Source organism: Lutra lutra, chromosome 9 (genome assembly GCF_902655055.1).
Source record: "Lutra lutra chromosome 9, mLutLut1.2, whole genome shotgun sequence".
In the NCBI taxonomy this organism is placed as follows: Eukaryota; Metazoa; Chordata; class Mammalia; order Carnivora; family Mustelidae; genus Lutra; species Lutra lutra.
In genome coordinates this window covers 55,476,076-55,548,164 of record NC_062286.1, presented here as the reverse complement: position 1 = coordinate 55,548,164, position 72,089 = coordinate 55,476,076, and the positions used below count along the sequence as shown (strand labels likewise).

The following is a 72,089-nucleotide window of genomic DNA, read 5'->3' as shown; positions in this document are numbered from 1 at the left end:
AGGGTATCTAGGACCTATGAGGGCTTCAAGCAACTTCCTGAGATCCATTCACCCACCAGCACTAGAATTTATAGGATGGCGTTAGAGATGAAAAATCTCAAAATGGCACTTACGTTACTATACTTGTCACTTTTGAGGTAATTTAGCATTCAAGTTTACTTTAGCCTACCTTTTTCCTTGTGAATGAGAAAAGGCAAATAGAGCTTATTTTTATTCATATGCTGGGTAAGAATAATAAATGAAGGCACTTATCTAAAGCCACAGCAGAGCTATGTCAAGGAACATGGTATACTATCAAACAACAGAATCACAGATTCCGAGCAATGAACAGTTGAGCACCCTCACCCGACAGAGGCAGAGAAAATATGATAAGCCCAGGGCCACCCTAGCCAGTGAGTTAGTAGTAGCTACAGGCATTAGAGTTCGTTGACAACTAACCTAGAGATCTTTCCAGTATGATGATGCACTTTCTCCTTCATACTTGACTCATGTTCTTTCCACCCAACCTGTCTCTCCAACCAAACCTCACATATGTGCATGACTTCCAGTTTTAATTCCTTTGGCTTCCCTAACCTCACCTGGAATTCTGAGAATAAAGAGTAAGCAGAATCCTAAAATCCTGGTCATAAAAGGGCTCTCAGAGATCATCTAATCCATCCTCTCTTTCAGGCTGGGTATCCCTTTAACAATACCCCTTACATGTGGTTTCTGGCCTCTTCTTTAATATCTCTAGTGACAGGGACCTCACTACCAAAGACAAGGGCAACTCCATTCTGAACAGCCTTAACTGATGAGATGCTCTGTCTTCCTCTAATTTCACATGTGGTTTTCTAGAGGGTCTGTGGAAAAGTAAAAGTCATTTCAGAGGCCATTGTTTCTCATATTTGCAGATGATTACCTTTCTCAAATCACTTCTCCCAGTTTCTCAATGTTGGTGTGATTAGCATATAAAGTTGAGACTTCTTCCTCAAGTGGGACCATCATGGGCATTGTAGGACAGTTAGCATCACTGAGCCCCCAGGAATTAAATTCCAGTAGCCCACATACATTCAGCTTGTGACAACCTATTCATTGTGACAACAAGAGATTCCCCCCCACCACACCCCATATTTCTAAAAACCCTTGGGGCGGGAAGGGATACTTTCCTTGACTGAGAACCACTGTGAGTCCAAGTCAAGATGCCCCAAGTTCCCTCAACCATTTATGTACCAGACACGGTACAGTTGTATAGTGCTTTATCAGCACATGGAATTCTCAGGGCAACCCATGATGGAGTTGTGCATCACTATTCTCATGAACACAGGATTACAGAAGGGACAAACGTCATGACAAGAAGTTAACACTGAATAGAAGGAAAACTTTTCCCTGTTCCATGTTTAGGAACCTGCCATCTTGCTCCACTCCTATATGTCCCCCACTTCTAAGCTGTCCTCCCATTCTTCCTGATGATCAGGAAGCATGTGTTGCCAATTAAGTAATTTTGCTGAAATAGAAATCCAAATTACATTGTTTCCCACCCCAACAGCCATCTCTCAATTATTCTGCCAACAGAAGTGCCTTGTAGTTCTTTAAAACTCTTTCACCTTTGGCCACGGTTTTCTTAGCTATTAACAAACTGCAGTTGGATCTTTTGATTTTGATTAAAATTGCTTAAGTCAGAATGATTGTCAAGACAGAAAATAACTAAAATCCAAACTGCCCTTGAAATTGCTTTGAAATCAGAGCACAACACTGGCAAGAGATTATGATGTCATCAAATGTTAGACCACCACACAGCACCTCCAATATCTTGTTCACTTATTCCCAAAAGTGTCTTGATTACACACATGATAGCTGTTGCATTTGGAGAAGCAGTGATGAGTTTGAAACATGGTGGTAAAAGTATGGGCTTCTTGCTTTGAATCTTGGATCTGTTTAGCAGCTCTGTGACCAGAGCCAAGTTTGTTAACTTCTCTGAGCCTCAGTTTCCCCAACGTAAAATGGAGCTAATAACATGTCCCCTCTAAGGCTATTGTGAGAATTCAAAGAGCTAAGCCCTGTAGCAGGTACTGGTGGAGGTCCAACACTCCACTAGACCACCTTAGGGCACTTTCATGGTATCTGTGCCCCTGGCTCCTGGACACTCCTGGTATGGAGTAGTTCAGGGTATTTTTTTTTCCTTTGTCTTCTAACTGCTGTAATTCTTGTCAGAGAGCTTTTTGAAGGCTACTTAAACTGCTCTGTGGTAAGGCTCAAAAAGCCATAAATAGGGGTGCCTGGGTGGCTCAGTGGGTTAAGCCGCTGCCTTCGGCTCAGATCATGATCCCAGGTCCTGGGTTCGAGCCCCGCATCGGGCTTTCCGCTCAGCGGGGAGCCTGCTTCCTCCTCTCTCTCTGCCTGCCTCTCTGCCTACTTGTGATTTCTCTCTGTCAAATAAATAAATAAAATCTTTAAAAAAAAAAAAAGCCAGAAATACCTGGGAGTTTATGTCCCTCAATATCACCTTCATCCTGCTGAGGGGGCCCTTAGCCAGCAACTGACCAGGGCAGAAGTATGAAAGCCCAGGTCCTTTGCCATGAGTGAGGTCAAACTCCATGATGTCACTTATATTCCAGAGCCCCTCATTTGATCAGGATGAGGCTGGGACTTCACCTGAAATTATACCCCTGCCTGGTTTCTTCTTCTCTCTTCTGCCTCTTCCAGTTCTCAGAGAAATGCTATATAAGTCCCCTGTACATAAATCCTCTTCTCTAGAACTGGAAATCCAACCTGAGACACAGACTTACTATAACTCACACTTAGCAAGCATTTAATAAATATTAGTCTTTACTATGTTTGTCATTAATAGTCACTACAAACTCAATAACACTTCAAAATGAACCTGCATTTTTTAAGTCACAACCACTTCTAAATACACTGGAAAAATTATTACATATATGCAAGACATTATGTATTCAGTCAATAACCTACAAAACAGTCTGGACACATTACAGTGGTCTTATAGTTCTCAATGGCCCACATTCGGGAAACATAGCTTTAGAACAACTCCCTTATTTCACTGAAAATTAAATCAGGAACAAGAGAATCTATGTGAAAGGTCCCAGGCCCAGAGCTAAGAAGTGGCAAGCAGAGTCAGAACTCAGGTCTCCTTCGCAGGTCAGAGTCATTTCCATTGTACCCTTTATGTTGTTACTGGCCAGTTTTGGAAAGCACTAAACCGTGGGACAGAAGAAGCCTGTCAGAGCACTGCCACCAATGCTCCTTTGATAGTTACTGATGGTGTGTGTATACACCCATGCTGGATGTCTTAACAAAACTATACAGAAGCTCCTGCCTTCTAGAAACTTGCCACTGAGAATGAACAAAAGGCCAAATGCATGAAAACACAAGAAAATACCCAGAAAATATCAGGAAGTTGAGATTACGTAGAAGTGTAGAATACATTTAGAGATGAGAGAAACCTTAGTTTCTGTCCTGCCAGCTTTCTACCAACCCTCACTGTCCAACAGAAATGCTACCTTCTCCAAGCAGCCTCCTGGGATCTTCAAAGTGCTCCTTTCCTGTCTCCCCAGCTACAGCCATAGGTCTAAGCTCCCCTGGCTTCTGCTTCATTCTTCCTACACTGGGGACACTTGAGAACAACACAACATTGCCACGTGGCATCAACCAGATTGGGGACAGAGGGAATAAAATACCTGCTGTGGGTGGGGCACATTTGGAAGGACTTTGAAGAGAAATGGCCCACACACTTCTCTTGCAAGATTTATTACTATCTGTAGGAAAAACAATGAAATGAATCTGTTTAAACTTATGCAGGCATAGATTCTTAGGACAGATTTGGGAACCCACAAAGGGGATGTGTGTATCACTTGATGGGAGATGTTTATGGGGGGTGGGATGGAACTGGGGAATGGGCTTCAAAATTTCAGCTTCACTGAGGACAAAACCACCTCCTTGGTGTTTTCCCTCCAGACGGGGGATTTTCCCAACTGAGGATAGGCAATATAGAGTAAATCCCCAGGAGAATGGTTTCTGGAAAGGCCTGCCCATCTCAGAGGTTCCCAAGGCCAGAAAGTCAAAATTAATAAGGGGTGCACCTGATTACCTCAAAGACCACAGGCCAGGCTGGTGAGGTTCCAGACCCACAAACATAACAGCGTCTGGAAGAGAGAAATAAACCCCTTGCTGCCAAGCACCCCCTACAGTATACCCACACCCTCCAGGGCAGATGCCGTGCCATTTCTGCCTAGCTCAGCTCTATAAAATCCATCCAGCAATGTGAAAAATGCAGATCTGCTGGCATTCTCCGCAAGGAGCGGTTAGGAAGGGCCCTGAGCTAGCCAGGAGGATTACTGCTATTGGCTTTTTCTCCTGTGACTCACTGGCTTTCTTGTCAGGAACACAGCCCAGAAAGGAGAAGAGGACCTGGAAGTGGCCTCTGGCCAAGGGTCAGTCCCTGAGGGCCCTAGTCTCCCCTCTATTCTCCAGCCCTTTTGACACACGGGCTTCAGCTTCTCAGCACATCAAAGCCTGCTTTCCAGAGGGATCCCAAGAGCCATGTTTATGCCCTAAGGGTCATGGTTTCCCAAAGAGTATTCACATAAATAAAAAAATGAAAAGGGATCCCCCCCCAGATTGGTTTGGGAAATCCAAAGTTAAAAGATGTTTATTCTCAGGGTGCCTGGCTGGCTCAGCCTGTAGAACACGCAACTCTTGATCTCAGGGTTGTAAGTTCGAGCCCCACATTGGGTGTAACAATTAATTAAAAATAAAATCTTTAAAAAATATATTTATTTTCTTGAGGACTTCTCAGAGCCTTTAAAACTTAATGAGCACTGGGAAATTCCAACGATGTGATATACTATCTGACATTTTCCCAATCTGCCTTAATCATAAAATCCTTTACCCCAGAAGCATCTACTAGAACCAATGGAATTTAATTCAATTTGTTATCTTTCCACTTCAGCAGGTTTCCAAAGTGTAGTCCGTGGACACACTTTCAAGGATCTGTGAAGTCAAAACTCTATTCATAATCATAACAAGATAGTTATTTGTCTTCACTGTGCTGACATGGGCACTGATGGTACAAAAGTAATGAGGAGGAGGGTAAAACAGATGGTGCCTTAGCATAGACCAAAGCAGTGGCTTCACGCCATGCTAATGGTCATCCTACTCTTTACTGCCATATACTCCCAAGAAAGAAAACGCTTTTAAGTAACGTCCTTGATAAACAAAGAAAGCCTTAATCGTGTTAAATCACAGCCAGTGAGTATACCTATCTTAAACATGTTGTGTAAATAAATGAGAAATATATATATAGCTGCACTTCTACTGCATACTGAGTATAATAGTTATCTCTAGGAAATTCTCACAGGCAACTATTTGAGTTGCAAGCTGAATTGGTCTTTTTTCTCTTTTTTTAATGGGACACCATTCCATTTGACTGACAGACAGACTGTGGTTATACAGATTTGGCTATTTGGCAGACATTTTCTTGAAAGTGAATGAAATGAGTATATCTCGACAAGGAAAACAACTGACAGTGTTTGATGTCAATTATAAAACTTGAGCTTTCAAGCAAAATCAGAATTTTGGAAAATTTGTATGTACCACCATGAGTTTGACAGCTTAAAAACTCTTTTAATGAGCTTGATGGTGACATTAACAAATGTGATATTTTGATATGATACAAAATGAAATATGTCAACATTTAGGAGAACTGAATAACTCAGTGAATATTTTCAAAATAATTAATGCATGATGTTACAAAATCTTACATGGGTATAAGCTCCATTCAAAGTGCAATTTAGACCAGTGTACTTAAATGTAACAGAGTATGAAATTTTCATTGCTATGGTTTCAGATTCTATATGCAACCTCCTAGAAATTACCACTTGTCAAGATTTGTTGTAGTGTTAAACAAGAATATCCATAAATATCTGAAATGACTATTAAATACTCCTCCCTTTTCTAACTACATACTTCTACAAGTTGGATTTTCTTCACCCACTTCAACTAAAGCAAAATACCACAACAGATTAAATGCAGAGGAATATGAGAATCCAGCTGTTCCTATTAAGCCAGACATGAAAGAAATTTGCAAAAGTATAAAACAATGCCATTCTAAGTCTCACTAAGCAAACATTTCCTTGTTTTGTTTGTTTTGGAAAGTATAGGCATTTTTTTCAATTAAAAATGTAATCTGTTTTCTTGTAATGGTTTTATTATTTATATTTTTCAATGAATTAATAAATTAATATTTTAAACATTTATCATTTTAATTTTTGTATCAGGGATTAGCAAACATTTCTATAAAGATACAGATAGGGACACCTGGGTGGATCAGTCATTAAGTGTCTCCTTCAGCTCCGGTCATGATCCCAGGGCCCTGGGATCCAGCCCCACGTTGGGTTCCCTGCTCATTGGGGAGACTCCTTCTCTCTCTCCTGCTCCCCCTGCTTGTGTTCCCTCTCTCACTGTTCCTCTCTCTGTCAAATAAATAAATAAAATCTTAAAAAAAAACAAAACAGATACAGATAATAAAAAATGTTGGGCTTCATGGTTCATACAGTCTCTGCTACAACTAAGCAACTCTATTGTAGCACTGAAGCGGCCATAGCCAATGTATAAACAAATGGGCTCAGCTGTGTTCCAATAACATTTTATTTGCAAAATAAAACAAAACAAAACAAAAACAAAAAAACAACAACATGGACTAGATGTGGCCCATGGGCCATAATTTGCTGACTCCTATCTTATACAGTAAATATCAATAATACAACCAACTTAAAAGCTCTTTGTGGGGCACCTGGGTGGTTCAGAGGGTTAAGCCTCTGCCTTCGGCTCAGGTCATGATCTCAGGGTCGTGGGATCAAGCCCCACTTCAGGCTCTCTGCTCAGCAGGGAGCCTGCTTCCCCCCCCTCTCTCTGCCTGCCTCTCTGCCTACTTATGATCTCTCTCTCTGTGTCACATTAATAAATAAAATCTTTAAAAAAAAAAAGCTCTTTGTAATTCTCACTAATATATAAGTATAAAGGGACCCTGCAACCAAAAGATTGAAAAATGCTGTTCCACCTGAAGTATGAATACTTCATCAACCTCAAAAGGAATTTTAGACATAGGGAAAGGCAGGGGAGATAAGTTGGGGTGGGAGCACTTCACCCTGGGGATATCAGCCTACTCTGGCTCCCTGGGGGGAAGGATCCCATAAGCAATGAATGGCTTGGGAAGGTGAGATTCTGAACACAACCACACTTCACACTGACACTTCTAGTTACCTCTAGATCCGCTTCATCTAGAAAAAGACTCCATTTTGGGGCACTATGGGACCCCTGCCCATTCCACAAACCCATCCAAATGGGTGAATAAACAAAATCAATAACATTCCCATCTTCACAAATGCAAAAGTCACCCAGTGCCAAAGCACATCTGTACAGTAACCTCCAACGAGTACTAGGAAACAACAAGGGGTTCTCTGGCACTCAGCCCCATGGCCAGAGGGGATTATGTGGGGGTGAGGGTATCAGGCCTGATCCTCACACAAAACATATCAAACCTAGATAGCACACAGAATATTCCAGACAGCTTGGATCATGCCACTTATGGAAGACTCAGTAGGCTTGGCAAAGGGCTGGCTCCTCAGCCCTCGGTTTTTACTGTATATTTTAATACAGGAACTGAGTCACACCTGCAAATCCTATGACAAATGATATTTTATTAACTTTGAAGAGTGCCAGCTCATTTCCTGGGTTCCGAGCCAACCTACATAATAGAGTGCTTTCAACAACCCACTAGAAAAAGTTGGTATAACGTCCAAATATATTTCAAGGAATGAACACTTCTTAATTTGTTAATAAGTTCTGTGTCAGTCAACTCTAATAGGATAAAAGCCTATGATTAGAGAACCAAGGCAAACTCAGAGCACCTGCCATCAACTTATTGCCTGCTGGACCTTTTTTCCTTGACTGTTTTTTGGTTGTTGTTGTTTTTTCCTTCCAGCAACGTTTTGTGTGTCAAGAAGAGTTTTCTGGCGCCTTTCACACAGTCGGCTCTCCTGTCCACTGATCTTCTGGGTGTTTTTATTTCGCTCCCTTGATGATTTTATTGGATCAACACATCAAGCTGTGAGGTTTTGCAAACATGAAATGTCAACACAAACACAGATACATTCAGAATAGCAGTGTTCCCTCTTCCCTCTCTGCCAATAGTGAGCATCCCCATCCCCACCAACACACACACACACACACACACACACACACACACACACATCTGCCTTTCCTCAGTCACAAAGCTACCCAGTTGGACCTTCTCTTCACAATTCTGTTTTAGTCTCACTGAGTGGCCATACACAGGGGTTCCAGTGTTGTCCTTGCTCTTTTTTTTTTTTAAGATTTCTTATTTATTTATTTGACAGAGAGAAAGAGAGATCACAAGTAGGCAGAGAGGCAGGCAGAGAGAGAGAGAGAAAGAGAGAGAGGAGGAGGAGGAAGCAGGCTTCCCGCTGAGCAGAGAGCCTGATGCGGTGCTCCATCCCAGAACCCTGAGATCACGACCCAAGCCGAAGGCAGAGGCTCAACCCACGGAGCCATACAGGTGCCCTTTGTCCTTGCTCTAAAAAGGGACAAGATTACCAGGGAAGCAAGGCAAACACAAACTACACGCATGGAAAAAAATAGCAGTCCACCTCTTAAAGGAGAGAAGAAGTGAACTGTCTGCTTAAAGTGAATAAAAGCAGCCTTGAGATGGGAGAGCAGTCTTGAAAGGTAGAGCAAAGTGCCTTCTTAGAACAGAGAGTCTGCGGTTTGGTGCCTCAAGTCATGAGGAGAAAGTAGGTTCCTGGGGCTGGAGCAAGAAAGAAGGAGGGAACTGAGACCTGTAAAGGGGCCTCATAGTGCATTTGAACTTGAGCAAGGTAATATAGCTCCTCCCTACAGTGAAGGGGAGCTTTGTGGAGTGAGAAGGTGGTGTATAGGAAAACTGAAGCCTGGATCACTGAGGAAGGTCCGAAGTCCAGCATGTCTGCTAAGACAAGGAGGCCACATCACTAAGGTTCCAGCCAAAAGCAGGGATTTGCACCCTCAGCTGACCAGGAAATCTAGGAACTTTGGGTTGACAAGGACAGAATGACATAGGCCATAACCTAATCTACTCTGCTGCTCACCTGTTGGGTTAACCAGGACAGATTACTTAGCCTTTTTGAACCTGCTTACTCATTTATAAAATGGGGTTATAATAATACTGTATTAACTTTGGCCACCATAGCAAAAATGCCATAGATAGGGTAGCTTAAACAGAAGTTTGTTTCTCACCATTCTGGCGGCTGAAAGTTCAAGATCACCGTGCACGGTCAGGTTCTGGGGAAGGACCTCTCCCTGGCTTATAAATAGCCATTTTTGCACTGTGTCCTCACATGGTGGAAAGAGAGCACGTGAGCACAGGTCTTTTCGTCTTATAAGGGCACTAAGCCCACCTCATGGCCTTTCTCATCTAACCTTCATCATATCCCGAAGGCCCACATCCAAAACCATCACATGGGGGTGTCAGGGATTTGTTAGCTGGGAGGCCACAGGAAGTTACTCAAATAAGAGGACTGAAAGCTACCAGCAGGAGGAGAAGGGACAAAAGTAGGTAAGGAATGTGTTTCATTTTGCAGAACCAACAGTCGCAGCCAAGAAGATGCCCAAGTAGGTTTTTCACCGGATAGCCCCTCACTAGGCGTCTCACCTGGTAGCCCCTTAAATGAGCCGGTCTGAGCCGAACTGGAGCTGAGGACCTGTGCAGAATGCCCCCCGCAGTTGTCCTGAACTTACCTTTAGCTCATTAGAATACTAAGATCTCCTCTTATGGGTGGAGCTTTCCACCAGTTTTTGAACATATGATGTATGCACTAGCATGTTGACATGCTAGACATGCACAGTTGAACCAAAGTGCCTAAGCAGGCTGCCTGCCCCCACGGCCTAAGGCACTGAATACAGGCTGCCTGTACTGTCCCCTCAGGGAAACAGCACTTTGAGAGCTGTCTCTCTATCTCTTTACTTGGGACAAGCAATGTTGCTTTCAACTTTGCCTTGGGTTGTCTGAGGCACCCTACGTGGCAAGTCCCTTGAGTTTGGTTACAGATTCAACCTACAAATTTGGAGGAGACACAACATTCAGCTCATAGCAAGTGCCTACCACAGAGGGCTGTGATGATTCCAGGCAGTTTACACACACAAGATGAATTTACCACAGTGCCAGGCATGTGATAGGAACTCATTAAAGATGACCGTTTTTCTTATTCTTATTTGTTTTAGGAAGTGAGCAGAGGAAGGATTTCTATGAGCCAGCACCACTACTCACCCAGGGCTGTGTTTGGCAGCCAGTTGCAATGGCATTTCCAACAAGGGAATTTGTTCTCTTTTACTGGAAGGTAGCCAGGCCTTGCTCCCTGGTCCCAGGAACCCACATTCCCTATATCCACATCACAGGTGCTACAGAGAGGTCAGAATTACTGTGAGGGACAGTCTTTCTCAGCGCCTCATGTCAAGTAAAGATAAGGACCCTCCTTGGGTGTGAGAATCTAGGTGGGAGCCTGTAACTAGATGTTGAGGCATCCTCATTTTGTATTTTCCCCCATAATATGGGCCAGTGGTTCTTAAACTTGACTGTAAACCAGAATCCCCTGGAGAGCTTGTTAAAACCAAAATTGCTGGGCCCCACTTTCCAGAGTTTATGATTCAGCAGCTCTGGGATGGACTTAAGATATGCATTTCTAACTGGTTTCCAGATGATGGTGATACTGCTGGTTTTGGAACTACACTTTGAGAATCACTAATGTAGCCCATGAAACAGAAACTGCAGTAGCTTATTTCCCTTAACAGTCCAATAATTTTATAAAAGACTGACATTCCAGTAACACCTATACCTTCCCCCAAGATTCCAAGTTGAGGATAAAATCAGCCACGGTAGCTTTCAACACAAGAAAAGGTGGAGTCACTTTGAAAAGTAGAAGTGGTATCTCGTTATATTTTAAGTAAGTAAAAGTACAGCTCAGACATGTTTAGAATATGTTGCCAAGGTATATGAAAGAAATTGTCAAGCTTTTGAGAACTAGAATTAGAATGGTGGGAGGGGTCGGAATTCTAAACGATCAACTAGATGATAATCTATCCCTTTTCCCCAGTATTCTCTCTGACTTTGGACAGTCTTATCTTATCTCTGACACCTGGTGTGAAAACAAAGTATGTCAAACACTTGTTCAATTCCCACCCTTATGTTGCTCTAGGAAATAATTTGATTGACTCTTGTTTGTGCAAAGAACTCTTGGTTTCCTGTCTGCGTCTGGTTTTGAGTTTCCCACTGCGCCAAACTGGAAGCATAGCAGGTAGAAACAGGTTTACTGTGCCCCTCCTAGGCAATACCATTTCTCTGAAGTATACCAAGCCAAGAGGGTATGGACAACCCCACTCCCAAAGACTCAGTTTCTATGAACAGGAGGGTTAACAGGTTCTTCTACAAACAGGAGAACCTTTGGCTAAATTTTCACCCTAACAGCACTCAAAAAAGCCTCTAGAACAGCATTGATTCTTCATATCCACACAAAAAGAATGAGAATTTGAAGTCATGGCATCATCCTTGGACGATGGGTATCTTAAGTTAGGTCCTCCCAGAAAGGACAAATACAAATGGTTCATTTAGGAGGTAATCCCAGGAGAACTCAGTAGGGGAGTAGAGAAGATAGGAAGGGGAGGAAGCCAACAGAAGGTCATGTTATCAAGCAAGTTACCACTATAGACAACAGAAACTTAATCCCACCAGGGAACGCTGAGAGAAACCTAGAACCCCGTCTTCAGTTATCCCAACTGAGAGGCAAGAAAGCAGAGCTACTTACTCACACATCCTCTTAGTCACAGTTGACTCCCCATCACTTAGAGTTGGCCCAGACACAGGTACAGTGAGCCCTCCAGCAACATCCTCATTCAGACTCTCAGGTGCTGACAGCTGAAAGGCAGGCTGGTGTGCTCGAAACTGACAGGCCTAAGCCACTAAGGATGCATCTACTACAGTGGGATTGCTGGGTGTGCCCATTTTCTATATTGTATTTCTCTCACGTTTGAATATTTACAGTGTGGATTTATTACATCAGTAGCAAGAATAAAACACTTAAAACCTACAATACCAGAAGGGAATGCAAAAAGTATAATTAAAAGATGGGATTAAATGTAGCTTTTGATTTCAGTTAAGCTATTCAATTTGAACAAGGCAATTCAAAATCATGTTTCACCCAACATAAGATGGAGGTGATCTACCTTGCAGTGTTGGTAGCACCATCGTGGCAGATCCGTCCTCTCAAGTGCCACAAAGCTCCGAATCAGAGGGTCTTCTCAGTCATATTCCTAGTGACTACAGCAAGCTCCTGGACTCAACAGCATGAGGAAGCCAAAACAGAGGTGCTGGTTGCCTAAGCTTCGTGCCTGGCTTTGGATCACCTGGCTAAAATTTGAAAATTCAAACTTATAAAAAGCATTACCCAAGTTTCAACTTCTAAAAAATTTATTAGCAAAGTAACTCAAGCAGAGACAAGAATGTTACAGGGAAATTAACTGATGGCAGTCATCATTGGAGCACTAAAGCTACCCAGTCCATTTGAGCAGATCCCTCTTTCCAAAGTCTGCTGTTTTATGGATTCAAATACAATGTATCTAGGAACTCTAAGCCTTATCAACCATCAAATACTTTGTCACTTTTTTTTTTCACATTACTTTTTAACACCCAATAGTCTGAACCTCCACTAATACTCATAAAAGAAACTGAACTTGTTTCAATTGCATTAATTAACACAGGGTGAACTAATTTAAATTATAATACTATTCAGAAAAATTCAGTATCAGTCTAGGATTAATGGTAGCATCTTTCCTACCAAAAGGCAGCTATCAGTTATTCTAAACTTAATTAAAAAGTAATTTAAAGACATTTTTCAGATTTCAAAAGTACCTCAGAAAACAATAATTGCTTATTTATGTATATATACATTTATTTGCTACTTAGCTCCAATTGAAAAGGTCAATCATGAACATTTGGGAAAGAGAAAGGGCAGAGATTTTTGTGATGCCAGATAAGGATGATATTAGTAAAACCCAGAACAATACTTTACACACACACACACACATACAGACACTCACACACACATACACATCTTTTTAAATTAATAAACATATTTCAGACACTTTCATTCAGCATAAAATGTGTATCACTTTAACTAGAAACACCCATTTTCTTGAAATAATAGCTATTCAATAATTAATAAAAACTAAATAAAGAAGTTCTTAAAAAGTAGAACATGAGTAGATTATTTCTACAGTATCAACTCAGGAACTTAAAGTATCAGCTATGTCACTGCATAGTAAAAAAGACATTCCAACAAAAACAAGCCTCAGAGGACAGTTCTGCTTTTGCTTATTCCTAACACCAGATATATGGGTTACCCCACCCAAAAATCTATGGATAAACATTACCAGAAAGAGTCCTTTAAGCTAAAGCTTAATTAAAGAAAGCAAAACAGAACTTGCTGAGAATGGCTAAACTCACACTCGAGAATGAGAATAATAAACATTTTTCTATAGGTGACCTGGAGAGAAATGTACAGAGCAAACATGGAATTCTGGTATCTGGTTCCCCCTCCTACCACTGTGGTCAAGACCCCAAATCTTCAGCCTGACCCTTTCTGAACCTTTTATCTCCTTATGTGTATCTCATGATCATGAAACTTGTCCTATATCACCAATGCACTAAAGTTTTAGTTTATCTGTTTAAGACATCCTATAAATGGATGATCATTTCAAAACTCCTTTTAGACTTTTTACTCAAGGTAGTGCAGGGAGGTGATGCTTTGATCCACCCCCCTGCTCCATAAAGAAAGCAATGATAAAGTGTAAAAACAGAAAAACATATAAACTTGGGCTCAAAAGCCAAAATCAAAAAAAAAAAAAAAAACTCTGTGAACAAGAAAAGAATATAAATGCTAAGCAGTGAAGTGGGCTGAAGCTGCAGACTTATTACAGTCATGTCAAAAGTATGCAACAGAAGGGGAACCCTCCTACACTGTTGGTGGGAATGCAAGCTGGTGCAGCCACTCTGGAAAACAGCATGGAGCTTCCTCAGAAAGTTGAAAATAGAGCTACCCTACGACCCAGGTATTGCACTACTGGGTATTTACCCCAAAGATACAAATGTAGTGATCCGAAGGGGCACATGCACTGCAATGTTTATAGCAACAATGTCCACAATAGCCAAACTGTGGAAAGAGCCTAGATGCCCATCGACAGATGAATGGATAAAGACGTGGTATATATATACAATGGAATATAATGCAGCCATCAAAAATGAAATCTTGCCATTCACAATGATATGGATGGAACTAGAGGGTATTATGCTGAGTGAAATAAGTCAATCAGAGAAACACAATTATTATATGATCTCACTGATACATGGAATTTGAGAAAAAAGGCAGCAGATCATAGGGGAAGAGAGGAAAAAATGAACCAAGATGAAACCAGAGAGGGAGACAAACCATAAGAGACTCTTAATCTCAGGAAACAAACTGAGGGCTGCTGGAGTGGAGGGGGGTGGGAGGGATGGGGTGGCTGGGCAATGGACACTGGGGAGAGTATGTGCTATGGTGAGCACTGTAAATTGTGCAAGACTGATGAATCATAGACCTGTACCCCTGAAACAAATCATACATTATATGTTTACATGTTTAAAAAATAAATAAATCTTTTAAAACTTCAAACATATCACTTCATCCATAAAATCTTCAAGATGTATTTCTAAAAGACAATAATTCTATTTAAAAAAAAAGTATGCAACAGAAAACCTGAAAAGGCTCCCACTGGCCAAAGATGGAACAACTGGAAATATCAAAAGATAATACTTAAAAAAAAAAAAACCCTGAAACACAGTAAAAGTGAAAAACCCAGAGTTGATAATGATACTTTTTTTAATAAATTAGTTGCCTCTTAAAACTGCTAGAGAATCAACTCATTATTCTAAAGGCGGACAAACAAAGGAAAGAAATTAAGTATTTCTTCTGCCTTTCTATACAAACTATACCTCAGGGTAACAATAGGTAATGAGAGAATATCTTCTTTAGGAGAAGAGGAATTCCACCTAATAAATAAGAAATAATAAACTTAGAATATCACCCTTTTGCAACCCCTAATGAAATAATGTGTGTGGGCAGTTACCACCAATGGCAGCTATACCAGTAGGTGAACAACTGATCAATCTTAATGTCATGAAAATAGAAATAGAAGTCATGTGTCTTCTGCTGGGTACCATAGGACGGATACATGACTACCTCTAAAGTGTTCCTGCAAAGATAAAGTTGAAGCTCAGCCCAACTTCATCAAGCTTCGTCTAAATCAATTACTATTTTACAGAGGAACATATTAAAAAACATCATGGAGGAAAAGAGAAACTGTATATCACTTTCTTGATAAATTGTGAGAAACAAGAGAGAATTGAAAACTTTCTATATATTTGATCTTTCTGAGAAGTAGTGTCAATTTTTTTAGATATGGTAACTACATGGTAGTTATGCTTTAAAATGACTTCGACTGGGGCACCTGGGTGGCTCAGTAGGTTAAGCCTCTGCCTTCAGCTCGGGTCATGATCTCAGGGTCCTGGGATCGAGCCCTGCATCAGGCTCTCTGCTCATCAGGGAGCCTGCTTCCCTTTCTCTCTCTGCCTGCTGCTCTGCCTACTTGTGATCTCTCTCTCTGTCAAATAAATAAATAAAGTCTTAAAAAAATAAAAAATAAATAAAATGACTTCTACTGCATATTTACAGATGACATGATACAATCTCTAATTTTACTTCAAATAATCCACTGCAGAAGGGAGAAGGGATAATAGAGGAAATGAAGTAGACCATATGCTAAGAACTGCAGAAGTTATTTCATCAGCTGATAGAACAGAGAAGGAAAGGGGGAAATTACGTGGACACGAGTGGGACTTCAATGAATCTATACATCTTTGGTAGTCAGTGTGGTTCAGTGACCAGCAGCCTCAGCATCACCTAAAAGCTTGTTAGAAATGCTGAATCTCAGCCACATGCTAGACTCCCTCAATCAGAAACCTCATTACATAAGGTGTCTTGATCATTTGTGTGCATAGTAAAGTCTCAGAAGTAGTTTAGTGGATCACTTTGAAGAGAATTATCTTCCAAACCATGAACTGCTATACTACTCCACCTATTTATGTCTCCACCCTAATGGCCCTCAATAATTTTTTATAGTTTTCCAAAGAGAGGCTACATTGTGCAGCAAGGGCTGCCATAATGAAATACCATAGACTGGATGCCTTCACAACAGAAATTTATGTTTTTACAGTTCTAGAGGTTAGAAGTCCAAGATCAAGGTGCAGCCCACTTGGTTCCTAGCGAGAATCTCTTCCTGGCCTGCAGACAACCACTTTGTCCTCACATAGCCTCTCCTCTGAGAAAGAACAGAGAGAGCAAACAGCAAGAGAGTTCCCTGGTGTCTTTTCTTATAAGGACACTAATCCTATTGGATCAGGGCTCCATCCATATGACTTCATTTAACCTTAATTACTTCCTTAGTGGCCCTATCTCCAAATACAGCCACAGGGCTGGGGAGTGCTAGGATTTCAACAAGTTTGGCAGGGGAGGGGGTGGACGGACACAAACCTTCAGTCCAGAACAGGACTTGCAATGAATTTTCTGCATTTATTCCTAGGTATTTTTAAGTGATTTATAAAATATAGTTAGCTGAAGATACTTGTAAATTTTCCATATGCATAATCCTGCCATATTCAAATAAAGGTAGTTTTTCTTATTTTTCAGCCCTTACACTTTTATTTTTTTTCTTACCTTTTTCCCAAACTCAAAAGGAAAGTATAATGCTTGCAGCAGACTTTCAGTAATTACTCTTTTCAGACTGAGGATGTTCCCATCTATCCCTAGTTTACCCATAGATTTTATCATGAATGGATTCTGAATTTCATCAAATGCTTATTCTGCATCTACTGAGACAATCTATGGTTATGTCCTCTTTTCCATTCCTGGCATTGGTTATCTGCAACTTACTTATTTTTTCCTTGGTCTTTATTGCTAAAGATTTTATTAATTTTATTAATTCTTTTCATTGATTTTTCTCTATTATACATTCATTTCTTATTTCACAGATTTCTACTCTTTATTATCTCTTTTTTTCTTCTTCTTCTCTGGGTATAATTTGCTTTTTTTTCCCCCCCAGCTTCTTGAGATAACAGCTTAGATTACTGGCTCAGATTTTCTTCATTTTTAATATAAACACATAAAGCTATAAGTTTCCTTCTATATATTATGTTAGTTGCATTCCATACATCATATCACATCTTTATTCAATTTGGAATACTTTCTGATTTTCAGTATGATTTTCTCTTTGGCTCATGGATTATCTAGAAGTGTAATTCTTAATTTCCAAATATATGGGAAATTTCTACTAATCTTTCTCTAGTTAATTATCTAGTTACCTTTCAAGTTTATGTTGAGATCAGAGAATGGATTCTGTTTAATTTCAAGTATTTGAAATTTGCATTATGACCTATAATCAGTTAAAAAAAATGTTCCATGTGGGTTTAAAAGATTTCTATGGATATTCAGTGCAGCATTCTGTATGTTAATTAGGTCAAGTTTATTAATTACATTACTCAAAATTTCTACACCTTCACAATTGTTTTTCTGCTTATTCTATCAATTACTGACAAAGATATGTTAACATCAGTAACTAAGAGTGTCAGTTTCTCTATTACCTCTAATCCATCCATTTTTGCTTTATATATTTGATACTATGTTATTACATACAAAATGAGAATTGTTACATCCTTCAGGTACATCAAAGACTTTATCATCCTTTTAACTTTTCTATATCCTTATGTTTTAGATGGATCTCTTGATATTTTCATACAATTGATGATTTTAGTCCATTGATATTTGATGTAATGACCAATTCTTTTACATTAAGTCTACTATTTTACAAACTACTCTTTCCTTGTCCTGTCTATTCTGTGGTTCTTTTTCTTCTTCATTCCTACCTTTCAGATTTGATTTTTTAAAATATTTTTTATTATTCCAACTCCCTTGCCCGTTAGTTCAGAAGTAACACACTCTTTCAGTGTGACTCTAGATGGCAACCTGCATCCTTTGATTTACCAAAATCTAATATTAATGGCTGCTTTTATCCTCTGTTGGACAAAATACCTTAGAATACTTTAATTCCATCTACCTTACCTTAACAACTTACGTACCATTTTGTGATGTATTTTATATGTTTTATTTTATTTATTTATTTATTTCCCCACAAGACATTTTTATTATTGTCTTATAAGTTAATATTCATTTATATTTGCCAATATGCTTTCTTTTGGGAGGAATAGTCTTCATTCTTCCCAAACTTCCATCTGAATTAATTTTTTTCTGCATAAAGGAAATCCTTTAGAATTTCTTTTTTGCATGAATCTGCCAACAAATTCTCTAAATTTAGTTCTTGCCTAAAAATAAAATCTCTTTATTTTTATTCTTGGGCGATCTTAAAGGCTTAGGATTCTAGGTCAGTAATGGTCTTTTTTCCAGCACTTTAAAATATGATTCTATTGTCTTCTAGTTTCCATTATTTCTGCCAGCTTTCAGTTTAATTGTTGCTTCTTTGAAGGCAATCTAGATTTTTTAAATCTGGCTTTCTTTTTTTTAACATTCAGTTTCAGTAATATTACCATAACGTGCCTTTCTTTATATTATCTTGTTTCAGATTTGTAGGTGATCTTTGTGGGCTGAAGAATTTCATCATCTATGGAAAATTCTTACATTTAGTTGATTCAGATTGGCTTCTACTTCATTCCCTTTCTTCTTTCCTTATGGAACTACAATTATTCATAAGTTAGAGCTTTTCACTTCATCTTCCATGTCTTCTATCCTATATTCTGATTTTCCATTCTTTTTGTTTCTATAAATTTCACTCTAGAGATTGTCTTTAGCTCATCAGGCGGATCACTAATTCTCTCATCAGCTGTATCAATCTGCTGTCACACTCAACTACTGAGATCTTACAAATTCATCATTAATTTTCTGTTCCATATTTTCTATTTGGTCTTTTTTCTTATAGTTTCCACATCTGCCAAATTTCTCCATCTTGTCCTTTACCACTTTCACCAAAGTAGGTATGTTTATTTTGAATTCTATATCTGAAAATTCTAACATCTGGTGCCCTTGTGAGTCTATTTCCATAGTGTTGTTTCTGTTGGCTTCCATTCATGTCTCCTGTCTGTATATTTTTTATTATGCCCTAAATATTGTTTTTGCAAAATTCCTTTTAGAAGTAATTTGAGGCATTGGATAATGATATTCCTTCTCCAGGAAGGACTTATATTTTCTTCAGTGAGTGCCTAGGAATACTAGCACCCCGGACCAACTTCCCATTTACCTTTTTCTGCTTCTAGAGTGTAACGCTTTGTAGTCCCAAATCAATATAGGACAAGGAAGCACTATAACTCTTTCTCAACCTTGATGGGCCTTGGACACCAAACACTGATGCATTAGGTTCACAGAGCATCAAAACTACTGTCTGACCACATGACTTCTCAGCCTCCCATCTCCAGGAAATAGGAGAAAAGCAGACTCAGCTCCAAGACCACCCTCTGCGTCTTGCCCTATCTCTAGATTCTGGCACTGGAATTCTTTTCTATTTTGTTCACTTTCTGGGATATTAACACAGTTTTTGTCTATTTGTTTGCTGGTTTGGATCCAGCTGTTCAAGTTGCACTCAGCAGGAAGGTCAGTCCAAATGACTCCGTCCACCATTACTAAAACAGAAGACACTTAAACATAATTTCCCCTCTTTTTAATCTTAAATAAGAGGAGCTAGGAAAACAAAAAAGCTTTTTAATTCATCCTATTCCCAAGTGGTTCCTTAATTTATAATTATTTAACCTAAAACAACATATTCACTTGACCAAAATAATGTCTTTTTAAAAGTATTAATTTAAACAAGGGGTGCCTGGGTGGCTCAGTCATTTAGTGTCTGCCTTCAGCTCAGGTCATGAGCCCAGGGGCAGAGCAGGGAGCCTGCTTGTCCCTCTCCCCTCTCCCCCTGTTTGTGTACCCTCTGACTGTCTCTCTCTCTCTCTCTCTGTCAAATAAATAAATAAAATCTTTTAAAAATAAAAGTATTATTTTAAACAAATGGTCATATCAGAATATTAATCAGAATAATTAGAATTAATCAGAATAATTAATAATTAAATAATTTTAAAATTATATTTTAAATATTTAAATTATTATATTTAAAATAAATAATTTTAAATTAATAAATTAATTTAAATTAATAAATTTATTATTAAAATAATAATTTTAAATAATTAATCAGAATAAAAAGACTTCCACTTTCTTTAAAATCTTAATAAAACTGTGCTTCATAGCTACAAAGTTTATCATACTTGATATAACCATAGGAATAACTAGATATATATCCCACAGGAAAAACAGACTTGGAGTTGTTCATTGAGATTACAGTTTTAATAAAATGGATTAAAGATATTCCAAAGCTTGTTGTAAGTTTTGTCAACTTTTCAAAATGATTATGTAAGTTATTAGCCCAAGCACTAATTAAAAATTGCTATTTCTTCCCCATGATGTTTGCCCATTTCGCCGAATGCAAATTTTAACAATTTAGGAAAATCCAAATCAGAAACATATTTTATAACCAAAAAAACACCAATTTTTTAGAACCTCTTCAAATTAGCATTTGAGACTGCTCTTCAACCTTTCAAATTCACCCACATTTAACAAATATTTGTTGAGTATCAACTGTATATTAAATATATAAGTTTATTGGTACATTCTTTTTTAAAGTATGTCAGACTCTTGTTCATGTACTTAATGATTTATGTGTCATATTAAACATTACTGTCTGTAATATAATCAATGAAAAGGATATTTCCCAGTTCTCTGTGTAATGTGTCTAAGACAGCCTTGAAATTTAATCCAATGTCTGCATTATCTTCCTCATAAAAAGGGACAAATACAATTGGTAGTAAATGACATCAACATTCTTTTCTACTCACCAAGGAAAAATTATTACCTGTGGTTGGAATTTTTCTAAAGCAAGTCTATAGTTAATTGGAACTTCAATTCTCTACAGCAGAGTTGATTTCAGAAGTAGATAAGGATTGTAGAAGTAGCAAATAAGATCTCTGGCTTGCCAGAATCATAGATGCAACTCCTTTTTATAAACAAAGAAACTGAAGTTAAGCGAGAACAAAAGAAATGTTTAAGGTCCCAGCTAGCCAGGGACAACTCAAGTTCAGAATTTCTATCTCCCAAGTCCACATAATGAAATAGAGAGACTAGATTCTAAAACAGTTGCCTTGAGAATGTGTTTTTGTTTATGTGCATGTACAAATGATTTAATATCATTACTTGAATTTTTGAGTAATGTTTATTTTCCTCTTTTTTTTAAATTTTTTCAGGATAGAAAAACCACCAATTTGTTGAAACCTGTGGCAATTATTGAGTGGGTTCTGGTTCAAGTTGGATAAAATATTTCTTTTATTTTGTGTCAATAGCTAAGAAATTTAGCAGTATCTGAGATGGCTCAGAAGAATTTTTTTTTGAAGGGAACTTTTATTTATTTTTTTTATTATTTCAGTTAGCCATTGCATACTACATCATTAATTTTTGACGCAGTGTTCAGTGATTCATTAGTTGCATATAACACCCACTGTTCATCATAACACATGCCCTCCTTAATACCTATCACTCAACTACCTCATCCCCACACCCCCGCCCCTCTGAAACCCTCAGATTATTTCCCAGATTCAGATGAATCTTATGTTCATTTTTAAGCTTTTTTTTTTAAGATTTTATTTATTTATTTGACAGACAGAGATCACAAGTAGCAGAGAGGCAGGTAGAGAGAGAGAGGAGGAAGCAGGCTCCCCACCGAGCAGAGAGCCCAATGCGGGGTTCCATCCCAGGAACTTGGGATCGTAACCTGAGCCGAAGGCAGAGGCTTTAACCCACCGAGCCACCCAGGCACCCCTAAGCTCTTTTTAATGGCACAGTGAACAGACAGGTTGGAAGGAATCACCCCATCCCTCCCAGTGGCACAGCCAAATTAGAATCGTCCCAGGAAGGACCACAGTTAATTGAAAAGATGTGTCGTCTTTGAGCACATTTTTGTTATATATTTTTGTTTGTCTTCAAATTATAGGTTTGCTATGAAAAAGTGAGAATAAAACTAAGAACAAAGTAATGGATGTTGAAGACTGTCCTCTTGTTTAAGACTTTTGCAAAATTGCTACTTTTCACTACAGTCTCTAGATCAGTGCTTCTCAAGCTTGAATGGTCATGATACATCCTGAGGAGCTTCAAACAATACTAATGCCTGGGCCCCATGCCCAGAAGACCTGATTTGTTAGTCTATTGTGGGGCCTGAGTCTAGGGTGGGTTTTTTTTTTTTTTTTTTTTAAACTGCGAGAATGATGCCCATGAGGAGCCAGAGTTCAGGGTCACTGCTACAGACATTGCTCTGAGGTCAAGAGGAACAATTTTCACTTTTAACAAATACAGAGAGAATCTATTCCTTGTGGTGTGGCCTTCTTTCTCCAAATCAATCAGAGAAGGACCAATACTTTCTCATATAATATAATGTCCTTTCCTTTGTTAGATTTTTCACTGCCTGACTCTAAGGATTGGCCCATATTCTCAAACAACCTAGCAAAATCTTAGATCTCCAGAGTACATAAGACTCCAGGGTCAGGTTTCAAGCAAAGAACTTTGAAGCACAAAGTATGAGAGCCCTAACTTCCCTAAATGACCTCTTTAACTATTAATTTACAAATCTTATTTGGTACAAAGAAAATAGAGAACAGACTAGAAGAGAAACTTTTTATCAAATCTATCCAGTTTTGTTGTAAAATATAATTTTGGTACTAACCATGTAACATTTTAAATAGCATTTTCTTCCAAAAACCTGAATCCTTTTCATTTAAATTTGTATAGCTGATGAGAAAAAATGGGCATGGTTGTGCCCACTTTATACATGGAGACTTATATGCATAATTTTAGTGATTTATTCAAAGTCAATTGTCACTGACAGAATCAAGAAATTGAAACTGTGTTATTCTTTTTGATGTTCTATAATTCATACTAAAAAATAATCTATTGAGATATTTACCTCAAGATATATATATATTTATTTTTTAAAGATTTTATTTATTTATTTGTTAGAGAGAGAGAGAGAGAGAGCAAGCACAGGCAGACAGAGAGGCAGGCAAAGGCAGAGGGAGAAGCAGGCTCCCTGCTGAGCAAGGAGCCTGATGTGGTACTCGATCCCAGAACACTGGGATCATGACCTGAGCTGAAGGCAGCCGCCCAACCAACTGAGCCACCCAGGCGTCCCAAGATATATATATATTTTTTTAATTTTTTTTGTTTATTTATTTGACAGAGAGAGATCACAAGTAGACAGAGAGGCAGGCAGAGAGAGAGAGAGAGAGGGAAGCAGGCTCCCTGCTGAGCAGAGAGCCCGATGCGGGACTCGATCCCAGGACCCCGAGATCATGACCTGAGCCGAAGGCAGTGGCCTAACCCACTGAGCCACCCAGGCGCCCCCCAAGATATATTTTAAGAGTCACTGATTTAACACTGGATTACCAAATTCCACAAAATGTAAAATAGCATAGAAAAATAAGTCTGAAACAAAACAAATCCTGAAACCTGAAAGATAGATCTCTATAGTCTGTAAACACAACTACAAATTACATTTAGCTTTAGCCTTTACTTTTTTTTTTTAGGATTTTATTTATTTGACAGACAGAGAACACAAGCAGGGAGAAGCAGGCTCCCCACTGAGGAGGGACATGATGTGGGGCTTAATCCCAGGACCCTGAGATCATAACCTGAGCAGAAGGCAGACGCTTAACCAACTGAGCCACCCAGGCGCCCTAACCTTTTAGCCTTTACTTTTATCATCTTACTTTCAAAACAAACTTTGTTTCATTATATTCACAATTGTCCTTAATATACAGACAGCCAATACAAATAAATGAAAATCATATGACCAAATGATAGCCATATGAAGAAACTTACGGGTGATTATTACTAAAGAAGTGTATAGAACTTTCTTTCCCAGAAATTTCCCAAGAGGATTTACAACCCTCTGGCCCCCCAGTACTGTGGACTACTGGAAATAGCAAATAACTCTCTCATCATAGTGACTCTACATAGTTTCCAAAAAAGAAACAAAATACATCTCACACAAATCTATCTTGCATTGGGACAATGCAAATGCTTTCCCTTCCCCACCCCCACTCCCCACCCCCCAACCCCCCCCCAAAAAAACTGCCCCAAGAGGAGGAAGTAGTGAAAATAATTATTTCTCTGTCCTTGTTCTGGGTTCACAGCAGACACTGATGGCCAGAGTCCAAGCCCAGGAGAGTTATCACCTATAGTCTCAGATTGGGGTTTCAGCACCTATAAATACTGCTGGAACATCTCATTTGAGGAGTGTTAAAGAAAAGTGAACATTGAGACTCTGGTGGCGATATACTTATTACAGGGGAAAAACTTTGCTATTTTTCCTAAACTTCATTTCCACTGAGGGTCAAATAACATAAGGTTCACTGATCTATATCATAAATACATCAAAAGGCATGGTAATGTTGCCAACAAGAAATAAAATCAAGAAGGGTTCAGGATCCAAGCACAATTGGAAGGTCCAAAGCTCAACGGGAAGAAATATAAACACTATTCTTCCATAACCCTCTGGGAATAAGCCCCAGAATGATACCCTGTCTTGCTCAACATGTAACTCTCTGGACAAAAGCAAACTTTTCATTCTGCACTTAATATTTTGTATAACTCATTTAGAAGTTTCCAGACAAGCTAAATATATTTTTGTCTAAAATTTAAAAGACAAGATTCTTTTAAAGTATTATGTCTTAAAACTTTTGGGAGAAAAGAGAAGCTATATTTTTACCTAAACAGATTTCAAGTATTTGCATAAAAAATAAAAACAAGACAAGTGTTTGTTACCTTGTCACTGCCTCATGACCATTTCACATTTTTAGTTGGAGCTGTCTATCATATGTAAGTTATACTCAGCTTGGAACTAAGGCATTTGTAACTTTATAGGAATGGACAAAATCTTCAAAGAGACTCACATTACTTAAAATCTGCTTGCTAAGCGATTTTTTAAAAGAAAAGGTAAAACAAACTCTTGCCTATGAACAAAAACTCCAAATTCAGTTAGTTTTTTTCCAAGAACGTTCTTTAAAACAGACTGTCAAGAAAATGACTCCCTTCCATTGTTGTTTGACATTCGAAATCTCTGTTCACAAGTTTCTTACTAAACAAGCTTTTTTTAGTATCTGGAGTGGATTGTCTCTTCACCTTTATAAATAGAAAAGTAATTGCATAGGAATCTTGAAAGATATGTTCATGACTAAACGACACTGAAAGGAGAATTTTACAATATGGCTTTGGTAACAATAAAGCACACATTTAATTTTTTACTTATAGTAACATACATTCAGTGATGAGCTGTGTTGGTGTCTAGTCTGCTTTAGTTACATGTCAAGCTTTAATCACTGTATTTTTCTCCCCATCACCCATTAAATTCAAAAAATAGCTTTCACTTCCTTTTTGTGTACGCAAACAGCAAAATAGAAAATCTTCTGTGTTCTTTTGCTGCCACCCAGTGGCTCTGAGCAGTAAACGCAATGATGACAACTAGCGCAGAGACCTAAAGCACGCCTTTAAGAAAACCCAAAGCATGAAAACTCAAATTATTAAAAGAGATAAATTTTGAGGAGGGTAGTTACATAATAAAGGTTCAATTATGTTGCATAAATATGGAGGGCAAACCTCACCTAGTTCATAAATTCAAGCAAGAGTGGGGGTACTTCGTGTCAGGCTGGTCGGGCATCAGCCTATTATATAGTAGGCACTCAATAAACACCTATATAACTCAACCAACTGTATCTTTATTATTTTTAAACCAATTATATTTTTAAATTGTTTCACTAAAATTCTTATTAATCAAGTAATAAAATAAAAACATGATGCATAAACTATTTGCAGCTGAATGTAAATGGATAATAGGCTGGAAAAAATACTTTAAATGTTAGTAAATTATTTCTTGGTCAGAGAAGGGGTAGATTTCTCTTTAAATTCTATAAAGAGCATGTTTTACATGGTCGGGAGGAGGAATCAATAAATTAAATCAATTAACTTAAGGAAAGAATTCTTTTTGAGGAATATGCTACTCTATCAGTAGTGGGCTTCTTGAATAGTTTTACAAAGGTCTGAACTATAGGACAAACGGTCAGACCTGGTCAGAAATTCAGGGTGATGGGGGCACCTGGCTGGCTCAGTCAGAAGGACACGCAACTCTTGATCTCCAGATCTCAAGCATAGAGCTTACTTTAAAAACAACAACAACAACAACAACAAAAACAGAATGATTCTCCCATTATGCAACTCGCCACTCAGCACAGGTCAGAAATTTGTTATAGCTCCAAATCCTGCTTAAAAGTAGGTTTCCAAATTTAACAAATACCACATAAACCAAAACTGATACCAGCTACACAATATTTGAAAATTCAGAGCAAATCTGGCCGCTCCGAAAACAGCACCCATGACTGAGCCAGATCCTCATCCCAAAAAGCCTCCTCGTCATGAGGTTTTCAGCGGGTAATAAAGCTGAGGGCCAACACAGCCGTGAAGGTGCAGTCTCCCAACCCACTCACATCCCAGCCTCGCTACGAGAGGGGCCCCTCTATCCCTAGGGGGATACATGTCAGGTCGCCAGTGGACGCCCAGCCCTCGCAGAGTGAGGCCGGCTGCACAGAAACTCTGATAAAGTTCTGTGTACAAAGGAGGGGAAGAGATCAACAACACTGATAACAAAACAACTGTAACAATTTAGTGTCATAAACGTTGCATGAATGTGAGGAACGTGGTCCTCTCTCACACAATAGACTGTACTTACCCCTCCCCGGGCCGGACAGAGTAAAATGCGTGCGTGAGATGAAGGGACGTACGGGCGTGGCGTTCCCACGCAGCGCGCAGCCCGCAGCTGTTACCGACCTTCTGTCCATTGGTCAGATGGAGCTTCATCGGCTTCCCCCGCCAGCGTGACCCCGGGAACCGAAAGTGCCGAACCCAAACTGCAGGTAAGTGAGGACTACTATAACTGTGTCATCTTGGACAAGGCCTAACCTCTCCGAGCCTCAGTAACCTTGTAAACAAAAAAATAATAATGACCTACCCCAGTTGGCTTGTATGGATCCCAAGTGCAGTAACACGAGGCCTGGATCATCCGTGGCGAGGACTTGGGTGTTAACTGCCGTAAATGCACACTTTCACACGTGGACAGTGCGCGACAGTACACACGCACACAGAGAACAATTACTCATCAGAAAGGAATAAAAGGAGAAAGGAGAATCCCTTTTTTCATCTGTAGTCTTTTTTTAACTGAATAACCTATGCTTTAATTACAGATACTGGTACAAAAAAAATAGTAAACACGGAGCCCGAGTTCCCTGGTGAAAATGACAATCCCATATTCAGTTTATCCTGATAAAAGCAGTAAGACTTAAAACAATTGGTAAAGATAGCATTAAAAACAAAGACCTAATAAATTGTACTTCCCAACTTACAGATTAGCAAGCATTTGTTATTTACTCTGATAAAAATATATATTTATGGAAGAGGATTCCAATACTTTGTCTTGTAAAAATTTGAATATATTGAAAATGTTCTCCAATGAGTCAGGAAGCATTTTAAATTAAAGCTCACGTCTCATCCTGAATGATACAGTTTAGTTGCTAGCTTTTCAGGAAACAGATCCTAGCTCCATTCCATTTTTATCATTAAGAAATTTAAGATTTTCTACACCTCCTTTGAGCACTTAATTTTTTTTCTTTGAACCACTACAAAAATGCATGGCAGAATCTGCAAATAAAAGCTTTAAAAATAAGTTACAACACCCCCAATTGTTGGCAATGATGTGGAACAACAGAAATTCTTATTCATTGCTGGTGGGAATGCAAAATGGTACAGCTACTTTGGAAAAAAGTTGGTAGTTTCTCACAAAACTAACCATGCTCTTACCATATGACTCAGCAATCACACATATTGGTCTTTACTAAACCAAAGGAGTTGAAAACTTATATCCACGTGAAAATCCGCACATGAATGCTTATAACAGCTTTACTCATAATTGCTAACTTACAAGCGTCCATGATATCATTCAGTAGGTGAATGGAAAAATAACCTGTGGTATATCCAGACAATGGAATATTATTGGCACTAAAAACAAATGAGCTATTACTAAGTGAAGGAAGCCAATCTGAAAAGGCTCCATACTACATGATTCCAACTATATGGCATTCTGGAAAGACAAAACTATGGAGACAGCAAAAAGATCAGTGGTCACCAGGGTTCTGGGGAGGGAGGGATGAATAGGTGCAGCAGAGAGAATTTTTAGGGCAGTAAAACTGTTCTGTACCATGCTATAATGATAGATACAGGACATTACACATTTGTCCAAACCCACAGAATGTACAACATCCAGCACAAACCCTAATGTAAACTATGGATTCTGGGTGATATTGATGTGTCTATTTAAGTTCATCAGTTGTAACAAATGTACCATTCTTGTGGGGGACGTCATTAGTGTTATGCATGTTGGGGGGCAGGGGGTATGTAGGTAGGAACTCTCTGTACTTTCCATTGTGAACCTAAAACTGCTGTAGAAAATAAAGTGTATTAATTTTAATTAATTTAAGATCATATAAAAGGCGGAAGAGGAGTACCAGCAATGAATGGATCATATACAATCATAGCTAAAGATATTATTTCAATGTCTCTATAAATTTCAAAGCAGTACATAAGAATTAAGCTTAACAAGTCATAGTCTAAGACATGTATTAAGCTGTACATAGTACTTCCCTTAAGAGGATTAAAATATACATTAACCCCATTTCCAGTTAAAAGCTGCTTTTAACATTTCTTTTCAATGCTATATAGTTACATTATTTTAAGTTACCTTAAATGCCTAGATAAGTGAATGAAATTTAATTATAGGTTATTTCCAATGTTATGTATTTAAGCAATATAAAGTAGCTAGGTAACTTCGAATATCAACTTGTGCTAAGGTTTTAAGTAGCATCAATAATCAAGAAAACCACTAATAGGCTAGTCTTTGTTAGCGTTTTCTACAAATTTTAAAAGTGGTAGATAAAATCTAGCAACTCCAATTCCTTAAACCCTAATTTTAATTGTTGTTAGGGTAAATCCTAAGGATTTTACATTTTGCTACACTTCTGACATGTATGACTTCGGTTACTGAACAATCTATTTCCATGTATCTAGTTAAACTACAGTGTGGGAAAAGGTCTTGAAAAAAATTATAAGAGCATTTCTCCTCAACTTTCATTTTTTCATGAAAATTAGGGACAAGAAAACCCCTCTTCCAATTCAGCATTACTAAAACATTCAAGCAAAGATCACACTATCACTTACATATAACCCTACTGTTGTGGTATCTAACTTTATCTTGAATAACATTTAGAAGTTTTGAAAGAACATTGAAGGCACGCTAGAAAAGGGAGCCACTTCAAAATTCTTATTTTCTATCTATATCTGGAATGTAACTTGTCTGAAATGAAAATTAAAAATAAACTGGGTTCTGCAGTCACTCTGGATAACAGCATGGTGTTTCCTCAAAAAGTTGAAAATAGAGCTACCCAACAACCCAGCAATCGTACTACTGGGTATTTACCCTAAAGATACAAACATAGTGATCCGAAGGGGCACGTGTACCCGAATGTTTATAGCAGCAATGTCCACAATAGCCAAATTATGGAAAGAACCTAGAGGTCCATCAACAGATGAATGGATAAAGATGTGGTATATATCTACAATGAAGTACTATGCAGCCATTAAAAGAAATGAAATCTTCCCATTTGCAATGACATGGATGGAACTAGAGGGTATTATGCTGACTGAAATAAAGTCAGTCAGAGAAAGACAATTATCATATGATCTCCCTGATATGAGGAATTTGAGAGGCAGGGCAGGGGATTATGGGGGATAGGGAAGGAAAAAATGAAACAAGATGGGATCAGAAGGGAGACAAACCATAAGAGACTCTTAATCTCACGAAACAAACTAAGGGTTGCTGGGAGGTGGGGGGGTAGGGATAGGGTGGTTGGGTTATGGACATTGGGGAGGGTATGTGCTATAGTGAGTGCTGTGAAATGTGTAAGCATGATGATTCACAGACCTGTACCCCTGGGGCAAACAATACATTGTATGTTAATAAAAATAATTTTAAATAAATAAAATAATAAACTGGGTTCAAATGTAGGAAAATTATTAACTACCTATTGACATTTTTATATATAGGTGTTTGAGGGGTTTTTTAAGACAATGAAATATATGCATGCACATTAAAGCATTCTTGCATTATTCCACTGAGGTATTTACTTATTGCCTAACATTTCAAAAACTAAACAACTAGCATTCACTGGATTATCCAACTGTCATACTGCTTCTTTGAACAAATGTTTTGCTCATTAGTACAACTTTCTCACATCTTTTCACCAAACCATGTTAAAAAAAAAAAAAAGCTATGCTCCCACTTCATCTCCATTCCAAGTGAGGAATTACCACTTTCAAATCATTTCTGTCTTTAATTCTGGTGATTACCTTCATAATGTATATCTACACTGCTAATTTTCATTGGACCTCATCTGACTCCCCATCCTAGAAATAAGGATTTAATTTATACTAGTCTCCCTTATTCCTTCCAGTTTTTCATGTAAGAATTAAAGAATAGAGCTATTACGTTTACTACTGAAATAAATGTAAAACCATATTCATCAATCAGTGTTACGCAGCATCTGGACTTCTCCACATATGAGGATGTCCTCGTCCCCCACCCCCCATTTCAAATTCACTTCTGTATGCTTTTACTTTTACATTGTTAAGGTGGATTTTGTTTACATTCTTGTCTTCCATGTTTAATCTACTGATTGATTCTAAAAGCTGAACATCAATACACAGCAATTAAAATGCTAAAAAATATTAACCTGGGCCCAAACTAGTAAAACCCACTTCTGAGTTCTCTAATACCTAACTTTAAAGAAAGAAAACTAAAGACATTATACAGTTTAGAATTTGTGGGGGAAAATGACTTTAAAAAAATCTATCAAGCTGAATTCAATAGGAGATTTCTTAAGTGGTTTGTGCTCTTGGATAAGCACAACTTGGGTAAGATGTGTTAAGTATTTATTTTCATTATTTGAACCTAACTGCTGCTGCATTATATTAGGAAAAGACCACACAGCACATAATAGGCTTGGTGAAAATATTCTCTCCATGGAAACCTGACATGGTTTTCTTTCCTTCAGGGAAATGAGTTTCTTCAAACCAAGTTTAAAAGATGGCACACTCAATCATAACTGACAATCTCAGCTAAAAAAGTCTGAACGTTTTGGCTTCAGAATGAGTATAACAGACCCTTGATATTTCAAAGTCTAAGTCCTGAGATCTTTGCTCAAATTAAAAAAACATTCGAGTAAATATATACAGGTTCCGGGTTTTCCTCAGAATTACACTTTCACCTTATGTCATAAAGTTTCTTACACTTAATTAAAATTTCCTATTATTAAAAGGGGATGTACTTTCACATGCAAAATAATCTTTTTAATTCCTCTCATAGAATAGCCATTGTATTCATTTGCTGGGCTGCCATAACAGCTAATACAACAGAAATGTATGCTCTCTCAGCTCTGGAGGCTACAAATCCAACATCACGATATTGGCAAGGTTCATTCCTTCCAAGGGCTGTGAAAATCTACTCCATGCCTCTCACGTAGCTTCTGGTTGTTTGCAGGCAATCTTTGGCATTCCTCGGCTTATACGATCATCACCCTGATCTTCATCTTCATCTGATGTTCTCCCTATGCAGGTCTATGTTCAAATTTCCCCTTTTAATAAGGCCATCCATCACACTGGATTAGGGCCCATCCTAATGGCTTCATCTTTACTACCTACACCCACAATGACACTATTTCTGAGTTAGGTTACAAGGTATTGAGAGTTAGGACTTCAACATATGCATTTTGGGGGAGCACAATTCAACCCACAGCAGCCATTTTCACATGATAAAGTCTGACATCTTTCAATCACTACATATTGTCTGGGTAACTGCTGAATTTCCCACGTCGGTAATAGGAACTGGCACACAGAAGAGGCTCAATAAACATCTGTGGAATGAATGAGTGAATAAATGCATGAGACCGCGAGGGAAGAAAGTGTGGCTGCTGAGAGGTTTGCTAGGGCCACATCATTAGCTGAGTAATGCCATTCTGCATGGCATTTAGCAGGAATTAGGTTTATGCCTTGACAAAATTGCAAAATATCGTATACCCCATGGACTCTAAGGTCACATGTAAATAGTCAAAATCACAAATGTTAAAAATAAAAAATGTCAAAACTCATAAAACTCAGCAATTATTATACATATTTTTAATGAATTCCTTTCTTAAGGGAATGACAGTAGAAAAGAAAGTATCAGAAATAGAGTAGTAAATGATTTTGATTTAAATTAAGTCATGGAATGCATTATTAGAGAGCAAAGGTCACTAAATGAAACAGTATCAGCCAGATACATTACAGCACTGTATATAGGTAATCCACTTCTGTAGCACTAAATCAGGTGATTTCTTGTGACAATAATTCTTCTGCTATTTTAATGCTAAACCTCTTTGGACAAGATCCAAGATGAATTGTACATACTACAGTAAATTGTACATAACAAGCCTCTATTCTTTTTACACTAACATTTTCAATGGAGACTCTCAATAGATAATGCTCACATAACAAGGGATTGAAAGTATTCTTTTCTATTTCTCCTAATCATCTCATTCAAATCATATCATTTCCTGGGTACTTGGCTTTAAAAAACTGTATTACTATAAACTTTAAATTCAAGCCCTGGATAGGTCTACATTCATTTCAGCAGAAGCATCTTGAAATGCTGAATTATCATCTTCAGTTTCCTTCAGTCATTTATTGTAGCTGCCAAACTGAAATGGTGCACCTAAAAGGCAACACTAAACTGAAAGCAAATAATAAAAAAAAGTCTCTTAAATGTTTCATTTATAAAAGCTTATTTTTCCCCACCATCAAATTTTGTACACGGTCTGAAATAAATTGCTTTACAAAACTGACATCTTGCATGCAGTTATTCTGCCACAATACATTTGCTTAACTTCAAAGTTTATGGGGGCCAGGGGAGAGTGGGGAGCTAGCATCTTTTCTCAACCTTTTATGAACAGAAGAATTACACGGAGCTAGACTGGTTTTGGGTTTTGGTCTTTTCGGAGTGGGGGAGGGGACAGAATTAAAAATAAACCTCAATTGCCAATAGGGATCACTATAGCTATCCCTTTTCTAGATAACTTAACTAATCCTTCCTGGCTATATTAAAAAATTATGCCATAAAAATAGACACTTTTAAAAGGCACATCAAGTCAGAGGGTAGCTACTCCAAAGAGTACTCTATGACAGGAAAACATACCTGCTAACCAAAAACATTCAAAGCGTTTTCTTGAAATCCTGCTCACAAGCAATATAATAGCAAATTAACAAAGTAGAACAAATCTACAGAATTCTACTATGAAGTCCTGTGTACTTTTCCCCCTAAAATAATTATTAATGGCAACTATAAAATGCTAATAGACAAAATAAACAAAATGTAGTTTGTATTTCCAAAACTGGAGTTTTAGACAAGGATACAAGAAAAAGGAAATGATTTTATTAGTAAAGTACATTCAGATCACCTTTATATAAAATAGGTTTCTACCAAGGTCATTTGGTAAGGGAACCATTGCATATATTTGGGCAAGGGCCAAAAATATGAGAAAAAATGAGATGCCAATGCTTCTTTTTCTTCCCTTTATATACTAAACTTAGCTACTACAAGACAGTCAGAATCACTGTTTGATTATTTCTCAGTTTATGTCACTTTGTAAAGCCAGAATTTCTGATAATGCACTGCATTAAATTATAGTTTAACTATATCATAAACTGTATGATTCCTAGAGCATCTTTTTCTCCAATGACCTACTGAAGAAATAAGTATCTATATTCAATACATTGTCCATTTTTGAAGCATTTCCTAGTCAATTTAAAAAATCTTATTTATAAATAATATCAATCCATTTCTAATAGCTAAGTAGAATAATTTTTTAATCTGCAGGGTATTTTAAAAACCAATCAACTTGACATAGCCTCCTAATTCCAGGAATGTAAACCATAAGTCAACCTTCAATTTTCCTCTTAACATATGCTACTTTACTAAAATGAATTCCCATCCTGCAACTATGAACAAGAAAATTGTACTTAAAATAATATTAAAAGACAAAACCTCATTATTTAGTATTAGATTAATAGTCTATAATTCTAATCTTAAAAATATCTATAGCTATAACCTCTCCAACTTGTTAATTCCCAAGGAGATTAATAAAAGATGTGATTAACATCTAAACTTAGAGCAGACTGTCATTTGGAAAAAACTATGTTAACAATAACTACACCACAGTCAAATAGATCAACCCATCACCCTTTATGGTTCTGACTAAGGTTAATGAGCACAATTTGTCATAAATTTCCTAGTAACTCTGAAAAACTGAATTGAACAAAAAGATTACTTTTTTCATAATGCTTTATAGAAATAGAATAAAGGCTGGAGCTGTCTTCCTTGGAACCTGCACAATATTCGGCAATGTGTATGTCATTAAATATTTGTGAAATGAATAAACAACAACAAATGAGCACTCATTGCACTACTACCATTTAGTTCCTTATTATGTGCCAGGTAATGAGTATTTCAAATTCTACATTATAAAAGGCAATACACTCAACTAACATTTTAGTTCTACTACTTTTCCTAATAAAACACTGAACAAATTATTTACTAAGAAACTCCAATTTAACAGAATTTAGAGTTGGATTTTCACAAACCAATAACTTGTCCAATGATTTTCTGCAACTGAATGACATTTTTCTTTTTTTTCTTTATGAAATTAGAAATATACAGAAAATGCAAGTTGTAAGTTTCCTTGTAATAAATAACGCATGCACACTACACTTGCTCATAATATTTATTTCTCTCGTGAAGAAGTTACTTTTTCAAAAAACTAGAAATTTGAGAGGATGAGGATGAAAAAAGGAATGAAGCAACTATACATGTACTTCCACTTCAAAAACTGTCTGACATCTGAGCCTGAAGACTCTCTGCATCTATCAGTGACTTCCTCTTCATGTGCCATAGAAAGAGTTCAACATGCTTTACAAAACCCATTACATTTTAAGACCATTTTCCAATATCTTCTACCATAAATCAAGAAATCCATTTATTCAAGGTTACTTATGGAGAATTAATCACACAGAAAATTTTAACAACTTCTTTTTCAAAAATTAAAGTACTTTACTGTACTTGGCATTCCTTTACATAATGGTGTGGATTCACAGACTGAAAGCATTAAAAGCATATAATTAAAATTCAAGGACTGAGAGATTAAAAAAAATTTTAGCATGTAGAATTCTCTGTAACAAATATTCTGGAAAAATAAATCAGAATATAAACACAATATAATCTCCTTTGGACTTGTCCTCTCCTTAACTGTGGTATTATATAAACATAGAAAGTTGTTCCAAAATAGTTGTATGTACTCAGTATCACCTCGAAAACATGTAATCAAAAAATCTAAAAAGTGAGACCAAGAGATCTACGGGCACAATGCATAGGCAACAAAAACTCATGAGTTTCTCTATTCTTAATTATTTCTAAAACCTATCTCCCTAATTTCAGGGGCAAAATTATACAAAAGAGAAAAATAAACAGTCAGCTATACAACCTTTACAGCTTTTATTGGTAAGGTATACCCATTATGCCAAAATTGAGCCATCAATAGACAGCCTCATTTCCCATCTAAAGCTAATGAGAATATATTTTACCTTAAATGGAACAAAGAGGCAAATTGCCAAGAATTAAAATATAACCTCAAAGTCTTAATTTCACACTTCAAATATCAAAAAAAGCAATAATTCCCAGAACCATGAAAACATGATGAAGTAGCTACATAGAAAAAAAAAATGGACATTTAAATCATTTCATTCTTTCTTAATATTAACAGGGAAAACAGATGTATTTATAACTTCAGCCTTCAGATAGCATACTTCATAAAGTCATTATTCATTTAAAATAGACAAATGTTTACAAAGAACATTTAACTTAAATTTCAAAGTTGCTTGTAAAACTTGAAAAATTGACCTATACAAGGAAATAAGAGTCTTTTCTAGAGAGATGATAAACTATAAATATAAAATATATCACAGTGTTAAAAACCTCATTGTGTTCTATAGGAAAATCAATAAAGATTAACTTAATCTTTCTAGGGAAAAGAATATTTAGCATTATAAATTTAAAATGTAAATTTTATATATGAATTCAATAACAAATACATTTGAACCTTGAATTGCCACATAATCATCTGTTTTGTGGAAAACAATAAAAAATGATGTACTTTTTCAATATATGTACATCAAAACCAAAGGGTTAATTTTTACTTTTTCCTTTATTGGCAACTTTGGATGCATTTTTAGGTTTTGGTTCCCAAAGGGCATTTTTCACAAATCTTGAAGCTGCACCTCTGTCCAGCTTGGCAGCCTTTTTCTTGTCTGTTATTTCCTTGACTCTGTTCATGTATACTCTGATTCTTTCCTTAAAGATAAAAAAAAAAAAAAAAAAGGCAATAAATTTACTAAGCTGTTCACCACTGCTAAGCTTTATTATACTATCCCTCAGTTAAATTCAACAGATATGTATTTATTGCCTATTGAGTGGTGCTAGTAAGTGCAAGTGAATAGGATAAACATGCTCCATGCTCTCCTGGAGTTCACAGTCTGCAGGGAATGGACATTAAAAAGTCATCTCAGAAGTATTTGGAGTGTTTCAAAAGAGGAAGAACTAGACTAAGACATCCTTGAATTGTTTACATGTGGTTATACATGTTTTGATTTAACATTAACCTAAATCCACATAACTCTTACGTATCTGAAGTCTATAATCTAAAATAGAGCTCATATACTTGTACGAAACACACAAATTAAACTCTCTTGAAACTTTTCTAAACCGAAAATAGAAGAAGTACTATTTAACTGTTTTTTTTTTAAATTTTACCTTCTAGTATCACAATTAAAATAAGCAAAATTAAAATACAAGGTTTTGGGGGCGCCTGGGTGGCTCAGTGGGTTAAAGCCTCTGCCTTCAGCTCAGGTCATGATCTCAGGGTCCTGGGATTGAGCCCTGCATCGGGCTCTCTGCTCAGCAGGGAGCCTGCTTCCTTTCCTCTCTCTCTGCCTACCTCTCTGCCTACTTGTGATCTCTGTCTGTCAAATAAATAAATAAACTCTTTTTTAAAAAAATTTTTAAAAAAATACAAGGTTTTTTGTTCAATTTTATAGTTTTGATCAATAAGCACATGATACTTTTAATCAAATACACAGTTCTAATCAGACTTTACAAGGTGAGAAACATAATAGGTTGCCATACCACTTCGAATCTTCTGAGACCATTAATCAGAATAAAGGGCTATTCTCTACTTTCACTGGAGAAATAAAGGGGATGACAGCCAAAAACAGCATAGTAAATGATAAAACACTGACAAAAAGCAGGTTTCATTAAAGTAATAAAAATAGTTACAGAAATATACTCAGAAGAATTCAAAACCCCTAGAATTTTTTAACTGTGAAAGGCTGACAACTCTGCTCAAAATCCTCTCACGGCTCTCTACTTCCCTTAGAGTAAAAGCCCAAGTCCTCCCAACATACACCCACCCCAGGCTTGCCTGGAATGATCTTCCTCAAATATCCACACAGCCACCCCCTCTCTCCCCCAGTTGGCTCAAATGTTAACCTTGTTAATAGGCCCTGCCATTTAAAATGGCAATCCTACTCAAGCACTCCAATCCCCCTCATCTTATACTATTTCTTTTCCCATAACATATAACTTTTTAACATATTATATATCTATATATTTTACATATAACTTTCCAACATACTGTATATGTATATATATTATTTGTTTACATTAATTGCTTGTCTCCCTCCACTAGATAGTCTGGCATCGCGACAAGGGCAGTGGTATTCTACAGCTTTATTCACAGAGGAATCATCTCACTTGGATATAATGCCTGGCTTCCAGTAGGCACTCAATCATTTGTTGAACAAAAAAAATGACTCTTTTCAGTGCCTTTCCCCACTCATGATATACATGACAAACAGGTTTCCTCTCATACACTAACTCTGTGATCAATTAGTGATGTCTGTCACAAGGTCAGAAAAGGGGAATGGGTTTATGTATGCTTTTTATGTCCCAAGCATCATTCAGAATATGAATGTACTCTCCATAAAGTGGGTTCTGACAGAGAAAAAAGACAGATGATGATTTTATCCATTTCCAATGACAGAATCAAATATTAAGACACCTCAAATAACTTTGTGTTAAAGGAAAAATGAGAAACCTTATAAATGTAAAGTCCATACTAGAAAGTTGAAAACAGATGATACAGGGCATACTTCTTAAGATTTTAAAGTCAGTATCACTGGTCAAATAAAGATCTGTGCCTCATACTGTTTCACATTTTTGCTTTAAGTATTTTTCACAATTTTTGTATTTAAAAATAAATTTGTTTTCTCCCCAAGAACTTTAAAAGAAGACAATGCCTTAGTCCATATATTTATAGAATGAAGACAAGATATCTGGTTTATTCATTTTTTTATAAATAAATGATCAAGTATTCTAAAGTTGTAAATAACATACATATCAACCACCATAAGACTTGACAATAATAATATAGTGTCAAATGTATTTCACATATTTACTTCATATCTTATAAACAAAGAATAAATTTATTAATATTCTTATTCATAAAGCCAAGTCAAGAAGGTAACCATAAGTTAGATTTCTAATTTTTTCTTTCATATTGAATGATTTAATTTTTGAAGTCAGCAAAAACTCCATGATACTAGACCTTATATACTGTACTTATACATCTAAATGGAATACAAAGACAAACCTAGAAGATTTATTACAGGTTGTAAATATGTCACTAATGCAGAATTACTGGACAGTACACATACAACCAGTGCCAAAAAAGCTTTTAGCTTTGTTGCTGAACTGGATTCTTTACTGCTGAGAAAATGAATTAATGGAAGAATTGAAAAGGTGGGGGAGAAACTTTCCCGTCTTTGCTAGTAAATCAACTAGAATATACTTTCAAGAATTGTGTAAGAGTTTAAAAAAAAAAAAAAAAGGCAGTTGTAGAGATGAACAGGATTTCGAGAATTTATAGAAAAAATAATATGGAAGTTATAAATAATTACTTGAATTTTAACATTTTCCCATCCAGAGATTTATATAATATATGGAACACTATTTCTCTAACAAAGGTAAGGAAAAGACAGGAGGAAATCTGGCTCACTTTCATAATTTGGACTTTAAATAATTTTGTTCTCCATCACTAGTATGATAAAGGTACTGTGAGTTTGACTTCAGGAATACCACAACAAATAGCCAAATAAAAAGAAATCCACTGCAATCTTACCAATTCCTGTTTTACTGGATGTTCCTTAGGATTAACTCCCTGAGTCGCCAAATAAACTGTAAGACAAAGATTTCATGGACTAAAATGGCATATTAGTTAAGAGCATTAATTAAAGAAACTCTAGTTACTCACAAATAAGAAATGTCACAAAAAATCATTAATTAAATCTTAAATTATTCAACCTCTATGTAATATTAAATTTTTATGTGCCTCATGGATATCTGGTATTCTGACTTGAAGGAAATAAATATTTGACTATTAAAATTGCCATAAAGTATAACTGTATATAAAGTGCTAGCATTTAAAAAATAAATCACCTTTGAAATAATAAATAATTTGCTAATTAACTCCAAATTAATATACATACCCCAAAACATTGAATTTAATGTGTAAGCAGAAACTAAATCCACTTTGGCTTGTTCAAGGGGGTCCAACTATTAAAAAAAAAAGAGAGAGAGAGAGAGAAAGAGAAAGAAAAAAGAAATACAAATTTTGAGCACCATCACATTATTCTAAACTTTCACCAAATACAGTGTATCAAAGAGATATTTCTTTTACTTCCTATAATCCAATAACCAAATGATCTTGAAAATAATTTACAAAAAAAAAAAGTTTTGTTAACTGGTGATTTTTGCCCACAAATTTTCACTTCAGGGTATCATCTTTACTTTAGATAAGGAATGTGTATAATCCAAGAAAAATTCTTTTCAATTATTTTAATTTCAGGAGTTATGATCTGGGTTTTGTATGTCAAAAGCAATTTATCAATATAAACACTGTACATGATGCATTTATGTATAAGAGGCAGGCTAAAATGCTTAGGCAATACCAAAGACAGAAGAAACATAATGAGATTTGTTTTAGACTGTCAAAGTCAATTTACTCTTTTTGTCCTATAGGGTTTCCAGAAACCCTGATAACATCATTGTAATATTTAAAAGGTCAAAGATAGAGCCTGTCAAAAAGAATGTTGTGAGTGTTCCTTTTTCTCAAAACCAAGTCAAAATAAAAATATAGTTAGTAAGTATTTCCTAAGGTTGGAGTTCTGTTTTGTTTTTCCCCCCCTAAAAACTTATAAAATTGAAATTAAGGGGGAAAGGAGCATATGTCAGTCATCTATATCCTCTATATATTTTCATAACATAGCATTCTGTTTCATGAATTATGTTTTAGAAATTACATTTTTAAAATACCTTCTGCAACAACTCATTTCTAGAAACAGACATCATGGTCTTCAGCATCTCATCCACAGCACCAATGGAATTCTCAAATGTTGATAAATACTCATGAATTTCTACTGGATAGTCTTCATTAATTTCTTCACCTGCCATTATGACCAACTGGAAAAAAATCAAATTCTTAGAGTTCGTGGGAGGCAGAGACTGCTCTTTAGTTTACAAAAGCAAAATCAATAGGTTATATCATGTATTTAAAAAGTACTAAAAGAATTAAAACCTGAAGATAATTAAACAAATCTTCTTAAAATATAATTTTAGAGCAACTACATTCAAACTTTCCCTCCTCAAATTGTTTGGGTGGCAGGAAGAGAAGAGAACCCATCCAATAAACCCATCCACTAATGCTACACATATCAGAGCCTCAATACCTTTCAAGAACAAAAGACCAAACATGGATTATCAATAATCAAAATCCCACACTTTAAAAACTTTAAAAAAAAAAAAAACCTGCTGAAATTAAAGACTAAGCAAAGCTATGAAAGTATGATGAGTATATCCTATCCCTTATGCTTGCTGAAAAAATAATAAGCTCTTTCTTTGAAAAACTTTGAAAAATTTTAGCCCTTCTAAATTTAGGTGTTGATCTAGCAGCATAGTATATTAAACTAAAAAATCAGAAAACCTAGGTCTGAAATAGCTTATGACTATTTATCACTAAAATCATTTTTAAGGGGCGCCTGGGTGGCTCAGTGGGTTAAGCCGCTGCCTTCGGCTCAGGTCATGATCTCAGGGTCCTGGGATCGAGCCCCGCGTCGGGCTCTCTGCTCAGCGGGGAGCCTGCTTCCTCCTCTCTCTCTGCCTGCCTCTCTGCCTACTTGTGATTTCTCTCTGTCAGATAAATAAATAAAATCTTAAAAAAAAAATAAATAAAATCATTTTTAAGCCTGTATTTACATTTATATATGTTCTTTAAGCCTCTTTAAAATATTAATAAAAAATTCAGAGAGTTCATAAATCACATAAAATTTACCAGCAGAAAAGAGGAAACCTGGGAGAAATAAATAATATGATTTTCATTTAGGCTAGAGTATATCTTGACAGCCCATTCTTTTAAAATTCATATTTATATCATAATACATAATATCAATGTGAGAAAAACCAAAATCCGCACCAACATATTTAATATGCTATCTAACACTAAATTTTCAGAAGCAATTCCAAGCTACACATACCATCTGTAGGTTTAAAAAATACATATTAGCTAAAAATACCTCTTTCATTACAAAGCTACATAGAACAACAAGAATGTGTAAAATAGCAAAGCATAGTAGAATTGAAGTAAAGAGACTTGGGTTTTCTGTCTTGCCTGATCACTGAATTTGTCACCTTAGATTAAATCACTAAAAGTCTCTGGGCCTCAAATATTTCATCCATAAAATAAGGCAGTTGGCTTAATGATATGTAAAGTCCCTTATAATTCTAAATGTTACGACTATGTCACTTAACTTTAAAAAGTACTGTTGGAATATTCAGTGACGATGTATCAACATTTCTATTCAACAAGTACATTCTGCTGAGACATCTGGTTTCATTTAAAAAAAAAAAAGTGAAGTCCATCTGACTATCACTACTTGGGCTGTAAAGTTATTATCTAAACTACTGTGCAACCAGCAATTAAACAAAGGACATGATAAAAGAAAACCACACAGGAAAGAACTGTGTGTATATATATATATATATTCATATTTTGAAATAGGAATTCCTATTTCAAAAGGCTAACAAAAAATAGTATTTGCCTCTCATCCCTCCCCAAATCTCTCCAAATGACAGAAGAATCCAAAACTAAGTCCATAGTAATGTTGGAAACATCAGCAGACCTCAACAACATAAATTTTTGTAAGCTAAAGAGCGAATGGGATCAGGGTGATCAGAAAGAGAGTCAAGGAGGACTCCAATCCCCCACAAACAAAAGAGAAGGTGAATGTATGAATAACTCCAAGACAAGGGCACTAAGAACTGGGCCATGAGGGCTAAAACAGCCAAACCAAAATCTCTAGATCTTAGAAGGCTCCAGCAGCTGCTGCCCAGATAAAGGTATAAGTACAAGGGATATATTGCAAATGTAGAGAAGACTTAAGAGTTTATTCTCCTTATGAAGAATTTTAAGCCAATAAATTTGAAAATCTGGATGAAAAGAATAAGGTGCTGGGGAATGGGTAATCAATTATCAAAATTAACCTAAAAAGAAGTATGTAAACCAAATAGATAAACCACAGAAAAAAAACTTTAAGGTCAAAGAGCTACCCTCCAAAAAGGCTCCGAGTCTGGAAGATATAGGTAATTTCTTTCAAACCTTTAAAAAACAGTTAATTCTTACGGTACTTAACTGTTTAAGAACACACACAAAAAAAGATGAAAAACTGAGATACCTATTTCATAACATGCAGAAAAATAAACTCCAGATGAATTAAAAAGGTAAATGTATAAATATATTAAAAGATTATTAAAATATTTATATGATCCAAATGAAACCTAAATGCTATAAAAGGAAATGAGTGACAGACTTAACTACATAAAAACTGGGAAAAAAAAAAACTACAATATGATAAAAGTATACCATACGCAAAGTTAAAAGACAAGAAACAGCCTGGGAGAAAATATATACCAAAATATAATCAAGAATTAGTTAGATTATATAAAGAACTCCTACAAATTAAAATAATACAGATATCTCCCATCAGAATGGCAATAATTTTAAAGATTAGCGAAGTTCAATGTTGGCAAGGGTATACAAGGAACGAATATAAATTGGCATAAATTTTTTAAATGTACATACCCTTTGACTCATGAAGTCTTAAGAATGTAGCTTACAGAAATCCTTGTATACATACATACAAATTTATTAAAATGGACACCTTTAACTCTTCTCTCAGTCTCTCCCACTTTCTCTTGCATCAGTATTTCCCTCTGCTCTATCATTAAATATAAGATTACCACATTTTATTTTTCCATTTTTGACAACAAAAGAAACATCTTGACTTCATATCCTCTCCCGCAAAAAAAACATTTTCCAACCTTGGAAAGATGTGCTTATTCTAAGTCCCAATTCTTCTCCTTCCATTCTTTCTTGAATCTGCTACAATCAGGTCCCCTCCTTCTCACTCAAAATTGCTCTTGTCAGGGTCACCCACATAGGCAACTTAAACTCTATGGTCAATTCTCAGTTCTCATGACTTGACATTGTTCACTCACTTCCTTTAGTTTCCAGGGCATCTCATTTTCTTGGTTTCCTTCCTACCTCATGGCTCCTTTCTTGGTCTCCTTTGCTGCATCCCGTTCATATCCTCAGCCTCTTATCCTTGATATGCCCACAGGCTGTCCTTGATTCTTTTTTCCCCTCTAATTTACTCCCCAGGTGAACTCAGGACTTTAAATTGCATTAATATACTGATGACTCCCAGGTCTTTACTTCCAACTCTGACCTCCCCACTGAACTCCAAATCACATTTCCAACTGCTTACTCAATAACTCTGGTTGTGTGTTAATAGATTCTCAAATATAATGTGCCCAAACCAAAAGCTTGCCCGCTAGAGTCTTTCCAACTCCACCTTTCCATCTGTTCAGGCATAAAATTACAGAATGGTCCTTGACTCTTCCCTCTCACCCCATATTTAAGACATATTTAGAATGCAACCATGTCCCAGACCACCTCTATTGCCACCATCCTGGTCCAAATCAGTCCAAGCCATCGCTGTTGTTGCCCAGATTGTTACACAGGCCTCCTAAATGACCTCCTTGTTTCCATTCTGACAGTTTACTATCAAGAAAGCAGAGTGATCACTCCAAATCTAAATCAGATTGTATCATGACCCTGCTTGGAAATTTCCAAAGGCTTACCACACTTTGTTCAATATAAGACAAAACTTTTTTTTTTTTCAAAGATTTTATTTATTTATTTGACAGACAGAGATTACAAGTAGGTAGAGAGGCAGTCAGATAGAGGAGGAAGCAGGCTCCCTGCTGAGCAGAGAGCCCGATGTGGGGCTCGATCCCAGCACCCTGGGATCATGACCCAAGCCGAAGGCAGAGGCTTTAACCCACTGAGCCACCCAGGCGCCCCAAGACAAAACTCTTACAGTGGTTCAAAAAGCCCGGACTCAGACACCTTGGTGACTCAGTCAGTTAAGTATTTACCTTTGGCTCAGGTCCTAATCCCAGGGTCCTGGGATGGAGCCCATCATCAGATTCCCTGCAAAAAGCCTTCCCTCTGCTGACTCCTCTGTGACCTCATCTCCTCCCACTCCACCTCTTCTTGCTCATTCCACTCCGGCCGTAAAGGCCTCATTGCTCTTCCCCTTCATATGGGGCATGCCACTACCTCAGGACCTTTGTACTTCTTCCCTTCCTAGAATGCTTCTCCTGCACCAAGAGCTTCAGAGCTCATTACTTCACCTTCACCAGATCTCTACTCAAATGTCACCTATAGGTAATCCTTTCCTGACCACACTTTGTTAAAATGCAACCCCCCCTCCGACTTCCCGGACTCCTATCTCCTTCTCTACCTCACAGTGCTCAGTAGCATGACATATTTATTTTACTCATATACTGTATGGCTACCTCATAACCACATGAGAGCAGAAATTTTTGTGTTTTGTTCACTAGCACTACCTGACAGTCAATAAACATTTGTTTAATGAAAAACCTCTAACAAAATATTGGAAAGACTAAGCTAAATATTCATCAATAGGGAAACAGTTAAATGAATTACAGCACATCCATCCAAAAGAGTATTAAAAACAAATAAATAAATCTTTATATAGTAACACACAATGAGAAATGGTGAAAAATTCATAGAACATTGTATATAAAACAATATGTATCTAACATATGCCATTTGATTTTAAAGACCTGTATATATGAAGATATGTAGAAAAAGGTCTGGAAAGAGATATACAAAAAAGAGACATTCTTTCTGAGAAGAGGCAGGATTAGGGAATAGGATCAAAGCAGACTCATTTTTTTAACTCTTCATTCTTCATGATTTCTTTTTTTTTTTTGAGAGCCAGCATGCGTATGCTAATTTGGGGGTGGGGGGAGTTGTGGTGGAATGAGAGAATGAGAGAATCTTAAGCAGGCTCCATGCCCAGCTTCAAGCCAAAGTGGCTCGAGCCAAAGGGGCTCGATCTCACAACCCTGAGATCATGACCTCAGCCAAAATCAAGAGTGAAAGGCTTAACTGACGAGCCTCCCAGGCACCCCTAAATTTTGTTATTTCAAAAAACATGTACTAAAATTGTAATAAAAAAACAAATCATTAAACTCAAATAAAGGCATATTTTAACAATGTATTTTGGCTTTTTTTTTTTTAAAGATTTTATTTATTTATTTGACAGAGAGATCACAAGCAGGCAGAGAGGCAGGCAGAGAGAGAGGAGGAAGCAGGCTCCCTGCTGAGCAGAGAGCCCGATGCGGGGCTCGATCCCAGGACTCTGAGATCATGACCTGAGCCGAAGGCAGCGGCTTAACCCACTGAGCCACCCAGGCGCCCCTGTATTTTGGCTTTTAACAAATACTACAAATATTAAAAACACAGTAAGGCCTTTATTTAAATAGTGTATTTTTTTTTTCAACCAGTTTTTGTATTTGAGAATATTTTTCCTCCCCAGAATCATGATGGGGATTTTTCCTGCAACTATTCCTGGTCCCTAAGCCCCAATAAACAAGCAGTTATTTATTGTTAAAATGGGTTAGGGTGAACACTGAAAGCAAAGCAGTAAGCATAATTACCCTCACTAAATATGAGGGTAAAATAGTTTCTTAACTAAAAAAAATAAAGGCAAGGAAGACTACAAAACAATGGTTCTTCTATTATCTTCTATTATCAGAAATTCCCTCCAATTCATATGATTTCTTCTAACATTGTATATAGACAGTTCCTAAGTATTTGTTCCTTCCACAGGAGAAGCTACAAGAAGCTGCAGAAACTTCCCGCTGTTCCCTTTGGTACTCAGATCCCAGAATGAAGCCATGAAATGTATGGTATTAGCAGCAACAGCAAACATTTGAAAATCACTGCCTATGAACTAGGCACTGTTCTAAGTACTCTATACACATTAACTCCTTTACTTGAGGGTGAATAACTCGCCCAAAGTTGTACATGGCAAAATGTCCAAAGAAGGGGAAGAAGAAAATAACTCAACTTCCTCTGCTCCTTACCCTCTCTCTAAAGGCATTTCTCAACCTTTGACCTGCTCCTTCTAGAGTACCAGCAGCAGAGATGGAGATGGGAAAGTGCAGGAGAAAATTTGCCTCTTTCCATCCTAAGGTCTGGCTAAGACTAAAGCACAGATGGAGGGAACCCTTCCTAGTAATCCCTACAGGATGTTATTGCCACTCCATCCCTCTTCTCACTGGTAAGGAAAATCAAAATACAGACAGAAAAGGAGGGATGCACAACATCACACAGGAACAGAAGCCATTCCCCTACTTCCTGCCGATGATTCTCTTATTTCAGGAAGGTCAATCCAGCCAGGAACCTGAGAGTGACCCCTCACCCCTTCCTCAGACCCCAGATCCAATCAGTCCCATCAGTTTGGCCTCAATGTCCTTACACCACAAGCTTTCCTCCACTCTCACTCACTAGATCATTTCAAGAGCCTTTGAGTAGTCTCCCTTCTGTCAACTTTTTCCACTTTCAATTTTGGAAGGTTACAAGATATGATTTTTCTATCAAGATACTCTAGTCATGGTACACCTCTGATTAAAATTGTGCAGTAGCTCCCCAATCCCTCAGTATGGATACCAGGCCTACCATGACGTGGCCCTTGCTTGTCTAACCTCATCTTTCATTGTCCCCCCTCTTCCAATCCTAGAGCTATAGCCGCAATGGCAGTTTTCCAGATGTGCCACACCCATTCACTCTAACTTTTCACCTAGATGGTTCTCTGTACATTAACCATTCTTCCCACTTAGCTTTGTTCAAACTTTGGACATAAGATCAGGTTTTGCTTTAGCCAGTGAAGACTTCTCTGAGTGCCACCTTACCATTTTCTCTGAAAAACACAACTACAATCTGTCATATCACTTAAAACACTATCTGGTATTGTCTGTTTATGTACTTAACTTCCCTTTGACTACAAGTTCTTTGAGGGGGCTGTGCCACCATGATATTCTATCACCAGTGGCCGATACATAGAATGACTATGCCTCAATCTAACCAAGACAATCCCAGCTTATGTCTATTGTTTCCATTGGCCATCCACTCAGCTCATTTCTCTTTCAGAAGTCCCAGTTTGAGCAATAAATCATATGGTCACCCTAAACAATGTAGGTTCTCTGACCCTTACCACAACTCCCCACCCCATTTTGTGACAAAATGGCATCAGGGGAGTTGCTCCTGGTACCAGACAGGGCTCACCCAGAGCAGCTGAAGCAATAGGAGATTTGAAGACATTTACTGCAAGAAACCAACAAGAGATATATGAAGAGATTTATTCCAAGAATCTGGTTTGAGCAACTGTGGGGGCTGGCTAAGTAATTCCAAAATCTACAGGGCAGGCCATCAAGGAAAAGCATACTAGAAGTCTTGGCTACAAGCTGAAATTGCTGTCCACAGGTGGAATTTCTTTTTTGTCACAGAAGCTTCAGCTCTGCTTCTAAAGCCTTTCAACTGATTGAATAAAACCCATCAGATTATCTAGAATATTCTCCCAAACTTACAATCAGCTAATTTGTAGATTTTAATGACATCTACAAATACTTTTACAGCAACACCTAGATTGGTTTTGGACTGAATATCTGGGGCTGCAGCCTAGGCAAGCTGTCACATCAAAAAAAAACCATCACACTCCGTTAAGCCTCTGGAACGACAGCAAGAAAAGTACATTACTGACATTACAAGTTGCTGTTCTGACAGAATTTCCCCCGCAATAACCTTGGTATTCCTAACTGTCAGGTTCCCAAGTAATAAAACTAGACTTCAAATTCCATCTAACGAATATGAAGGAATGACAAATTGAAAAAAAAAATCACCATTTTGCAACCCCTAATGAATTTACAGATTCACACAACAATCACTGACAGATAAAGGGTTGATAAGGGAAGTTTACAACACAGGAGTGAGACAGTTACTACTTAAGCCCAGGGATCAATCTCCACATCACTGAATTTAGGACACAAACATTATGAATCTCCCGATATGAAGCAACGTGATATACACAGCACCATCTCTGTAACATTTCCAACTTCCCCCAAAAAGTTGAATCTGAATCTAATTGAGCCTTTAAAGCTAACTTCCATTTTACAGGAAATACAAAGGATAGAGAAACAAGTTACCACAAGAAAGCAAACAGACGAATCTAAAATGAGAAATACTCTACTGGACAATTGACCTGGTTTCTGTAATAAAGTGTAATGAAGAAAAACTAAGAAAAGGAAAAAGTAGAGGAAGATGAGATCAAGGAGATCTGGGAGAGCTAACAATCAAATGGAATATGTAGACTTTGTTTGGATCTTGATTCAAATCAAGTGTTAAAAAAATATTTTGAGACAAAAAAATCTGCATATGGATCAGATGTTAGATGACACTAAGAGATTACTGATAATTTTGCTATGAAATTAGAATTCAGCTATGAAAATGGCATCATAGTTATGTATAATGTTATCATTTTAGGATGCATACTGAAGTACATAAGGGCAAAATTACAGGACATCTTGACTTTACAATTTAAAAAAAGCTAGCCTTCATGAGTTACTTATACTTTGAGAATAGAGGTAAGAACCTATGTGGGGGGGCGGTGGCACCTGGGTGACTCAGTCAGTTAAGTGTCTGCCCTCAGCTCAGGTCAAGATCCCATGATCCTGGGATCAAGCCCCACATTGTGCACCCTACTCAGCAGGGAGTCTGTTTCTCCCTCTCCACCCCCACCCTGCTTGTGCACTCTCTCACTCTCTCTCTCCCCCAAGTAAATAAAGAAAATCTTAAAAAATATATATGTGTGTGTGTGTGTGTGTGTGTCTGTATAGGGGCACCTGGTTGGCTCAGTCGGTTGAGTGTCTGACTCTTGGTTTCAGCTTAGATCATGATGTCATGGGTTGTGCGATAGAGCCCCTACTTGGGCTCCTCACTCAGCAGGAAGTCTGCTTGAAAGATTCTCTCCCTCTGCCCTTCCCCCCACTTGTGCACTCATAGACTCTCTCTCTCTCAAAATAAATGAATCTTTCAAAAAAAAAAAGAACCTACACACATTATTTCTATAGTGAAATTAGATACCTAACTCACAAACCTAACATTTAGAATATAACTCAGTTCATAAATTGAGGAACACCTAAGTAGTCTAGAATACTTAAACAGCTCCATTATCTGCCATTTTGATTCCAAATATAATTGGGAGGAAAGGGAAGCTAGGTTACTGGGTGTGCTCACCAGATGTGTGACAGTTGTTGAACAAAGCTTATAAAAACAAAACAGAGGGGCGCCTGGGTGGCTCAGTGGATTAAGCCTCTGCCTTCCGCTCAGGTCATGATCTCAGGGTCCTAGGATCGAGCCCTACATGCACCTCTCTGCTCAGCAGGGAGCCTGTTTCCCCCACTCTCTCTGCCTGCCTCTCTGCCTGCTTGTGATCTCTGTCAAATAAATAAATAAAATATTAAAAAAAAAAGACCCTTGTGGCCTCAAATGAGGTTTATATTACTAACATTTCCAACAAAAGCTGACATTCCAGAATATCTGATTATTTCAATAATGTCATAAATTTCCTTCTATAAAAATCCTGATGCCCACACTTTATCTGGCCCTCCTAAAAATGTGTGCATGCAAATATGAATAAATAAACATACCAATACAAGTCAAAGTCATATGTAAAACTAGAGAAAATGTTTACAACACAAAGACAAATAAAAAGGAACCTCTACAAATCAACTTAACAACAACAAAAACCTACAACTCAAAAGAAAAATGAACAAAGAAAATCAGAAGCTCTCATACGAAAGTAATCCAAATGACCAATAAACATAAAGCTATTCAAACTTATAATCAAAGAAACATAAATCACTAAAACAAGATGCCACTTTTCATCTGCCAAACAAGCAAAAATTAAAAAGAGATATAGTACATAATATGGGCAAAGGTGAGCAGAAACAGTCTCTCATGCACTATGAAGCAGAGTGTAAACTGAGTATGGGGGGGTGTTGATGGGAATTTGGCACTGTGCTTCAAAATTATGTATGTTAAAGTTCTTTGAGCAATTTTACTTCCCAAAGAGTATATTTTCATACAAGATAATGTTCAAGGACATCTACTATAACCCTCTTTAAAACAGTGAAACTTTATTTTTTTTTATTTAAAGATTTTTATTTATCTATTGACAAAGAGAGAGAGATCACAAGTAGGCAGAAAGGCAGGCAGAGAGAGAAGGAAGCAGGCTCCCTGATGAGCAGAGAGCCCGAAGCGGGGCTCGATCCCAGAACCCTGGGATCATGACCTGAGCCGAAGGCAGAGGCTTTAACCCACTGAGCCACCCAGGCACCCAGGCGCCCCAAAATAGTGAAACTATAAAGCAGAGAACCATCTACATGCCCATTAACAAGAACTGGTTAAGTAAATTATGATATAGTCATTCAATAAAATACTTTGAGGCAGTGAAAAAGTGTTAAGTAGAACAAAAACTGAACAAGATATATAATACAACCCATTTGTTTTTAAGCAAAAAGATATATGAATGTGGAGGCATACTTGTATATGCGTGTAAATTTCTTAAAAAAAAAATTTATTTATTTATTTGACAGAGAGAGACACAGCGAGAGAGGGAACACAAGCAGGGGTGTGGGATAGAGAGAAGCAGGCTTCCCACTGAGTAGGGCAACTGACTCAGGGCTTGATCTCAGAACCCTGGGATCATGACCTGAGCCAAAAGCAGATGTTTAAGGACTGAGCCACCCAGGCACCCCTGCATGTAAATTTCTTAAAGGATACAAAAGAAGCTGCTAACTATGGCTACTTTCAGAAAACCAATAAACAGGGAGGTAAGGGAGCACATTTTACATTATACTCTCAGAAGGAAGATTTTAAAACAATAATAAATATAACATATTATAATATATATATTTTATACATATGTAAATTTTTCAATTATCTGAAATTTTGAAATGTATTCCCAAATATGCCCGATGTCATTTCCCCCAACTTAGCAGCTAAAATTAAACCTGTATTCTTTAGCTCTTTTAAAGAACTATATGAATAAATTCCCTTCTCTACGCATAAAATTTTCTAGCCACCATGAGGTCATTTTTCTCCCTATTCTCATGTACAAAAGCCTCTCAGGCCTTGTTCTCTCCTTAGAACTCCTAGAATTGTGAGGACTCCAGTCACCACCATTTTTTTGCCTGCTCACCCCAGCTCCCTCATCACTCAGATCAAGTCACATCCATTAGTCTCACAGCACTCCCGGTTTCTCCCTGTCATTGTTGCAATTTTATACTTCTGTGATCATTTCATGAATGCCCATCATCCACACTAGACTGTAAGCCTGGTACAGGGCAAGTCTTTGCTCATTATTACATTCCAAGTACCATGGCAGCACGTCATAGTTGCTAAATAAGTATCTATTAAATAAATAAATCCTTACTGCCTTGCATGTAGCAAATGCTCAGGAAGTGTTATTCATTTACATGGCATTGTAGAGTGTGTGCTAGGAGGAGTAGAGATAAAGAAAAGAATTGTCAGGGAACTGAGCAAGCACCTGGTTGAGGATAACTAGCATTAATTTGTGTCCTTTGTGAATTTCTTCAGACCTAGAGCAAGAGTAATTATCCAGAATGAGGAAATGGCTAGGAGAGGACTTGCAAAAGCAGCCTTAAAACAACTGACTGGGAGGTATGGCCTTGAAAGGAAAGAAGAAAGGCCTTTCCCTCTGCTTGGAATACCCCATCTTCACACCCCATCCCCTATATTCTGGGTCTAGTGAAACATTAAACCAGCACCAAATGTCCCTCCTCTATAAAGGCTCCCATAGCGTCCAAACAAAAGTATCTCTTCCTCTTTGTTCCCAAGGTTCTCCACAGACTTATTATATAAAACCATCAATCATACCACTTCTCATGTATCTTGATAAATCCAAAGGTGTCAAATCTTGTTTTACTTGATCCACTCATTCATTATATTTGACAAAAATGAACACACTACTCAGCCCTGAATTCCACGCTAGTCCCTGTCCCTCACTAGCTATCTATTCTGTCCCCTCTGCTGGTTTTTCATTTCCCCAAACCTATGAAGGTTAAAATGCCTAAGGACTCAGATCTTATACTACTTTTCTGTTTACATTCACTCCTTTGGTGATTATCTCCAGTCTCACAATTTTAAGTACCATCTGTTCACTGACAACTCCCAAATGTTCTTTTCTAGCAATGAACTCTGCCCCACTGAACTCCAAACTCCGTAGACTCAACATCTCCACTTGGATGACTAACAGACATCCCAAACCTAACATGTCATAACTGAACTCCTAATCTTCCCCCACACACCTGCTTCTCCCTTAGTTTTTCACTTCTTAGTTAATGGCAATTCCACCCTTCAACTTGCTCAAGTCCCTGACAATTAGTTCACTCTTATAATCCACAGTCAATCCATAAACAAATCTGTTAGTTTTACCTACAAAATACATCCAAAATTGAACTCTCACCACACTCACTTCTTTTCACCCTATGAAGCCACTGTATCTCATGTGAATTATTACAACACCTTCCTAACTAGTCTCCTGGTTTTTGCCTACCACACTCTACAAGAATCTGCTCTTAACATATCTGCCAGAGTGATCCTGTTAAAAACCTCAATCGGATCACGACACTCCCCTGCCCAGAACATTCCACTGATTATTTATCCTTTATGCTATTCCTTCAAAGTGGGATTTATGTTGCATGACATTTGCATCTGCCCAAGACTAACACAATGTCTTGCCACATATTAGGTACTTAGTAACTGTTACCCCTTCAAAACCAATGAAAGTAAGCTCCAGACACATTTTGAGATTCTTAATATCAGATTAGAGTTTGTACTTAAAGATATTAGGAAGTCATACATGGATCTAAAAGAAAACTATACCATAAGGTACATACTAGCGCTATTTCCATTCCTATGCTAAGTAGAGTTACATACAATTATGAACTAAGCCAGAAAAAATCCAATTTTATAAATTTTTTGAGACATCTGCGGATGTCGCACCAGAATTCTATTACCATAACGACCTTTTTTTGCCCTGCATTTATCTTAGAAAATAATGCTGAAACACACATACAACAATCTATCAATTATATTGCTCCTTTGGCAGACAGTCCACATCGATGCCTCCTTTAATTCCCTTCAAACTTACAGTAAAATCCCTGAGAAAAGATATTTTTTTCCTTTTAAAGGTCTTAACCTCTAAAAAACAAATTTATCCCAAAGTCTGAATAAAGATACAAATTACAAAAGATTGCTCAGATTTGAGATGAATAATTACATCAGATTATAATGAATTTACTTCTATTATTTAATGCTAATGTTTAACTCAAAGTATTTTCAAAACTAGATATGAAGCAGAAAATTATCTTGAAAACCATGGAATTTGCTTATTACAATATTCTTATCTCTAAAATAATAACCATATATAGGACTATTGTGAAAGTTAACTGAGTAACATTGGTAAAGCTATTAGAACAATGCTTGGCTCAGTTACTGCTCAATACATTAGCTTACAGTAATAGTTATTAATTTACTAAAGTGAAAATGACCAAATACCCTAATCCAGTGTGGACTATTCAAAACCATACTTGAAGGGTCAACTGGAATCACTAGCTGAGATAACACATACAAAGAACCATTTGAAAATTAAAATCAGTTTTATGAAAAACTGTATCACCTCTGACCCGTGATACAGACAACATTAACTATTTGAAGACAGCTATAACACCCTGTAACATTTTGGAAAACCACTGTTCACGGGGTCGTTATTTTATCTTTCAATAAAACAAAGAGTTCTAGCATGTCTACAAATCACAAACGGTTCTCTGAATTTCAATAGGAATTGTCTTTATTTTCGGATCCATCATTTTCAGATCCAACGTCAAAATACAGTTAATTCTCCGTTTAGTATATTATCAGACAGTCCAAAGATATTAATAAGCGGGGCATATACATCTTTATCAAGCCAAAACTGAATTGCAGTCAACACACAGAAGGATATTAAAGATAATTTAAACAGAAATTTGAATCGCACCCAGCTTTCCTGAGGCATAAAGACTTCGTAGAGATTATCGACCACAGATTTCGACTTTAAATCGAAATTAGCCTACCATCTCAGGTGGGCTGATGGTAGGCCGTCTGTGAATGATAAACCGTGATAACATAGTAAAGTTACTTCCCTACACCGTACACTTTGGCCTCCGTCCCTAACAAGATTTGATGGCGCTGAAAATTGTGAAGTCATTTTATTTCTCCTTCACCTCCCAATATTTAAAAGGAGGAGATGAGGAGGAAAAACTAAAGGCCAGACCGAGAGATTGGTGAGAGGCCAAGGTTAGCCAAAGGCGGCAAGCAGCCGCAGAACAAGCCGAAGTGGGGGTTCTGCAACAACGCAGCCCCCAACGCCCGGGTGAGAGGGAACTCATTCGCGACGGCTACGCAGCCCGACCCGCTCATCTCAGTCAGCCCGGGGATGAAAAGGGGGACTCCCGGAAGAAGCAAACTTTTGCAGAAACACGAGAAAAATTCAAACCCCAGCTTTGAATAATACCTCACTGGCCTTCTATTCGGGTCTCCCGGAAAAGCAGTCGGGCGGTGCTGACGTCAAAGAGGCGCCGTCTCTGTCCTCAGCGCCGGCGTCGCTCTCTGATAACCTCACGCCGCTCGTCCAGCCCCGTCTCCTTTTCCCTGGCCCTCACCTTCCGAGGTCTTCCGTCCAACCTGTGGAAGGATTTGGGCCAAGAAGGGGGTACCTTTTGCTAGATTTCTATTCTTGGGACACCCATTATAATACAAGTTGAGCATACTTAACCAGAAAAAAGAAAAAAGTTAGTTATTAAAGCTTTGTTCAGGTTTTTATTTTTGCCAAAACTCGTTCCAGGACCTTGGTTCTTAACTACACCCCCAAATGTCTGCCTCAAAATTAACGGCCTAGGACGGACTCCCAAATTATCTGTGGTGAAACAACAAGTTCTTTAATTCATCACTGAAAGATTCCTTTGGGGTCACCTGGGTGGCTCCAGGATGGAGCCCCTCATCAGGCTCACTGATCACCGGGAAACCTGCTTCTCCCTCTCCCACTCCCCCTGCTTGTATTCCCTCTCTCATTGTCTCCTTCTATCAAATAAATAAATAAAAGCTTTAAAAAAAAAAAGTTACCTTTGTAAAGTACAGCAAAAATGAATTTATTGAAAAATGGAAAAAATAGGCAAAATACAAGTACGGATTTTTCACTATTAGTTTCAGTAAGCATAAAATTATATTAATAAATACAGTCAGAATATGAGAGGGAAAACTGCTAATTGGAAATGTAGTACAATAGTCCCCCCTAACCATGGTTTCACTTTCTTTGGTTTTAGTTATCTGAGGTCAACGGCAATCCAGAAGTGCTTGAGCCTTCCTCGGATGAATTATTAGGTCAAGAGTCGCCTAACACCATGTCAGGATGCCTGCACCTTTTATGTCAGTTTATCTCATCACATAGGCATTTTGCCATCTCATGTCATCACAAAAAGAAGGGTAAGTACAGTACCATAAGGTATTTTGAGAGACCATATTCACATAGCTTTTATTACAATATAGTGTTCTAATTGTGCTATTTTATTAATTAATGTTGCTAATTTCTCAGTGTGCCTAGTTGACAAATTAAACTTTGTCATGAATGTATGTATAGGAAAATGACAGTATATACAGGGTTCAGTACTGCCTGCCCAGTTTCAGGCATTGGGGTGGTTGTTGGGTCTTGGACTATAGTCTCTAATGACAAGGTGGGGACTACTGTAAGCAATTAAGAGCATCATTTTTACATTTGTAACTTTTTATATGTGATACATATATAATCTATAATCAGTATATTGTATGCCTGAAACTAATACATTATATTGTATCCCTTAAAACTAATACAGTGTTGTAAGTCAGTTATATCTCATTAAAACTGGCAGGGATTGGGGAATGGAGAGGAGAAGAAAAAAAAGAAGTTATCTAAAACTCTGGCCACAGGGTGGGAAAAATGCCTCCTGAAAGCATTTGAAAACCACTGCCTTATGCTACATCACAGTTTCTGTTACTCTATTTCACATCAGGAGGCTGAATTCACCTTAGTGCTAGTGAATACTCCAGCTCTTAGCTACAATAAGAGACTCAAGATTTAACAAAATAGGTGGCCTTGGCAGTGGGAGATAAAGGCACTGACTGCATTCCCAGAGTACATCAACTCCTTCCCATTCGATAACTTCACAGTACAAATGATGATGGATGATGCAAAAAGTAGCTGTTCAGGACAAACTAGCTATGTGACCCTAGGCAAGTCATTTAATCTCTCTGATCCTTACTATTCTCATTGGGAAAAATAGAGCTGATAATGACATGAGACAAATGAGGCACCCCAAGTGCTTTCCCTAGTGTCCAGCACAGAGTAAGCATTTAATAAATATTATTTATTAGTAACAGGAATTATCACCATACAATATTATCACTAAAATAAAGGAAATTAGAAAACTCTAATGTTGATAGAAAAAGAAAATTCTGATGTTGAATTTGGGAAGTTTCTTAGATCTTAGTATTCAAATTGTGTATAATAAAATTAGGTTCCCAATTAATATCAGAGTAAAATACTAGAACTTTTTTTCTATCTTCTGGATGATAACAAAAGAAAATCACTATTTTACAGCCCTCGTAATAATAAACTCAGGTGAGAGTCATCAGTAGGTGCTGGAACTGTTAGGTGAAAGTTTGATGGAGAGCAGGACATTTACACCCCCTTAAAACACTTCATCATAGGTTATTTTTGAATTATGAAAGTAAAAGCAGTAATTTTACAATAGCTAAAGCTGGTAGATATAAAACCAAGTGTTCTATTTCAGCATCACTAATGGGGCAAACTAACATCATATGCTTCCTTTTGTGATGCATTAAGACCAAATCATCATTTAATGTGTTATTCCTGCCATAAGGGTATTATCTGAGTCTGATCCTCAGGAAATATCAAACACAGCCAAAGTGAGGGACATTCTTGAAAAAAAAAAAAAGCTCTACTTTAGAAATGTTCATGTCATTAAAGATTAAAAATGAAGAAGAAAAGAACTGTCCTAGATTGAGAGACTAGAGGGACCAACAGCAAAAGGCAATGTGTGATCCTGGATTAGATCCTGAATCAATGAAGAAGAAAAAAAACTCTGCAAAGAATATTATCGGGGCAGTTGGTAAAATTGAATATAGATTTTATATTGTATAATAGTTTAAATCTATGTTAAGTTTTTTGTATTTGATAATTGCACTGTGATTATGTTAGAGAATGTTCTTGCTCCCAGGAGATGCATGCTAAAATATTTAGATTAAGGGTAAAGGGCCATGTTGTCTACAATTTACTCTCAAATAGTTCTGAAAAAATACTAATAATAATAGTAATTATATGTGAAGAGAGATATCAGATGTGGCAAAGTGTTTGGTTTATTTTTTTTTTAAGATTTATCCATTTGTTTGAGAGATAGAGTGGGGGAGGGGTTAGAGGGAGAGAATCTTCAAGTAGACTCCCCACTGAGCACAGAGCCCAATGTGGGGCTTGATCTCAAGATCCATGAGGTGGTGACCTGAGCCAAAACCAAAAGTCAAGCACTTAACTGACTGAGCCACTCAGGTGCCCCAACTGTTTTGTTTATAATTGGTCAATCTAGGTGAATGATATGAGAGAGATCATTGTATTATTCTTGTAACCTGTCTATAAATTTAAAATACAAAAGAAAAAAAAGAAGGAAGGAGATGGGGAGAGAAAGAAAAGAGAAAGACAAGACAAGACAAAACGGAGGGGAAAAAAGCATGGTGGATGGGAGAAATTCAGCCCTCTAGCTTTGTAGGTGGTTTGTTTACAAGACTCCTGTCTTGTTTGTGACCTTTAAAGACCTGGGATGAAATAATCACCACAGATAATGGTCTATATGTATGAAATATCACTGTGCAGAATATTACCCATCGATACCCCCATCCCCTCCCTCAATTTTGAAAAGTAAAGTGCAGGTCATACTAATATTAACAATTCCAATAACAAGCTTTGTTTCTATCTTTGTTTCTTTGTTTCATATATCATGGATTAAAAAACAACTGTGTACTGGTTCACATCAGCATTTGGAAGTTTGTTCTCATTCATTGACCTCATTGTTTAATCATTGAGCCAAAAATGGCTAAATCACTGTCCCTACTTCTCACGCTGGATATTGAGAATAAATAAGCAAGTGAGTCTGCTTTACCACTCAGCTTCCCTGCACTCCACTCCCTCTTCCAATCTTGCAGGAGAGGGACTGATGGAGAGTAAGCTTTTCTCAGGCAGATAGGTACAGAGGGATGGAAATCTCTGCATGTATGCCCAGCTCCATGTGGGGCCCTGACTTGCTAGTTCAGAAGATAATCTGCAGTCTAACTCCACCTGATTTCACTTCTGCTGTAAGAAACAGAAAAATTACAGATAATGAGAATTTAGGAGCATATTAGGCTTAGTTCAGGGGAGGTCATTAGTGTTTCATGGCACCCTGAGGAAGAATGCCCAGATGGTAAGAATATTCTATCTTGAAACCAAGTAGGAGATTCTAGGTGATGAGCATTTAATCTCATCACTATCTGTACTGTTTGTCTAATTAACCTAAATAAATAAGCCTCTTCCTCTTCTATTTCTTTTATCTTTTATTTCTTTGTGCTTTTTTCTTCCTTCATCCTTTTTTTTTTTTTTTTTTTGGTTGTTGTTGCTGTTGTTTTGTTTTCTGAGTGTTGAGTACTTGATTCACTTGAACCATCTGGTTGGATGAGAAAATTTAAGCTAGGTTGTCAGCTCAGAAGTCATTCTAAATACAAAAAAGAGGTCTATTTTTCCCTTATTGTCCTTGTCCTTTCACATTGCTATAACAAAATGCCACAGACTGGATACCTTATGAACAATAGACAGCTACTTCCCACAATTGTAGAATCTGAAAGTTCTGAGATTAGGGTGCCAGTAAGGTTAGGTGAAGGCTCTCTTCCAGCTGTGGACTATCAACCTCTTGTACTCTCTCTTGGGGGAGGCAGAAGGGAGTTCTCTCAGACCTTATTTAAAAGGGCACTAATCCCATCATAAGGACTCCTCCTTCATGACCTAATCACCTCCCAAAGGCCCCAGCTTCTAGTGCCATCACATTGGGCATTAGGATTTCAGCATATGAATTTGGGGGAGACACAAATATTCAGACCATAACACTCATCTTCAACTCACTGTGCTTTATTGCCATAAATTATTTACATTAAAAAATGGTATAAAGACAAGATTTAAAAACCTCCCTAGAATTAGCCATTTCAAAAAATAACTGTGGTAATTCAGTGCTTATTTAAGAAATTGATTCCTGTCGTACTCCTTAAAAATACCCTGAAACCTTACCACATAATAACATCCTTCAAAAAAATCAATGTTTATAGGTATAGTGAAAGTAAATATATTTATTACTCAGAGTGAATCCATTCTATGAATTGCATGTTGCTCTGTGCCTCCTGCCATTCCCACATAAAGAATAACCTAAGTTTTCTGGAATGATGATCAAGAATGTAAAGGGAAAGGGCATTCTTAGATGGTCCAAGGCTCAGAAATCAGTCCTCATCAATGGTATGGGCATGTGTGATTCAGTTAAGTGCTCTGAATCTAGTCTATAAAACCTGTAAAATCATGATTTCCAACCACTATTGGTCTTCCTAAACTTTGTGACAGAAGTTAGGCGCTATATTTTGCAATTTAAGGCTTTGAAAATGTTTCTATATATATTCCTTACAAATCCAGGCTGTACTGAGTTTTCAACATTGTAACATAGGTACCTATTACAAGAAGGCTAAATCACTGAAGGAAATGGGTAGTTGATCAATGCATTTTTCAGCCCTTTCTATGTCTGTGCCTTTTTCCAGGTGACTTTGTTATTCTTCCCATCAGGATGTAGAATATTATTTTCCCACCCCTTGATGATGAGTTTGGCTATTTGCTTTGTTTTGACCCATGGAATAATAGTGGATGTGATGCAAGAGGAAGCATGAAAACCTGGGCTTGCTTTGTTGTGCTTTTGCCATCAAAATGAAAGGATAGACCCAGCTAGCTCATTATCCCAGGAGGAAGGTGAGGGTCACGTGGAGCAGAACCCAGTCATCCCACTAAGCACAACCAAACCAGCTGCCTCATAGCCCATGCCCAGACCCATAAGTAAGCCCAGGTCAAGATCAGAGGTAGGCCAACTTAGCTGAATTCCTCAGACACCAAAGAAATAAATGATAGAATTGTATGCCACATGGCATACAGTTTTGTGGCACTAACTAACTGCCACAGTTCAGTAAAAATATATAAATGGGAGAAGGAGTAAGCTTGGCTTCTTGGAAAGTGTTAATTCTCCTAGATATTATGAGTTACTTATTGAACCAAAAAATATAAAAGTAAACAACAACAACAAAAACCGTAAAGGTGCCCTACCCCTAATGTGTAAGCTACATATTCAGTGGAGTTTATTTCATATTATAAAGGTGATAGTAGTGAAATATAATACTGCTGAAATAAATGAAAGTCTTATTTTTGTATCATAATGCTGCATATCTGTTGGAAGGTATACATTTGTGTATCAAGAGGCAGACAGGGAGTAATGACCATCTGACAATTATTACTATATGCAGGTATTCATCTGAAGGTTCTGTGATGCATCAGAACTATTTTTGTTTTATCAGTTTATTAATTTTTAACTCAAAGAATGGATATGCACATTGTACAGAGTTCTGATTATACAGACATCAAATTTATTCTTTTTATCCATAGATCCTAATAACCCGTTTTATGTATTTTAAGGAAGCCCCTCTAGCCAACTAGTTATCTAAGCATGGTTAGTAAGATGAAAAGGCCAGTTAAAGTTAAATTTCCATAGTTATAGTAAAATTTGATAGTAAATTGTGTAAGAAACATTTTGATTTGTGCTCCAATTTGAAAATTGGAAGAAAAAATATTATTTAAAATTTATTTAATTATATATTAACAAAATTCTGGTTATAACTGCAACACAATAACTGTTAGGATGAAGAAAGACAGAATCAAGTATTGGTTGAGATTTTTGTTTAAAATACTTCTAACTAAAGTACTGAGCCTGAGTGGCTCATTCAGCTAAGCATCTGGCTCTTGGTTTCAGCTCAAGTCATGAACTCAGGGCTGTGAGATCAAGCCCTGTGTCAGGCTCCACACTCACTGGGGAGTCTGCTTCTCTTCTCCCTCTGCCCCTCCCCACTGCTGGGGCGTTCTCTCTTTCTCAAATAAATAAATCTTAAATTAATTTAATTTATTATTTCTGACAAAATTATTGGGTGCTAAATGCAGTGTGGTATCCTGACATGGATCCTGGAACAAAACAAAATGAGAAAAATTGGTGAAATCTGAATAAGATCTAGAGTTTAGTTAAAAGTGATATGTGTCAATTTCTTAGTTTTGATAACTGTACAAATGTAAGTTAAAAATTGACATTTGGAGAAGGGCACCTGGGTGGCTTAGTCAGTTAAGCGTCTGCCTTCAGCTCAAGTCATGATCTCAGGGTCCTGAGATCAAGCCCCACATCGGATTCTGCTCAGTGACAAGTCTTCTCCCTCTCCCTATGCCTATGTGATCTCTCTCTCTCTCTCTCTCTCAAATACGTAAATACAATCTTTTTTTTTTAAGATTTTTTTTTTATTTATTTATTTGACAGAGAGATCACAAGCAGGCAGAGAGGCAGGCAGAGAGAGAGGAGGAAGCAGGCTCCCCGCTGAGCAGAGAGCCGGATGCGGGGCTCGATCCCAGGACTCTGAGATCATGACCTGAGCCGAAGGCAGCGGCTTAACCCACTGAGCCACCCAGGCGCCCCCGTAAATACAATCTTAAAAAAAAAAGGAATTGACATTAGGGAAAACTGGTAAGAAGTGGACAAGAACTCTATCATAGTTGCAACTATTCTATAAATCTAACATATTACAAAATGAAAAGTTTATTTCACCATTATTAGGTGGCATGACATGACATGCTTCTCTAATAACAACATAACCACAAAGAGGTTCATTTGTGCAAAAGTATGTGAAGGTTGTACCAATTTTCCCAAGGACCTCACTTAGTCCCTTGAGACAAATCTTTTTTTTAAAGATTTATTTATTTGACAGGCAGAGATCACAGGCAGGCAGAGAGAGAGAAAGAGGAGGAAGCAGGCTCCCCGCCGAGCAGAGAGCTTGATCCCAGGACACCGGGATCATGATCCGAACCAAAGGCAGAGGCTTTAACCCATTGAACCACCCAGGCACCCCCCCTTGAGACAAATCTTTCTCTTTTAAAGCATCTATCCTATAGTAATCCCTGTAATCTATTCAACCTCGTAACTGTAGGAATACAGATAATTAATACTGGGAAGGCATGGAACTCTCTGTGTCTACTTTTCTTACACTATAAATACATAAAAAATTAAGGAAACAAAAGAACCAATGAGAATTGGCAACCAATGAAAAAAGGAAAAGGTCCCAACAGAGATGTAAACAACTGATACAAACAATATTCAGAGATTTTCTTTCTGCCATGGAGCATGATGTCATAAGAGTGTCTGAAGCATGTGACCTTAATGACTAAATCCTTTTCTCCCCCAAGTCTGTGACTTGACAGGAAGCAGGAATTTACATGGGCAAAAAGAAGTTACAACACAGGCCCATATCCAGTTATGATGTGATTCCCCAAACATGCTTATGTTAACTTTTTTCATATTCTCACAAAAGGCAAAATCATAAAAAAATGCTAATTCTCACAGAATTCCACAGTCCCTGAAAATTTGTTTTTGGACCCCAACTTGAGAAAACTTGCTTCAAGAGTTTAGCAGAGGGGCACCTGGCTGTCTCAATCCATAGGGCATGCAATTCTTGATCTTGGGGTCACAAGTTCAAGCCCCACATTGGGCATAAAGCTTACTTCAAAAAAAAAAAAAAAAGAGTTTAGCAGGAAAAAGGCAGTGTGGTAATAGTGGTAATAGTGGTACAAAGCACAACTACAAAGTCCAAATTCCAGGTTGTAACCTCACACAGAAATTAATGACTTTGTGAACTTCTATAAGTCACTTTCCTTCTCGGGGCTTCATTTCCCTCGCCTGTAAAAGGAGATGGTAGTTATATCTTCCTGATGGTTGGTTGGCAGGATTAAATGAAAAAATCTATAAAAAGAAGATAAAATTGCACCTGGCATTTTATTCTTCCTACTCTGCTTTGGTGCTATATACACAGCCGTCTTAAGCTAAGGAGGAGGAAGCTGATGAAGGAAACATAGAACTAGGGTCCCCCTTACTTTGTTATTTTCTTCTTTAAAGGTCTTTAAGGAGCTCTTGATAACACTATTTTTGCTTTGTCTTCACGTAGTGGGGAGCTCCTTTCTTATCTACACTATTCCTTTAGTTCCCGTGAGGAAATTATCTTATGTGCAGATAAAAGTGGCAATTCGTTTCTGGCCTGATTCAATCATAATCATATTGTCAACTTTACAAGATGTTAATTACGAAATAAGAGACAATTGGTTGTGTTTTATGAGGCTGTTACAACATGCCTAGTATGCCCAGTGAGTGAGCCAGGAGGTTGAAATGCAAGTGCTTTGGGCTGTTCCTCACTATGTGTTAACGGCTCAATTAAACATACCTTAAAGGAGAGTTTCATCTTGCTCCATAGTGGGTATTTAAGAATTTGTTTTGTTAGGAGATTTTGCCCTGAGCAAGTCCTCTGAGGCTGAAGGAATTCTAAAGCTCTATTTCCAAACATACTGCATGGTCCCTCTCACTCACCCTCCTCACAGGGAGGAGTATCTGGAAGAGCTTTCACTGCAATCTGTGGCCTTGATTCTCAAGACCACCAAGAAGCAGGGCCATTTTTAAAGAAACTCCATAATTGCCCTCATAACTGATTTGGACAGAACAGACACACTTGAATAATGCGAGACTGTCTTATTTCTTCCCAAAGGACCCCATCTCTACTATTTAAGCCAATGTTTATGTGAAGATTTTTCCATTTTTCTTTGCTCTCTAGAGCATCATTGGTTCAGATCTCATGGCTGAAGTTCACACAGGAGATTCACTGTATTTTTTTTTTTAATATATAAAGCAACAGAAAATCTAGTTCCAAGTTAATGTTTCCAATATCAGCTTCTTTTTAAAATCAAATAGGGCGCCTGGGTGGCTCAGTGGGTTAAGCCGCTGCCTTAGGCTCAGGTCATGATCTCAGGGTCCTGGGATCGAGTCCCACATCGGGCTCTCTGCTCAGCGGGGAGCCTGCTTCCCTCTCTCTCTCTGCCTGCCTCTCTGTCTACCTGTGATCTCTGTCTGTCAAATAAATAAATAAAATCTTAAAAAAAATAAAAAATAAATAAAATCAAATAGCTACATAATCAAATCAAAATGTCATTTTTAAGGGGTGCCTGGATGGTTCAATCGGTTGAGCATCCAACTCATAGGTTTCAACTGGGGTCATGATCTTAGGGTTATGGGATGGAGTCAGGTGTCAGGTTCCATGCTCGGTGTGGAGTCTGCTTGAGATTACACTTGAGATTACCTCGCCCCTTCCCCCATCTCTCTCTCTCTGTCAAATAAATAAATTCTTTTTTTAAATGTCATTTTTAAGGAGAAAAAAAGGATAGTATAAAGTTCTTATGACCTTAAATAATTGTGCTCACTACTTAAAATAAGTATTTGGATTTGAAACTTTCCCTCACCTGCGATATATGATAGTTGCTCTGTCTTAACATAGGCATCACACTCTACTCCATTTCCTCATCCTTCTTCAAGAGGCAGGAGGGAAGATTCTCAGTGGAAAAGACTCCTTGACTTTGTATTTATCTGTATTCTCCACCCTTCTAGAAGGGGGACATGGTGGAAGTGTCAGTACTGAAAGCACTAATTTGAAACAAGAGTAAACAAATGTTTAAGAAGCATAATTTAGAAGCCATGACTACTCACACTAGTTCTAGTTCCCTGTCTCAAAGTCGTCAGTCCTTAAAGCTTGATAAACTACACAAAGAACCTACGAGCTACAACAAAGAACCAGAATCTCACATATTGGCTCAATCAAGCCTTCCCATAACCTCTCCCTCTGCCTTTCCTCCCTGCCCATGCTCCCAGTCTCTCTCTTTCAAATGAATAAATAAAATCTTTTTAAAAAATAGATAACCTCTTTTATTGATATCATGCTACATTTCAATATGCTTTTTTTAAAAGAGCTATTTTCTTTTATTTGGACTTGGAAGTCTTTTGTAAATATATATATATATATATATATATATATATATTTTTTTTTTTTTTTTTTGAGAAGAAACTTAACTGGACAGTTGACCAGGACAGGATTATAAAATAGGTGGAGTAACATTTGTTTAGAGAAAAGGTGTTCTATATTTAGAAAAGAGAACAAACACCTCATTTGTCTCATTTGATTTTTTTTCCCAAAGATCTAACAAATTCTCTAGGGGACATCTCTTTTTTGTTTGTTTGTTTTGGGTTTTTCTTTCTGCAATAGAATAATAGGTAGCCTACAAACTTAATATTCTTGTATAAATTTTGTCATAAAGGAAGCTTTAAGCATTGTTATCACCATTTTGTGAATTGGAAAACCTAGCCACGTGCAATTTAGATCCTATGACCCACCCTTAGCCAAAATGTGTAACAGTAAAGTGACTTTCTGCCCCAGTGCAATGCCCATTCCACTTAGTGCTTCATACTGTCCTCTCCTGGTAGATTTTCTGGAAAGCTCACATCTCAGGCAGCTGAGTCCCAAATCCTAGACAAAGCAGTGAACAGGCGCACATGAACATCTGTTCACCTCTGAACCAAAAATGAAAAAGAAAAAGAATGGAAAACTGGAAAAAAAGAGAAGAATACATTTTGATATGTCTAGATTTGGCAATTCAAATAATGTTAGAATCATTCTTCATCTACACACCTACCACTTAGTTCCTTAGTTCCTTTTTCTCTTGTTTCTTTTTGTTCTTTTCTCAAGAAATAAATTCAGAATAGCTCATCAAAATAGTAATGACTAAGTGGTCAGGAAAAAGGAGCCCAAGTTTGAAGTTGTTTTGTTTTTAACAGAATGAAAAAAAAATCCTAAACCCAAACCCTATAATTCAACCCAACTTGTCACTACCCTCTGATTAAAGCATTTTTTAAAATAACAGATAGGAAGCTGAGATGGGCATTGAGATAAAGATGGTTAGCATAGATCAAAAGGAATTGTACATACGTCAGTTAAGTTTAAGTGACAGGATGTGGGGAAGTGGTAGGTCCCATATCCAGTTACTTTATGCACGAGTACGTTTGCTGAATGCAGGTACTCTAACAGGCTAGCCACGCATAGACGGAAACCAGGGAAATTAATGGAATTAATCTATAATGGTTAGAGTGTTTGTTCTGATATGGATCCAAGACCACTTTTCTCCTAATTAGTAATATTACTGTAATTTTTTATAACTGTCTATCTTGCCCTGCCCAGGATAGTAAATTATCTTTGAATCTTTCATCTGGCATTTCTGAGGGGGTCAGTGTTATGTTGTAAGTACTCTATATCCCACATACATAAACTTAGTAATTAGATATAGACAAGTTTCCCAGCCAATTAGAAAGAGAAATATTTAAAATCTTCTCCCCCACCAAGGAAAAAAAAAATCCATCTAAAGGCATTTGGGAACACAAAGGGGGCAAATGATATAGAATTTCAATATCAATGGAGCCCAGAAAAGAATACTTATCTGGTTTTGAGGTCAAGTAGGGTTGTGGAGAGTAGAGAATAAGAAGCAAGAGTAGTTTACTTGCTAAGTAAAATGGAAAAATCATACAAGGGTTATTTTCCAGGAAGAGTGAGTTACAACAGAAGTGTATTGCTTAAGAACACAATTAATACCACATATTTCTTTGGGATTACATTCATATATTACCATTCATAATGAAGGTGATCTTGGCTAATCAAGCCAGACTATAAAACAGAGAAATTTAAAACCCATGTTAGCGAAACTCTATGGGACTTAATAAGGGATTGCTTCCTTACTTAATGTAGTCACTAAGATCTAAAATTCTAGAGCTGGAAAGACCTTCTCACTTATTTTTACCAGACCTGACTTAACCCTAATTTAGTAATAATCAAATCACCCTTTAGCTGAAACAATTGCATATCTTTAATAATCCAACAGGCTAGGACTAGCATGAGGGAAATGAGGTACTTTGCCTTCAGGCACAAATTTAAAGGGGGCCAGAGGAGGGGGTTCCACTGCCTTAGTAGTCAAGCTAAATAATATTTCAACTTTGCCTACCCAAATGCCTTCTCTATTGAATCCTATCTTTATTTAAAATTTTGTTATATTGTTCATCATGAATTTTTTGCATTGATTTTGTTGTTTTTAAAATATTGTTTATCTTGATAACTGAGGTTTTTGGCACTTAAATTTTGTACCCTAAAGCAAATACTTCACTGACCTCACACTAGTCCTGGACCCGTAAACCCATTCCACTATTTATATAATTTCAGAATCAGAAATTTTTTCCTTACATCTAACTCAGGGTTTCCCAAGCTTGGCACTATTAGACATTTTGGGACCAGATAATTCTATTTTGTGGGTGTTGTCCTATAAATTATAGGATGTTTAGCAGCATCCCTGGCTTCTAACTACTGGATGTCAGTAACACCCTCCCTCACCCTTCCACCAAAAATGTCTCCAAATTAATCCTGGCTTAGAACCATTATTCTTCCCACAGCCTCTTATGCTACAAACCACCCCATTTCTTCCTGTTGTGTCCTCAGTAGAGATAGAAAGCAGCTTTTCATCATCTTCTAAATAACCCCATGAGATTCTTTGCTTTGTAGAGTGTGTGTTTACTTTATAATCTGATTAGAGTGATGATAATCATGTTAGTATGTCTAGACATACCAAGGTCAAACCCCTGGCCTCTGTAAGGTTTATTCCTATCTAATATCTGACATCTCATAGACCACTTGGCCATCTGAAGCAATAGCTTATCCCAGAATTTCCAAGATGTCTTGTAATCATAACCCCTTTGTCAAACTGCAAACTCAACTCCCTCATTGAATTAGGCCAGAGAGATTAGTTATACCCAACCACATTTCATTTTCTTCAAAGTGAATTTCATCTGGGAATTTATCAATAATCTTTATGTAAGCTATCATATCCTTTTCCATCTCAGAAACTAAGACTCTAATGAGTTAGATTACATCAAGTAATTCAGCAGTTCAACTTCCTCTGTGATCTTGGTTTTCTAAGTACGATAGTTTTGGGAAGCCATTTTTCCTGTAATGAGCAGGAAAGATATTTAGTATTTTTTCTTATTATTATTCAAAAATGAAATTCTTTACAAAATGTTTAAAGCTCACAGTTAGACCTAGAAATCAAATTACACTTGGAAGGTAAAAATCCATTTCTGGATTCTAGTTTAGTAGCAACATACTGAAAAGTCTCATGTCCATCCATGCGAACCGCAGTATGAATCATAAATAGGTAGTCAAATAGATGACCTAGAAATTCTTCCCAATGATGCACAGTCTGCCACCTTCATCCTCCACTCAAATGAACTTTCATAAAATTCTGGATCCATATGTGGGGTTTTTTTCCAGGTAGGAATGGTGTTGGACTACCTATATTCAAGATAATCAGTTTGAAATAAGCAACTTCTTCTTTCGAAGAAGAAGAAGAATATATATATAATATATATATATATATATATTATATATAATTATATATCTGTATTGCTGAGTTATTAAATAGTTCAAGGAGTTTCCAACATGATTGGAACCAGGCTAGAAAAGGATACCAGACAAGGGAGTTAGGCAGCAAGTGGACCCCCCCCAAGAGCACACCACCCTACCCGTTAAGGAGGAAACCACCACTACGACTACTACCACTAAAGAACGGATGCTGCAAGTTACCAGGCAGCCACAGACAGTGGACTTTGGATGGTGCTCCTTCTGCTACCACCACCTCAGTGCCTCTGGATTCTCCACTGTCTCTGCCTCTTTATGTTACCAGCTCCCAGTTCAAAGTCACTAGTAGAGGCTTCTATTTAGTCAAGCCTGGGTCAAGTGCCTATATTCTAGCTGCAGTGGAAGCTGGGATAATGTCTGGATTTCTCAGCTTCTAAAGTGGGAGGCAGGCAACCAAGAAAATGAGAGCTGTCCTTTACAGGTATGATGAAGAGAGGTAACTAATAAAAACAGATTAGAGGGGCACCTGGGTGGCTCAGTGGGTTAAGCCTCTGCCTTCAGTTCAGGTCATGATCTCAGGGTCCTGGGATCGAGCCCTATATCGGGCTCTCTGCTCAGTGGGGAGCCTGCTTCCTCCCCTAAATCTGCCTGCCTCTCTGCCTACCTATGATCTCTCTCTCTGTCAAATAAATAAAAAATTTTAAAAAAATTAAAAAAAAAAACCAGATTAGATTTTGGGCTCTGGAGTCAGACTATCTGAATTTGAATTTATGCCTATTACTAGCTATGTGATCTTGAGCAAATTACTTAAATTCTTAATCGTTTCTATTTCCTAACCTTTACAACAGACCCTTTATGAGGATTAAATAAAAACATTTATGTAAAATTGCCTAGCACAGTATATGGCACATAGTAGGTACTTCTATAGATTTATATTTATATGTCTGTACACACACACATACACATATATGAATATGTGTGTATGCGAACATGCAACTTTGATAACAGAGATAGAGCTTTTCTACCCCTATTCTCTTCCTCCTTTTATAAATACCTACCAAATACTGAGACGGTACTTGTATATCTCAGCCTTTTCATTTAGTTTATTGCAGAACAAGGCAACTAAACTTAACTTTGGTGTCCCCCACCCCTCCACTTAAAACATACATGATAGCAGAGCAAAACCAAAAAAGAAATCATCATAATTCAACATATGCTAGAGTAGCATAAAAATGGAAATTCAAAAGACGGGATTAATTTTGTCTAGGGAGCTAGAAAATTCATTATAGAAGGAACTTGACTGGAAACATGAAGAATAGATAATGAACTTCTTTAGAGAGAAGAGAGAAGACTTCTGCCAGGGAGTGAGAATACTCTTAGCACAGCTGTGTAACTGCAGGTCTGCCTGGGAATAGGGAAGAGCTGGGAAGGACAAGAACAAGGGACTGGTGGGAGGGTGGAAAAAGATGAATGGAGAAAGACAGACTGGGGCCTTATTATCAAAACCACACCAGATCTGACCAAAGGCCCTGGCAATGTGTCGCATCATTGGGATCAATATCTTAGATGATTATTTATTTCTTGTAAGATTTTTGTTCATTATGCAGAAGTTCAACCCCAGGGATTAAGGCTGGCTTAAGCAAAACAATGGAATAGGCAGAGTTTGTCCCATACCTTCCTTTTGTTGAGTCTCCCTTTCCCTCTAAACCACTATCCCAGGTCCCCATGGCCATGTGGAAAGCCTCTGCCTGTATATCACAACCTATTTGATGCTGCCAGAGGCTTCAGGCCTTTATAGTGCTCCCAGCTCTGTGCCCTGCCATTCTTCTTCCTTCTCCACACCTGTCAGAGCCCCATTTTCTGTTTAATTGACAAGACTAGGAGTGTGCTAGACAGATAACGCAGTTTCACCTGCAGTCCTGGCCCACAGCTCTTCCTCATAACACATTGCCCTAATAGTTGCAGTGGGCTCCCCAGAAACCATATGAGCAGTTCTCCAAACTCAATTTTGTTGGCTCCTAGACCTACATTTTCCCCAATGTCTTCACCCAAACCCCAGCCACAGGTAGATCATGTGATTTAATGAGGACAGAAGAGCTTTTTTTATAGCCCACAAGATAAGAAAGCTCAAAACTGGATTGCTCTAGAAAGTCTGATGTGAGTGATTGCTTCCTCATTTCTTCTCAGGAAATAGAAGTGGCTCTGGCTTCTCTTCTGGACATAGAGTTTGGTCTCAACTTCTCCAAGACCATTAACCCAGGGATCTGAGCCCAGTGGCTCCAGC

At 37.5% G+C, this 72,089-nt stretch overlaps 1 protein-coding gene across 2 annotated transcripts; it reads right to left on the bottom strand.

Annotated features, from left to right (window-relative positions):
* Positions 1 to 35,184: 35,184 nt before the first annotated feature.
* On the bottom strand, positions 35,185 to 70,374 carry C1D (C1D nuclear receptor corepressor). Of its 2 annotated transcripts, none has more exons than XM_047746253.1 (5): positions 70,332 to 70,374; positions 40,897 to 41,043; positions 40,071 to 40,137; positions 39,704 to 39,759; positions 35,185 to 36,819 (listed from the first exon to the last, which is right to left on the bottom strand). In XM_047746253.1, the coding sequence occupies exons 2-5, from the start codon at positions 41,032 to 41,034 to the stop codon at positions 36,655 to 36,657; spliced, it is 426 nt and encodes a 141-aa protein (XP_047602209.1). In that variant the 5' UTR covers positions 41,035 to 41,043; positions 70,332 to 70,374; the 3' UTR covers positions 35,185 to 36,654. The 2 variants fall into 2 exon arrangements, with proteins under 2 accessions (XP_047602209.1, XP_047602208.1); XM_047746252.1 differs by lacking the exon at positions 70,332 to 70,374 and adding an exon at positions 55,647 to 55,734.
* Positions 70,375 to 72,089: the final 1,715 nt, after the last annotated feature.

What these genes read in the sequence shown, in the direction of transcription:
- C1D (XM_047746253.1), bottom strand. Translation starts at nt 41,034, where the DNA reads ATGGCAGGTGAAGAAATTAATGAAGACTATCCAGTAGAAATTCATGAG. An exon ending in ATTAAATTCAATGTTTTGGG is followed by an intron (nt 39,760 to 40,070) that starts GTATGTATATTA and finishes TTTGTCTTACAG; the next exon opens with TTTATTTGGCGACTCAGGGA. An exon ending in ATCCAGTAAAACAGGAATTG is followed by an intron (nt 36,820 to 39,703) that starts GTAAGATTGCAG and finishes TTTATCTTTAAG; the next exon opens with GAAAGAATCAGAGTATACAT.